Genomic DNA, 72,089 nt, shown 5'->3' with positions numbered 1-72,089 from the left:
TAATTCTCCAATTTATAACTTAGGACACTGAGTCCACTCTAGGAAACTGCCCCTAGGTCTGGTGAAATGGCTTGTCTCACATCACACAGTCAGTAAGTCATAGGCCTGAGACCAGAACCCAGTTCTCCTGAATCACAAGCCAGGCTCTTTCCACTCTATAGCAATGAGACTAGGTCAAGGTTAACTCAGGAACCTCTCCCTCCTCCCCTAGGCAGACCTGTTTATAATTAGCTAAGGGATGAATGATACATGAGGCAGCTCCTACCCTGAGCTCTGACAGCCCTAATCGCTTCAGCAAAGGATGGGTTTGTCTTATTTAGGAAGATGATTCAGAGAAACATTTTTTTATTAAAGAATTAAAGGTAACCAATCCATTTGTGTGTGCATGCATGTATATTACATGGGCATTTAACAAGGGAAGGATTTGTTACATGTAGGAGCCATCCCATGACTTTTGACTTGACCTCTGAAGGGCAGAAGGTCCCAAGCCTTACCACTCTCCTATTTCTTCAGGTAAAATAGGAAACTGAGGACTCAGTACTGGGAAGGCATTCAAAAGCAAAGGATCGTGGTGAGGTGAGATTACTCATGGGTAGAACTACCTCTGTAGTGGGCTGCTCCTAATCTAGCCCTTCCCCATCCCAGCCTTCCTTGGTCTGTTATAGGACCCAGAATTCCAAAATTCAAGTTTGTATTTCTGGTCATTCTGGTTTCTCCATCTCCTAGAGTCCTATATGAGCCAAGCACACTATTTGTTTTTCAGATTGATCAGCAGATAGTTGAGAGCAGGGACTTGAGGCAAGGCTCAGCAGGAGGGAGACCTCCCACCAGAGAGCTTGCCCTCCTTCTAAGGAACAGCTTTAAAGCTGGGGCAGGTCCTGGGAGAGGTCCAAAGATAAGAACAATCCAATCATTTTATCCATTTCTATAGCACCTGGAGTCATAAAGAGTGATTTCCTCCCAATATCCTCCCAACCTCAGTTCAGTATTTTCTTAATTTCCTTTGGTTCTGAGAGTTGAGGTAACCTGTTCACAATCCCACAATGAGTGTTAGAGATGTAATTTGAACCCTCAGCATCTCAGAGAAGAAAGAAACTTGGAAGTCACCTGGTCTAAGTTCTATCTGAATAGAAATTCCCTCTCCCATGATCTTGGGCAAGTCACCTAATCTATAACTCTAGAATGATGGGTCCGTGGTCTCTGACAAGTGATTATCAAGTCCAATCTTTCATAAAGAACTTTTTAAAGTGTCTGTACCATATTAAAAGGGTCTATAAATTTCCGATACTTTTCCATGATTTTTTTCTTTTATTCGTAATAGAATCTATAGGTGTTAGAAAAAATAGTATATAACTAAACAGAGAGGTTGTGGAGACAGAGACACAGAAGGAAAGAGGAAATTGAGGGGAGAGACAGAGGTAGAGAAAGACAATGGAAGGAAGAGAGAGAGAAATATGGATACAAATGAGAAAGAGAGGGGGAGAGACAGAGACAGGAGTAGAGAAAAACAGGAGAGAGAAAGACAGTGAAAGGGAGAGACAGAAAGACTAGGAGAGGCAGAGAGAAAGATGGGGGAAAGGAGAGAGAGAGAGATGAGGAGAGGGAAGGAGAGACAGAGACAGATATTGAGAGGGAGACACAAAAGCGAAGAGAGATAGGTTAGAGAAAGAGAACTAAAGTCAAGAGATTGAGAGAATAGCATGGTACAGTAGACTAAGGGTTCTCTTTGAATCAGGAAGACATGGATGGGGAACTCACTATCTTCTAAGAAAGCACATTCTAATTTTGATTCTTCTTTTTGGGAAAATTTCCTTTCCAGCTGAAAGCTGTCACTACACATTCTCCCATTGTTTTCCCCCTTCCCTCCCACCCCTTGCCTTGCCCCATTGCTCTTGATTCTTCCCTTTGGGGCCCAATCTCCTGGCCCTAACTCCAGTCCTCTTTCTCTTCTATCATGATACTTCTTCCTCCTTTGGTCTACTCTGCACAGAGACTCTCTGGACCAAGGATTCAGTTCAGGTATGTAAGTGACCATATCTATGTGGGATCCCAATTCCCCCAGGAATAAGGTGAATCTTGCTCTTGTGGCCTCCACAATCTGGACCCAACCCACATCATTCTTCTGCGTAAACACCATCCTTAGCTCCCCACAATGAAGTCCAAATTCTTATTTTAGAATTTTAGACCCTGTACAAAAGGGGTCCTGTCTTACCTCAAACCTTCCTTCCACTTAACCAACACACAAACCCACCCTCCACTTCCCCCAACTCCATCCATACTCTCACTCCTACCTAACCTTTATGGCTATGCTCAAAGTCCCCCCAATCAGGATCCTTTCCCTATCACTGTCTCCCCAAGCCTCCAAGTCCCACCAGATCTCTCCCCTTCTCTGAATTCTCCCAGGTCTGACCTTCTGTCGGGGATAACTCAACAGCTACGAAACACAAACAAGCTGGGACAGTACTTTGAAGTTAAGAAATATATATTCATACATATATACATTTGATGGAAGCAAGGGCAGGTAGCAGAGGTTTATCGCCAAACATGATGCAATTCTATGGGAGTCATGTCAGCTGTGCTAAGGTTCAGAATGAGTGCAAGCTGATGAGGGAACCTTTTTGGAGCTATATTGTGAACCACATAAAGGAAAGGACCACTGCTTGGGGGGGAGGTGCAACAAGGATAATGGATGACAGAGAGAATGTAGAACTTAATTCGACAATTTTTTTACTCCTATTTTTTTCCCAAAGAGAACAGTCACTGACCTGCAAGGGATACACTCAAAATGGTGAGTTGAAGCCAAGTTAAATAGGTATTTTTCTCTCCAAGTAGCACTACTGGCTGTTCTTAGCTTTTCTCTACCATATGAAAGCTCTCCAGCCTGGAAGACCACTTCCTGGGATTGCTTCTTACATTGGAAGTTGCCTCCTCTCCCAAGGTCTCTCCCATCTATTGCCTATAGGATATTCAGACCAACTAAGTCATTCCTTTACAGGCTGTTCTCCTCCCTCTCCAGACTTTCTACCAGACTCCCAAGGAACCTTCAGCTCCCTCCTCTCCCCTTCTTTAAGCTTCCTTTTGTTTTTTTCCCCAAGTAGATCATAAGCTCCTCGAGGGCAGGAAATAAAAATACAAGCAGAAAGACATTTTCTAATATATATGGTGTTTAATAAATGCTTGAAGTATGACTAATATGGAAATATTTTGCATGATATCACATGTGTAATCAATATATCACTTGCCTTCTCAAAGGATGGGAGGGTTGGGAGGGAATTTTAAATTCAAAATTTTTTTAAATGAATGTTAAAAAATTTTACATGTAATTGGGAAATAGTTAACAAAATTAAAAAATTTTTAAATTCTTATTGACTTGACTTGAAATAATAATAGCAGTTGATGAGCTCAAGTCACTAGATGCAGATGAATTATTCATGGGACACATAAAGAACTAGTGGATGTGATGACTGGGCTGCTGTGAATGGTTTTTAAAAGAATGTAGGAAATGGACAAGGAGCTGTTGGACAAAATACTGTTCAGATAAATAGAGTGTCCAAAAGCATGCACTGTGGAGGAGATGATCCAGCTGTACTTTGTCCAGGTCAAAAAAAAAAATTAGAGTATTATATGTGAAGTCTGCATTCTACATTTTAGGAAGGACTTTGATAAGAGTATTCAGGTGTGGGCAATCAGGATGGTGGAGGACTTTGAGTTCCACAACCTAAGATTTTTTTTTAATCTACAGTAATAAAGACTTGGGGGAAGGAAGCTCAGTCGATAGATTTCTATGGGTATTTGAAAGTCTGTCCATGCTTGTTATGCTTGTCTCTGGAAGGCAGAACTGAGATGAACAAATAAATGTAGCAGAGGGACAAATTTAGGCTGCAGAGGAAGAAAAGCTTCCTAACAATTAGATAGGCCCTTGAGAGAAAGAGGGTTTCCACCTCTTACATCCTCCAGAAGCTACGTGACCACTTGTTGAGTATATTGTGGAGAGGACTTTTATTCAGGTGCAGATTGGACTAGATGAGTAGATGAACGGAAAAAAAGCTTTTATTAAGTAATTACTATGTAAGTATCAAGTGAGCTAAGTGCTGGTGATACAAAAGCAAAGACAATTCATGCTTTCAAAGAGTTTCGTTTTTTAATAAGGGAGCCTACTAACATGGGAAGTGGTGGCCAGAAAAGGACACTGAGGACCTGAAGTTATAGTGTATTGGACTATAGGAGAGAATGTCAAAAAAAAAAAAAAACCCATCTAGGGACAACGACAGAGAACTGGAGCTGGTAGGGGAAAGATGATCGTTGGGCCATGAAGAAGCTGGCCAAGGAGGAGAGAGTGAAGTGAAGCTGTTGAGTTCTTCCTGAAATAATGATCCAGCAGAGGCAGTCACCTATCAGGACTGCAGGGCTCCAGGGACCAGTTCTGGAAAGGAAAGAATTAAAGCTTCCAGGTCACTGTTTAGGAGGTAGAAAGGCTGTTCCCTGAAGCTGGGAAGATGGGCAGTCACTAGATAGGCTGAGATTCTTTAATATTCTTTAATATCCCTCAGTGTGAGCATCGAGCATCCTTCAGATTATGAGCTCCCCAAAGGTGTTTGGTCCCATATGGAAGGGGAACAGAGGGAATAAGCATTTATATAATGTTTACTATGTACCAGAGGTATTTTACAAATATTATCTTATTTGAACTTCACAAGAGTCCTGTGGGGGTGCTATTATTATTCCCATTTAGAACTGAGGAAACTGAGGCAACAGAAGTCCAACTTGTCCAGGGTCACACAACTACTAAGTATCTGAGACTGGACTTGAATTCAGGTCTTTTTTACTCCAGCCACCAGCTACCTCTAATATAATCTCCTTTGCTGGGACTACCTCCAATCCACACTCCCCATTTGCCATGGATCCTCTAGGTACAAACTAAGTTCATTTTTTCTCTGCCTCTCCCTGGCTGAGTTGTCTAAGAGCAGGGTAAAAATCTGTTTATTCCTTCTTCATCTCTCTACCAATTCTAAGTTCATATCTGGGCCTCCAGGGTGGACTCAAGACAGACTCTTTGGACAAAACTGAAGTAGTCCTTTTCATAAGGAGAAATCCAGGGTCTAAAGATCCCTAATCACAAAGAGACACTCAGCTAAGTTCAGTAGGCACGACTCAGGAAAATGACTCAAGTCTTGGGAAAATTGGGAATTGAGATTCAGCCCTGGAGGAAGAACATTCAACTCTCAGAACTTCTGACCTCACCCCACCCCATCTCAGGTCTTGAGTACCTGAGGTTGGTCCCATTGCTCCCGGCCCTTGTAAAGCCATCCCCAGAGACCATACTAGTTCCCCACCTGTTGGTCCCAGAAGGATCCAGTCATCCCTACGGGGGTATGGACATCCCTAGGAGGGCATAGGGGACCTGGGGAGTCCTTTTAATTTATGAGGAATTCAGATCAGCCCTACATCCTTAGGAAATGTGGTAAATCCAGTCCTATCTCTGGAGGGTGGAGTCAGGGATTATCATTAGTTTCTTGGCAAGCTGAGAAGCTAAGACTAGTAAGGCTTAGTGGGAGTTTAGGACCCCCTGCCTAACCTGGATGTAAGGGTTAGATACAAATTCCCCTGTACCTTCCAGTAGCAAGGAGGTCCAGAGTTCTAGATGGGGTGTATCTCAATGACCCTCAAGCTCTTCCTAAGGATTAAAGGGTAGTGGTGGAAAGATGGACAAAGAACAGGGGAGAGAACTCCAGGTTAGGAGCCAGCAACCAGGAGCCAGGTTACCAAACCTGACTCTGTCACTAACTCTCCTTACAATCTTGATCAGATCACTTTCCCTGCCAAAGCCTTTGTTTCCCCACCTGTAAAATTGGTGTCACCAGCCTCACTTTTGCCTTTTTTTCTTGGAGAATTTCATTTTGAAGAATTGAAAACAGACCAGTTGGCTAGGATGCAAAGTCTTTATCTGGAGTCAGGAAAACTTCTCAGACACTTAGTGACTGAGTGACAGGAAGTCACAATCTCTCTGTACTTCTGTTTCCTCATCTCTAAATAGGATTAATGGAACTTTTAGCGCCTGCACATGGGCTTGTTGTGAGATTCAAATGAGACAATGTCTATAAAGAGTATTGCAAATGTCAGAGACCTATGTCGAGGCCCCTTTTCATTGTTTTTAACATCATCACCAAAAACTAGGAAAGGATGTCCTCAGCATCTCCTCCTTAACATACTTGGATGTCTGACAGCCCAGGCCAATGGTCATTCTCACCTCCCACTGCTTCTGCTCCCTTAACACACAGATGGCTAATATTGGCTCTTCCTCCCCCTGGATATTGGAACAAGATTGTTTTGGGAGCTGCATGTGAGTAATCAGCAATATCCAGGCTGGAGGTGCCTGGAGAATTAGTTGATCATTCCACCCTGATTTCATAGACTCTTCAAGTAAGAAGGGGCCAGTTTTACAGGTGGGGAAACAAAGGCTTTGGCAGGGAAAGTGATCTGATCAAGATTGTAGGGAGAGTTAGTGACAGGGTCAGGTTTGGTAACCTGGCTCCTGGTTGATGGCTCCTAACCTGGGCTTCTCTTCCCTGTTTATCATTCATCTTTCCCTCACAACCCTTTCATAGATTCTTCAAGATGGAAATGGGAAGGGGAAGGAATAGTCAAAATTGTACTGGTGCAGGAACCCCTTTGCTAATGTTCCCAACAAAAGGCAAAGCTAAGGTTGGAATTAGCATCACCCCAAAATCTCTCACTCTACCTCTCTCTTCACACTGTGGCCAAGCATTAAAGAGAATTCAGAACTCACTATGTTAGGCAGGGTCAGAGTTAGAAGAGTCCTTAGCCTACAGACATAGATTATAAGAACTGGAAGGGACCTTAGAATATAAGCTGTCAGAGATCAAGAGACCTTAGGGATGCTTTAGTATCAAGATTCTTAAGCCAGGGGTCCAGGGATCCTAAGTGGATAAGCAAGGTTAAAACAGTTCATAAACATGGACATTCTAATATTTTAATAACTGCACTTCAATATAATTGATTTCTTTTGTAATTCTATATATTTTAAGGGTTGTTTTTATTTTTTCAAATAAGGGAAGCTAGGTGGTGCAATGAATGGAGCACCAGGTCTACAGTCATGGAAGACTTTTTATAAATTTAAATCTCTTTTGAGATTAATTAGTAACTGTATGACCCTGGACAAGTCACTTAACTCTGTCTCAGTTTTTTCATCTGTAAAATGAGCTGAAAAGGAAATGACAATAATGATAACATTTTATACCTTTTAAAAAATATTCAGCAATTGACTTCATCGGATTTTCAAAAGAGTCTATGACCCATAAAGAAAGATTAAAGTTGGGGGCAACTAGATGGTACAGTGGATAGAGCACTAGCCCTGGAGTCAGAAGGACATGAGTTCAAATCTGGTCTCTGACACTTAATGCTTACTTATTTTACAGAGAGGGAAACTGAGCCTCAGAGATGTTTAAGTGACATGACTAAGATTACACAAAAAGCAATATTAGAATCAGGATTCAAATTCACATTTCCTGGTTCCCAATCCATGCTTCATCCTTGATTTTGTCTTTCTTTGAAACTCAGTGCTTTGAACATTTTTCTTGTTCATGTACTACTCCCTTTGGGGTTTTCTTGGCAAAGATACTGGAGTGGTTTGTTTTTTCCTTCTCCAGCTCATTTTCCAGATGAGGAAGCTATGGCAAACAGGGTGAAGTGACTTACTCAGGGTCAATTAGCAAGTGTCAGAGGTCAGATTTGAACAGCTGACCCTCAAGCAGTTAAACCCCCCTTTTACTCAAGAAAAAAATCAGTTTAGAGAAGATAAACGTGGTGTGATTACATGGTTAGAAAAACTTGAACCCAGGTCTTCTGACTGCAAATTTTGTTTTGTTTTGTTTTGTTTTTCCCAGAGAGATGGTAAAGTAGATAGAGCACCAGACCTGGAGTCAGGAAGATCTGGATTCAAATCCTCACTCAAACACATGCTAACTATATGACCCTGGACAAGTCACATAACCCTGTTTGCCTCAGTTTCCTCATCTGTAAAATAAACTGGAGAAGAAAATGACAAATTATTCCAGTATCCTTGCCAAAAAAAAAAATCCCAAATGAATCAGAATAACTGAAAAACAATTTAACACCAACAACCTGGATTATTGTAATAACCTCTATCTAAATCTCCTCATTCCCTCTAGGATTTTTGTAAGGATCAAATGAGATAATTATTGTAAAGTGTCATATATAGTAAGTACTATACAAATGTTATCTATCATCATCATCATTATTATGATGATGATCACTATATATAAAAGATCACTGAATTTGAATCCAAATCTCAGCTCTGTTATTTACTTTCTATGTAGCCTCATGTCTCTAAACCTCTCTTTCTTCATCTGTAAAGTAAGGGTTAGACAAGGGTACCCCTAAGGTCATCTTCAAGGCAACAGTCCTCTGCTAATCTAGGGGTACGTAGCTTAGTGTGTTCTCTGCATCAGAGACTTTTCCTTTAGAAAATTTGAACTCAGCTCCTGGGACTTTCAAGTTCAAAACTCTTTCCAATATGCCATAAAAAACCAGTGACCGTATGGAATAGCAAATAGAAAAAAGAACTTGATGAAGAGTCAGAAAACTTGGGTTTGAGTTTCAACTCTGCTTTTTAACTAGGCTTGTACCCTTGGATAGACTCATAAGAGGATTAGCCCATGACACAAAGGAATGATACACTCTCTAATGGTGGAACATCAGGTAGGGGTGAGCACAGTTTGGGGATCTAGAATCCCCTCAATAGATGATGATAAAGTCTTTAGACCTAGCTGATAGGGAACTATAGAATCTGAAGATGGCTGAATAGTATCATGTACTGAGATTCTGACTCCAAAAAGGCAATTCCTCTCAGACTGGAAAAGGGAACGATTCCAGAATCATGCTCGTCCTTCACAGTTGTCTCCCCCTTCCCCATGCCCACCCTGGGGAATGTTCAGCCCTGGGCTGCTTTTCAAGGCAAATATATTCCCTGTGAGTCTGAATCACTCCCTCCTTCAGGCTGAAGGGTCCCTGCCAACTTTCCTGGGAGCTGCTGGAATGACTGGGGACGTTTCAAGGCCTTATGTGCATCCCTCTCTAAGCCTCTCAGCCTGTTCTCCTGACTCTTTCCCAGAAAAGTTCCATCCATCCAGACTGTGCCAGAGTGGAGGTTAGAAAGCCTGAACAAAACCAAGAGGTTTCAGATTTCCATCTGGAGGATATCTTAGAGCTCACCACATCCAACCCATTTGACAGATGGGGAAACTGAGTCACAGAGAATTGGGTTGACTTGCCTGAGATGGTAGCCAGGGGAGCCAGGTGTCAAAACCTGGTCCTTTAAAGCTCAATCCATTTCCTCTGTGTTGTACTAAGTGGGTGAACCTCAAGACTCTCTCTTCTTTTTCCTTTTCCTCCTTTCTGTCTTCCTTTCTCTCCCCCCATCCTACTCCTTCTGCTTCCTCTCTCCATGTCTCTATGTCTCTGTCTCTCTGTCTTTCTGTGTCTGTTTCTGTCCCTGTCTCTGTCTCTCCTTTCTGTCTCTCTCCTTTCCCTCTCTCTGTGTGTCTCTCTTTGTCTCTCCTCTCTGTCTGTCTGTCTCGGTCTCTATGTCTCTATCTGTCTCTGTCTCTGTTAGTCTTTTCCTGTCTCTCTGTCTCTATCTCTCTGTCTCTCTCTGTCTCTGCTTTTCTCTCTGTCTCCATCTCTCCACCCCCTCCCACACTTTCATACTCATCCCCCCCCCCTTCCTGATGCTTCCTGCTAAGCTAAGACTAGAATCTGGATGCTCTGACTCCCAGACTAGTATTTAGCTAGGCAGTATTTAGCCCAAAGGCAGAGAGTAAGCAGTCGGATGTCTCCCCTGCTTTGAAATATTCCCAGGAGCCTCCTCCTTTCTGCCAAAGTCTGCCATTCCCTTATCAGTGCTTCAGTGCTTTTTGGGTAAGCATTACTTTCACCAGAATTCCATTTTGAAATCCCTAGCACTGAAGGTAGAGTACACTCAATTGCCCACACTAGTGGGTAAAAGAGGGGCCTTACAAATTCAATTTCCTCCCAGGAACAGGAAGATTCATTAATAAATCAGGATCTGAGTCAAGCCCTCTTCCCATTACCTCCCCCTACCCCCATACTAGTCTGAAAGTTGGGAACTTGGGGAGCAATTGCTTGACCAGTCTGCTTTCCAAGCCCTGCTCCCTGTCTCACCTCCATCTCCTCCAGCAAGGCTAGTTTCCTCTTGTCCCCACCCAAAATCATCCCCAGTGACCCTCCTTTATGTCCAGGTACCCTCTACCTTCATCAGCACCCATTCCATTTTATCATTTTGAGGGTTGGAGAAGGAAGAGACTTTAGAAGGACTCACAAGAGTCCTTCATTTTCTGTGTCCTGGATCATAGTCTGGGGAAATCTAGGAACACCTTCTAGGAATAATTTATAAGTGCATAAAATAAAGTACATACAATTGCAAAGGAAACCAATCTGATTGAAATACATGAATAATAATAGTGATACTAGCCAACATTTACACAGCACTTTGAGGTTTGCAAAGCACTAAAAATACATTGGTCTGATTTGAGCCTCACTAACCCATATGTGGTAGATGTTCATTATCCCCATTGTACAGATGGAAAAACTGAGATTGAGAGCAGTTAAATGACTTGCCTCCAGTCACAAAGCCAGTGTCTGAGACAGGATTTGAACTCAGGTCTTCCTGATTCCAAGTCCAGAATTTCTTTTAAAGCCAAGTTTCTGGGTCCCAGATTAAGAACCCCTGAAGGCTAAAAAAGGTTTGAGTTTAACCAAGGTCTCCCAGAGTCTAGAATCCAATCATCCTGACTCATATCCGACCACTGGACCCAGATAACTCTGGAGGAAAAGTGAAGCTGGTGAAAACATAGCACCCCTTTACTCAAATTCAGTTAACTTGCTTGTCATAGCATCATCTCCCTGATGCCATGGTCTTCTTCAAGAACGAAGGACAAATATCCACCAGCAGTTTCAACCTATATTGCCTTCCCGCCTCTCCAACATTTCTCTAAGACTCCCTAGCTCTCTCTTTGAGGCCAAATTCAAGAGTTATCTCCTACAGGAAGCATATTCTGAGACCCTTCCTCTCCAAATTATTCCTCTCCAGATTATTTATCTACCTAGTTTTGTGTCCTGTTGTTTCCCCCCAATAAAAGATGGTCTCATTGTTGTCTTTGCATCTCCTGGCCCAAGCATGGCAACTGCCACATAGTAGGCTGTCAACATAAGCTTATTAATTAAATCAAGGAAGTAATAAGACCTTCACACCCCTTTTCCCTTACCCCCTGCCCTTCACACATACACACACACACACACACACACACACACACACACACACACACACACACACAAACACAATTGAGAGTCAAGAGACTGGGTACCATCTTTACTCCTAATTCATTGTGTGATCCTTGAGAAGACATTCTCTCTCCCTGAGCCTTAGTTTCCCAATTTGTCAAGGAGAAATAATGACTCTTGCCCTGTTCTGCCTATAGAATAGGGAGAATGTTCTATAAAGGCAGCAGTTGTGTCTGTTTTTATTTTCCTTCTGACTTCTCTTGCATATTCATGTCCCTGAATCTCCATCTCATTATGGGATTAAAGTGTCATTAAATACAAAATAGTTTTGACAAGTGATGGCCTGTCACCAGTCTCTCCCCTCACCCCCTACCCTCACATTTTCTTCTATCCCTCTCCCCTTCACCTCCCCTCCTCTCTTCTTTGTATCACCCAAGGACATAGGAATGTTCTCCCTGGTCTAACCTATAAGAACTAGGGTTCCCTAGCACAGCATGCTCTCCCTCCTTGTTTTCTGATCCTCTTAGTCCTGCTGCAGACCCAGCTTCCCCCAGCAAATGCTCCCCAGTAGGAATGGCCTGGAGATTGCCCTGGGTTTGCAGTCAACCTGCCACTGACGTGTGACACCCAGGGCAGGCCACACAACTAGGCCTGTTTCCTATTCTGTAAGAACTAAAATTCCAACTCTAATTCTTGGAATCATGGGGAAGGAAGGAGTAGGGCAGGAAGAGTAGGAACAAAATGGCAGATAAGAATAACTAGAGGAGGGAAGTCATTCCAGCTCTGAAATTCTATGTTCTAAGAGAAAACCTGCACAAACAGTTTAGGTTCTGAAAGCCTTCCCACTTCTGATGTTCTGTGTTCTAAATGTCCCTCCTAGTGCTAATTCTCTATGTTCTACATTTGTCTTTCTGTTTGTCTTAGCTAGCATCTCCCCCAGGAGTCTGTCCTCAAGAACAGTATGGAAACAGCTTAGAGAGGAACTAGAGGGTTCATATGAGGTTCTGCTATGGCACAGGGTTGGTCACTAATCATCTTCCCCCCAAATCCAACCTTCTCCCTACAGCCCTTTTTCTATCAAGACCACTATGATTATTATAAACATCCAGATTGACAACCTCAGCATCATGCCCAGATGCTTACTCTAACTTATATATAAACTTGGTTGCCAAATCCTGTCATTTCTACCTCTATATCACATTACTAGATTCTCTTCTCTCCATATTCATGGCTATAGGGAGCAGCTAGAAGGTGCATCAAATAGAGGGGGCAGTAGGAAGAGAGTCAGGAAGACCTGAGTTCAAATCTTATGTCAGACATAGCTGGGTGGCCCTAGGAAATCACTTAACCACTGTTTACTTCAGTTTCTTCAATTATTAAATGGGGATAATACTAATGCCTATTTCACAGGATTGTTGTAAGGATAAAATGAAATAAAGTTGATAAACTACTTAGTGCAGTGTCTGGTACCTAGTGGATATTATAAATGTTTATTTTTCTTCCCACCTGGTCCCTATCAGTGTAGGCCACCACTTTTCACCTGGACTATCTCATTGATCTCTCTTCAATGAATCTCCATCTTTCATACAGTGTCCTTTTACTAAGGAACAGTTCTGATCATGTCATTCCCCTATTCTATAAACTCTACTGATTCCCTGTTACTCTTAAAATCAAATTCCCTTGGTTTAGCATATAAAGCCCTGTACAATCCAGTTTCCAATCTACCTTTCCAGCCCTATTGAAAAGATTTCTTTCCAGCACACCCCCCCCTCATTCAAATTGCCTTCTTTCTATTCCTCAAACACAGTACCATAGCTCCCATCTCCAAACCTTTGTACTGATGCTGAGTACCAATCCCTTCTATGTTTGGCATTGTATATATATTCCCCTCTCACATCTGACCTCAGAATTACTAGCTTCCTTCAAGTCAACTCAAAAGACACAAGAAGGCTTTCCTGATCCCCCCAGCACCTCCCCTCCAAAATGACCTTTTTGTACATATTTCTTACACCTATAGCTCTCTGATTTAAGGGAATGAATTATTTTTGCTTTTGCTTTTGCATTCCCCAACACCTACCACAGCACCTGACTCAACAAAAACTGGTTGATTGATTAATTGATGCCCTTGGTTATTTGTGGGTTCTCTCTCCCTCCTGATTTTCCTCATACTGTTTTTGCCATATGTGTAGAATTGCTCCTATAAACTATAAGGTCTTTGAGGACAGGAGCTGATTCACTTTCATTTTTGTAACTGAAACACCTACCAATCCATCTTGGACATATTAGTTATTAAATAAATATACATTGAGTTGAATTGGATGAAAATACTGCTAATTGATTGAAACCACTTGGAAATTGTCCTAGACATGCCAACATCTTGTTAGGCAAACAGTGGCTCATTCCCTACTAAGACAGAGTTGGTAAAAGATGAAGATTCAAGTTGATGAGGAAGTGTGCAGAGAAGTCTGAATGAAAGTCTCTTCTTCCTACATAAGATTCCAGCTGAAAGGCCAAGATTCTAGGAACAACAATGGAAAGAATCATCTCCTTCCTTTCCCTCCTCAGTCCCACCCCAACCTCCAAAGCTAGAAGTCAAGAGACCCAGGTTCAAATGCTGGCTCTGTCTTGACTTCATTTGTGACCTTGGCCAAATCACTTTCCCAGTCTGGGTCTTGGATTTTTGAAATATATCATGAATGGATGAGATTAAATGATCCCTATGATCCTTTCTTATGATCTAAGGACTCTCTTTTAAGTGTATATCATATTAGGGCAGCTTGATGGTACAGTGAATAAGAGCACCAGCCCTGGAGTCAAGAGGAACTGAGGTCAAATCCAGCCTCAGACTCTTAATAGTTACCTAGCTATGTGACCATGGGCAAGTCACTTACAAAAACAAAAACAAAAAAATGCACACCATATCCCCAAACTGCAGCCCCAAACTCACTGAGACCAATCTATCAACAAACCAAGAACCATCTGAGATTTGGAGACACAAAGTGGTCTCTGCTTTCAAGGGGGTTTCATTCTGTTGGGGGCCTTAGGGGCTGGAACTGACAAGTATATAGAAAATATGTGGACAAGTCACTTAACCCTGTTTGTCTCAGTTTGCTCATCTGCAAATGAGTTAGAGAAGGAAATGACAAACCATTCCAATATTTTTGCCAAGAAAATTCCAAATGTGGCCATGAAGAGTCAGACACAACTGAAATGACTCAATGACAACATTTTATATATATTATATATATATATGCACATAGTTTCTATATATTTATATATACATAAATACAAGTATTATTTGTTCTTTGTTCTTGAAGAGGACTATAATATCAGGAAGGTGATGTCTTGACTTGCAAGAGAACAGGATTTAAGTGAGGGAAGGTTCTATAAGGTCACCAGTCTTACTCTTTCCCTTGGAACCATCCAGTTCTAATGGCAAGTTATAAAACAGGATGTCTGGAGATGGTCCTGGATGCAAATATAATGTAATTTAAAGGGATGGCACAATAATTGAGAGACTAGGAAAGGCTTCAAGGAGGTGGCTCTTGAGCTAATTCATAAGAAAGTTAGGGGTTTTAAGGGTTGGCATAAGGAAGGACTTAATTCTGGGATTGCCAGTGCAAAGGCATGGTGATAGTAGATGAATATTATATATGAGTAATAGCAAGAAAGCCAGTTCAGTCAGAACTTATAGTTCATGAAAGGGAATATTGTATAATAATACTAGAAAGCTAGGTTAGAGTCATAGTGTTCAGAGCTTTAAAAGTCACTTGGTTTATATTTGTTCGTAGAAGTAATAAGAAACCACTATAGTTTACCCATCAGGGACTTGACATGTCAGATCTGTGATTTAAGAATATCATTTTGGTAATTATGCAGAAGGTGGATTGAACTGGGGAGAGACTTGAGGCAGGGAGGTTTGTTGTGGTAGTCCAGGTCATGACTGTGTGAGTGGAAAAAAGGGGACATACACAGGAGATGTGGTGGAGATAGAAATGGGCAGGTTCAATTTTGAGAGTTTATCTCTAAGATTGATTTCTTGACTATGCCCCACCTAATATTTCCCTTGGGAACATTATTTTTCATCTGTCTAGTTCTCAATAAGAAAGAAAGAAAAAGAAAGATAGGAAGGAAGGAAGGAAGGAAGGAAGGAAGGAAGGAAGGAAGGAAGGAAGGAAGGAAGGAAGGAAGGAAGGAAGGAAGGAAGGAAGGAAGGAAGGAAGGAAGGAAGGAAGGAAGGAAGGAAGGAAGGAAGGAAGGAAGGAAGGAAGGAAGGGGAAGGAAGGAAGGGAGGGAGAAAAGAAAAGAAAATGTCCCTCACTTCCCATGCAAGCATTCTGGTTAACAAGGCACTGAATATGGAACAGAATTTATTTAGTGTGATATAAAACACAAACAATTCACACTGTCTTCCCTCTCTACCTTCCACAGGAAGAACCTATATAATCCTTCAGACTTGGATTACCACTCCCAGATGGCCACCAAAAAAGAGAAAAAAAATTGAGGGTGGTTAGAAGAGATAAATGTCACTCCACTCTGGTGATCCGTCCCTGTGACCTTCCCAGTGGTCTAAACAGTCCTGATTTACCACCCCCCTCCCTCTTCCTTCCCATCAAATAGGTGTTTCTTCTCTTTTTGGTGGACCTCCACCTTTGCCAAGAATCTATACAGTCTTCCTGACTTCTAGTTCTTCCCCTTTTAATGACCCGCTCACAAGCTAAAAACATTCAGAGTTGCTAATGAATCAAACATCCATCCCTATGGTGAGTACTCACATACCTAGAGATTTGCACATTCCTATAATCTTATGGTATTATCCTCAGAATGGACACCTACTACAAAGAGAAAGAACTCAGATCCATCTTTGTCTCCCAAACCTGTACAGTCCCCATGGCTCACAGGAAGAGAAGGATGAGGTCTAGGTCACTCCTCCACATTGCTCTAAGATTTGACACAGTGACCTCAGGGCTTGGTCCAGGAACTCCTCTATTCAGTCCAGAGTCTGAATCACTTCCTCTCTCAGCCTCAAGAAGGTTCTTGTGCTTCCCTGAAGGGGCTCAGGCTTCCTTAGAGGTCTGCCTCAGATATACAGGCCTCCCTCCAAGAAACCCAAGACCTGTCTGCATTTCTCTCTAGCACTCTATCTCCCAGAATCAGTAGGTCTGCCATGTTTTAAAGGCCAAATTCAAGATATTAAGTGAGTGTAAAACCTAACCATGAACCCTATTGTCAATATAGTGTCAGTGTGGAAACAAGGACCCAAGATCTTATCCTAAGAATTTCAACCCTTGTTAGGAAGATCGTAGAAGATGAGTCTCTTCTGGCACATACCCAGGCACACTGGATTAATTAGATGATGCAGTTTGAAATTTTTTTTCCTAGGGGATATTAGAGCTCAACATTTCAATAGGTTAAGATTCTTAGTCCCTCTATACTAATTACCTCTGAAATCTCTGTTCCTCCCACTCCACCCCAACCATTCTCAACCTTCACTTGGCTAACACCACTCCCATCTCATAGTTCATGACTTCATCACCCATTACCTGATCTATCATAATAAATATTTAAAAGTCATGGATTTTTAAAATGAGGGTGTTAGGGGAGGAGACAAAAAGAAAAATTGTTCAGTCTTCCTTAAAGTCCCAAGTAAATTCGAACCATCTACTGCAAGCATTCCCCAACCCTTCTTAATTCTAATTAATTAATTATTTCCTATTTATTTACAAATTGCCTCCCTTGGTAGATTGCAAGCTCTTTGAGTGTAAGGATTGTCTTTTGCACCTTTTTTGTATCCCCAGTGGTTAGTACAGTGTCCGTAGCATAGAGACACTTAATAAATGTTAATTGACTGAGTAAAAAAATAATCAATAAAATTTTTTTTAAACCACCTTAATCATAGTTGGATCAATGATTCAGAGCTGGAAGTAATCTTGGAGATCACCGAGTCCAACACTTTGATTTTACAGAGGAAATTCTAAGGCCCTGAGAAATGAAAAGAAATGGTTTGTCTAATGTCACACAACAGAAATTTGGACCCAACTGCTCCAGTTTCAAATCCAGTGCTCCCCCTACAGTCCATGTAGAGGAACATAAATTTAGAGTGGGAAGGGACCTCAGAGATCAATTAATCTAACCCCCTCATTGTACAGAAGTGGAAAGTAAATTCTCGAGAGAGTAGGTGGCTTACTGGATACAGCTTTGGGCCTGCAGTCAGGAAAACCTGAGTTCAAATCCAGCCTCTAACACTTACTGATTGGGTGGCCCTGGGCAAGTTACTTCATCACTGTTTGCCTCAGTTTCCTCATCTGTAAAATGAGGAAAATAACAGTTGTTGTGAGGATAAGATTAGATAATAATTACAAAGTGCTTAAGTACAGTGTTACTTAGTAACTTAGCAACTTAGTACAAATGGCAGAGTAATCATTACATAAATATTATTATTAATATCATTGCCACCTTAGGATTGTTATCTCAAAGGTGTTATTAATTAGAAAGCACTTAGTCCAGGGCCTGGTATATGGTAAGTGCTACATAAATATTAGCTATTATTTTTGTTGTTGACATGGTCATTGTTATCATCATCATTATTAGCTATCATTATTAATCACCATTATTAACTATCATCAGCATCAAAATTATTATTTTATCATAATCACTATTAGTTATTTTTATCATTATTAGCAATCATCAATATTAATTATTATCTTCATTATTATTATTATAGATCATCATCACTATTAGTTATCATTATTGGCTATCATCATCTTCATCATTATTATTAGCAATCATCATCATTATTATTGGCTACATCTTCAACATTATTATTAGCTATCATCATTATCATCATCATTTTTAGCTAGTCATTATCATTATAATTATCATCATCATCTTCATTATTAGCTATCATCATTATCAGTTATCTCACTATCATTATTATCTATCATCCCATCATCATCATCATTATTAGCAATCATCATCATTATTTTTAGTTATCATCATCATCATTATTATCTATTATCATCATAATTATTAACTATTAAATAGCTTGTCCAAGATCATACAAGGCAGAGTTAATATTCAAACCTAGGACTCTTTGATTTCCATCACTCTCTTTTCCTTCTATCATTCCTACATAGGTCTTGAGAGATATCATCTCCAAATCCATCTCTGGTGATGCCCCTGCCCTGCTCAAACACTTCCCATGGCTCCCTATGATCCACAGGAGAAAATCCAAACCCTTCCCCAGCTACCGAGAGCTCCCCACAAAACGGGGCCCCAGCTTCCTCCACCTCCCTACCTGCGTCCTTCCTCAACACATCCCTCTTACCCCGACTTCTGCTCACTGCACCAGGGCTGGGTAGGCCTTATCTTTTCAAAAGGACACACTCCTTCCCCTCCACCCAACAAGAAACAAGGTATCATCCAGATGGTTCCCCGACCTAAAAAAACTGCCTTCCACAGCCGATTAAATCCTGCTTGTTGTAATTAAGCCCGACACAATTAGCTGTCAAGCCAGGCAGTCGTCTGTTTTATGTTGCAATCCTGGGGCCCGGGCAGCCTGCGAGACAAGATTGTCACTTTCAGAAAAGATTTCTATTACTTACCCTGGGCTCCGTGTCAGGTTTGGAAACATTTAAAAGGTGCTTTGTAGCCTACTCAGGGAAACTCTCGCGGAAAACCCTGCATAGTATTATGAAAGTAATGTACTCTGAAAAATGAATGCCTTTCTGAGCATTTCAGAGGAAATGTAATTTGTCTGCTAAGTTATTGTGGGATGTTCGGAGAATGCACAGTGCCCTCTGGCCGGGCCATGGGCAGCTAGGCTGAAGCAAGCTGGCCTCCAAGTCAGACCCGGGTCCCAGTCTGTGGATTCTCTGTTTGACCTTGAACAATAGGATGATGTGGGAAGACTGCTGAGTCTGGAGTGGGAAAAGACCAAGATTCAAGTATCCGCTTTCTTATTTACTCCTTGTGACCTTGAGGAGGCATCTGTCTCTCTGGTTCATGGAACTTCTAAGGTCCTTCCAGAAATCTACAGTCCTCTAGGAGGGTGGAAAGAGCCTTGGTCCAATAAAAACCTCACAATCAAATGTAGAAAAGCAGAAAATTTAAATGCATTCTTTTCAGAGCATGATGCAATAAAAAAAATTACATGTAATAAAGAGCCATGGAAAGAAAAACTAAAAATTTATTGGAAATTAAATAACCTAATTTTAAAAAATGAGTGGATCAAACAACAAATCATAGAAATAATCAACAGTTTCATTCTAGACAATGGCAATGATGAGACAGACATCATACCAAAACTTGCAGAATGCAGCCAAAGCTGCATTAGGGGAATTTTTATTAGAGGAAATTTTATATCTCTAAATGCTCACATGAATAAAAATAGAGAAAGAGAAGATCAATGAATTGGGCTTGCAACTAAAAAAGCTAGAGAAAGAACAAATTAAAATCCCACAATTAAATACCAAATTAGAAATTCTGAAAATTAACAGCATGGAAACAAAGTAAAGACTGACAGATTGCTTTCCGTGGGGGGGGGGGAGTAAGATTGGGGGAGAAATTGTAAAACTCAAATAATATTTTTAATAAAAATTAATTTAAAAATAAATAAATTAGACATGGAACTAAAAAAAGAAATTCTGAAAATCAAAGGAAAATTGATAAACTTGAATGTAAGAAAACTATTGAACTGATAAATAAAACTGAGTTGGTTTTATGAAAAAATCAATAAAATAGATAAACCTTTGGTTAAAATGATTTTTAAAAAGAAAGACAAAAAAAAGAGTCTTGGCCTAAACATCAGACCTGGTTCCCAGGGGCCCTGATTTTGTCACTAACTTTTTTGTTGGTTTTTTTTCCCCCCGACTATCTTAATTCAAATATTTGTAAAGGATAAATAAGCAAACAACAACAAACATATGGGGAAAGGACTTTACACAATTTTCTTTTGTATTAATAATAATAATACCATAGCCAGGTTGAGAGGAAACCTTTTCAAAGCAAAAGTTTTGGTCCAGAGAGTTACAATGACTTGTATAATGCAAGAATGAGGATTCAAATTCAGAAAACATGATATGATGCAGAGTGGATAAGTTTCACGCAACTCATTCATTCACTCATTCATTCATTCAATAAACCACCTTCCTGTTGTCACTGATCCTCTTAGAGAACAAAGGACAAATGATGAATGAACAAATGAACAACAAATTATCATTAAACTCCTACTATGAGCTATTAAATGTTGGAGGAGATGTAAAGTGAAAACAACACTTCAGAATCTAGAGAAAAGGGGGACATAACACTCCAATAGAAATAGAGAGTGAAGATAATATTACATAGTAAGGTACAGAACAAAGAGAGATCTGAAGAAAAGACTGCTATTACTGGGGGGGAAAAAAAGAGAAGCTTTTCTGGAAAAGCCATTTAAGTTGGCTTTTAAAAGGACAGATGGGCAACAGGCAAATAGAGGAAAAGAGGGCATTCTAGGCATCTGGAACCAAGTAAGCAAAGACATGGAGGTGGTAGAATAGAGGAGGGTATTTCAGAAGGCAAAGATTTGGCCAGAAGGTAAAATGAATAGTAATAAAAGTTCAAGCTAGAAAAGCAGAGAGGCATCAAGCTGTAGAGATTTAAATGCCAGATTGGAGAGATTGAATTTTTTCCTAGTGGCAATGTAGAATCACTGAAGCTTTGGGCAGTGATGTGATCAGAATCATGTTTTGAGAATACTAATTTAGTAGCTGCATGAAAGATGAATTGGAGAGAAGAGAGATTAGAAGTAGGGAAACCAATAAGGAAGTTATTACAATGGATCAGAGAAGAGGTGGTGAGGGTTGGAGCTAGGGTAGATAAGCCTGTGAGTAAAGAAAAGAAGAAAGCTGTGAGAAATGTTCCAGAGATAGAATCTCTGTGGAGGTAGGATGTCTATGGTGATAAAACCAACAAATATTGGCATCTGATTGGATAATAGTGGTGAGGGACAGGAAGGAATCAAAGGGGACCCTGAGATTTTGAACATGGGTGAGTGGAAGGATAGTAGTGTCTTCAAAAGGAAAAGGGGAGATTGGAGTTAGGGAGAACACAGGGGAAAGATAATGAATTTTATAGAGAGATGTTGGATGGTTGGTTCTTGTAATTCATCATTGAAGATGACCAAAATGACATCACTATGTTTGAGACAATGACAGTGTGTCCAACTGTGGCTGATCAGACCTATATGAGTTTGGAATGCTCTACCACAGGTCAGGCACAAATAGTCCGTGTGAATACCTTGGGGTGGGTACTCTAAACTTATGGATGTCATGTTTCCTTTGAGCTGCTTCAATTCTGCCTTTCTCATAGAGGGCAACACCCTCACTAATGAGGGCACACCATGCTGGGCAGTCCTGTACCAGTGTCTCCCATACTGTACAATCAATTCTAAAGTTCTTAAGAGAGACCTTCAGGGTATCCCTGTAATGCTTCTTCTCCCCTTGTGAGCTCTTGCCCTATGTGAGTTCTCCATAAAAAAGTTTTTTGGGCAGATGTACATCTGGCATTCTAACAACGTGTCCAGCACATCATAGTTGCACTCTCTGCAGTAATGCTGGAATGCCTGGCAGTTTAGCTGGAGAAAGGACCTCAGTGTCTGGCATCTTCTCCTGCCGGGTAATCTTCAGAATCTTCCTAATATGATTTAAATGGAAGCAATTCAGTTTCCTGACATGGTGCTGGTAGACTGTCCAGGTTTCACAGGCATCTAGCAATGAAATCAGCACACTGGCTCTGTGGACCTTCAGTTTGTAATCAGTCTAAGACCTCTTCTCTCCCATGCTTTCTTTTGGAGTCTCCCAAATACTGAGCTAGCTCTGGCAATGTGTGTCAACCTCGTTGTCGATGTGTACCTCCTTAGAAAGGACACTGCTAAGGTAAGTGAACTTGTCCACAGTACTTAAAATTTCTCCATTTGCTGTAATCGATGATTCCACATATGGATGGTGTGGTATTGGCTGATGGAGCACCTGTATTTTCTTGGTGTCCATTGTTAGACCAAAATTAGCACAAGCATCAGAGAATTGATTCATCCTTTGTTGTATTTCAGGTTCAGATGCTGCATTGAGTGAATAATCATCTACAAACAGAAGATCATGCACCAACACTTCCTCCACTTTGGTCTTGGCTTGTAGCCTTTTCAAGTTAAGGAATTTACTTGAGGGGTGGCTAGGTGGCACAGTGGATAAAGCACTGGCCCTGGAGTCAGGAGTACCTGAGTTCAAACCTGGCCTCAGACATTTAACAATTACCTAGCTGTGTGGCCTTTGGCAAGCCACTTAACCCCATTGCCTTGCAAAAACCTAAAAAAAAAAAATAAAAAGAATTTACCTTCAATGTGATGGCTAATCTTGAGGTCATGATCATCCCCAGTGAAGGCATTTGATAACATGGCTGAAAGCACCATGGTAAAAAGTATGGGAGCAAGGACACATCCTTGTTTTACTCCACTGATGTACTCCATTAATGAGTAGGCTCAGATTTATATATATCTGTGTGTACATGTGTGTATGTGTATGTATGTACATATATATATTGAATTTGAGGTGTTGATGAAATATCCATCATCCCAATATCCAAGTGGCAATGTCCAGCTAGCAAAGGAGTTTAGAGTAGAAGAGAATTTGGATGGGGAGGCACATAATGAATTCTATTTTGGACAGGATGAGTCTGAAACATTGATGGGATATCCATGTGGATGTTGTTTTGAGAGCAGACGTTTTTTCATCTTTCTTTGCATCCCTAGCACTTACCATCACATCTGATACATAGTAGGGTCTTAACACATGCTTGCTAACTGACTGATTAATGTCCTAGAGTCCAGAGTTCAAGAAAGAAAATAGGAAGGCATATAGAAGTGATCACTGAATCCACAGAAGATGTTGAGATCATCAAAAGAGAGAACAGATCCCAGGAGAGAAACTTAGAAGGATATCCTCTGTTAGGGGGGAATGACATAAATGATGATGATCTAGCAGAAGGCTGAGAAGGAACAGTCACAGAGGTAGGAGGACAAGCAGGAGAAGCAGCACATCACAGAAGCCAAGGGAGGAGAGAGTACTCAGGAGAAGATGGCATTCAGCAATGTCAAAGAACTGCAGAGACGGTTAGTAGAATGAGACCTGAAGAAGAAAAAATATCCCATGGTTGATGACCTTGGGGAGAGCAGTTTTAGTCAAGTGTCAGAATCCAGAATATCAGAAGTTAAGAAGTAAGGAGGAAGTAAGAAAAGGAAAATCGGGAAAGACAAAATTTCCTAGGAGTGTGAACTGAAAATGGGAAAAACTGAAATGGTAAGGTTTAGCAAAACAGCTTTTTTTTCATTTTCTTTTTTTAAGGGAGTTTTGAGACTGAGTATATTTGTAAGTGTCAAAGAAGGAGCCAGTGGATAAGAAGAAACCGAAAACTAAAAGAAACTGGACAGAGTTGGAAGATTGATGCTGGGTTCTATTCAAAAGCTACAGAGCACCAGCTCAGCTCAGAATGAATGGAAGCTTCAATGGCAAGACAGCCACCTGGGGCCCGGCCAGGGCCAGGTGTAAGGGGTCTGGCCGCAACAAGCCTGAGTCAAGGCAGACTAGCTCAGCTGGTTAGAATGTCCTCCTAATGAGGCGTGGGTTAGAGCTTTATCCATTGACAGGCTACGAGCTTCATGCTGAAAGAATTCTTTTCTCAGACTTTCGAATAATCCAAGATTTCAGACTAGGTCCTGACTCTGAGTCCAGTCTGAGCCCCTGATATCAGTTCCTAGTTCAGCCTGTTCCTAGACTGCGCCATGACTTCAGCCCCAATCTGGAATCTAGCCATGACCTCAAGATGAATCATAGAATGACCCAATCTCAAAGTTGGAAAGGACTTCAAAAGTCACCTACCTAATCCAACCTTTATGTAAACAAAGTGTTGTGTACAAGTTTTCTGACAGGTGAGGTCCAACATGAAAGCCCTCCAGGGAGGAGGGACCTGTTGAATCCCAAGACAATTCATTACATTTGTGCACATGTCTAATTGTTAGGAAATTATTAGCTGTTATGTACTAGTCTTCCATTCTCTTTTGTACATTACAAAAATTTCACTAACCCAAATTTCTTTTCTTTCACTTTCTTTGTGTATTCCCATTGTTATCCCTTTCACCTTCCTCTCCCAAACTGAAAAAAAAACCACAAAACCATGATAATAAGTCAAACAAAATAAATTCCCAATTTGACCATATCCAAAAATATCCATCTCATTCTGCATTTTGAGCTCATTACTTTTCTGTCATAAAGTGGTTAACCTATCTACCACTGATTCTCTGGAATCTTCTGCAGTGATCATAATTTGTATTATTTTTCTTTATAGCATTGTTGTTATTACACATAATATATATCCTAATTCTGCTCACTTCCCTCTGCATAATATTATATGCCTTTCAAGGTTTCTCTAAAACTATCCCTTTTAATAATTTTTATGCTTATACTATTTCTCACATTCTTATACTATAATTTGTTCATCATTTCTTCAGTTGATAGCCATCTCATCAGTTTCCAGTTCTTTACTAAAACAAAAGAACTATTACAAAAATTATTATAAATATGAGTACTTTTATTCTTTATTTCTTGGGGCTATATAAACCTAATAATGATATAATTGAGTCAAAGGTCACTCAATGACTTTTAGGTCATAGTTCTGATATGCTTTCTAGAACAGCTAGAACAAGTCAGTTCTAATAGCAATGCATTAGTGTGCCTCTTTTCCCCATAGCTCCTCCAACAACTGACATTTTCATTTTTGGTGATCTTTTCCATCTAGAACCTCAGAATTGCTTTAATTTGCATTTTTTACTAGTGATTTGGAGTATTTTTTCCTATGACTTGTCTAGCTTGGGTTTCTTCTTTTCAGAATTGTCTGTCAGTATCTTTTAAGCATTCATCTATTTAGGATGTTTTTATAATTTTGAATCAGTTCTACATATATCTTGGATATGATACTTTTATCAAAAAGCTTTCTGCAAATATTTCTTTTCTCAACTAATATTTTCCCTTATAATTTTAAGTGATTGATTTTGTTTAAGCAAAGCTTTTAAAAATTTTAACTTTATCACATTCATCCATTTTTGTGTTTGGTAATCCTTTTTATTCATTTTTTGGTCATGAGCTCTTCTCTTATTCATAGATGCAAAACTTATTTTCTTTGTTCCCTTAAATTATGTTTCATCAGTTTAATCTTTTCTGTATAAGCCATGTTTCCTTTTGGAGTTTATCATCTCTTATGTGTGTGGGCTGATAGGTCTATAGCTAATTTCTGCCAGATACTTTTCAGTTTTTCCAGCAGTTTTTGTCAATTAGTGCTTCCTTACTTTTACCAGTAGCTGAAGTCTTTGGATGAACTGTTCCTAATCAACTCATCATAGTTTTTTGAGGTCACCAACCATCCTTTAAATAATATATTCTAGATTGAATTTTCTAGGAGAAAGTTTAAGGACTAATCATTTATTAACTGCTTCATGCTTAGTACTTTACAATATTGTTTCATTTGATCCTCATTATCACTTAGAGAGATAGATCTTATTATTTCCTTACTTTGCAGTTGAGGAAACTTGAAGCAGGGGTTAAATGACTTCTCCAGGGTCATACAGATAGGTTAGATTTGAACTCAGGTCTTCTTGATTCCAGGCACAGTTCTGTATCTACTTCACCATCTAGTTGCCACTAGGAATAAAAGTTAAACTTACTGGCCTAATAGTCTGGAGACTTTACTCTCCCTTTTTGAAAACTGGGACATTTATCTTTTTTCCAATCCCATGGTATCTCCTGTTTTCCACAATGACTCAACAGTTACATCTGCCAAGTAGGAGCTAGAATTGGCCCATTCATTTTACAGATAAGGAGCTGAAGCCCAGAGGGTTCCATTGAAATAAGGAAGAAAGATGGAATTGTAAGCCAGATCCTTTGATTACAAATTCAGCATTTTTCTCATTGTCCCAAGGATGTATGTAGTTTCTTAGGGCCTGGTGCCTTGAGCTTATCAAGAGCTCTTGTTCTCTTAATTCTCCCTGTACTTGCTTTAGACTTCAGCTCACTCTCTTAGCTATTTTCATTCTGTCCTTTCTAGTTCTGAATCATTCTTGTTGGAAGAGAAAAAAATAGCAGCAAAATAATCATTGAGCAGTTCTGTCCTCTCTCTGTTGTGGGTTTTCATTGTCCCATCCACTCTAAGTAGAAGGCCTATCTCTTTGATCCTCTTTTCCTTATAAAGCTAAAAGAAATCCTTTTTTGTTGTCCTTAAGCTTTCTTCCCCAGACTCAGCTTTTTCCAATCTTTGGCACTACTGACACTATTTTAACAAATCTATGTCATGCTTTCATATTTATCCCTTGTGAATTGGATACTTGGGTTTGGAATAAGAAAGACTTGGGTTCAAAAACTGTCTCTAATACTTCCTAGTTCTGACCATTGGCAAATCTTGTAATCTCTTTGAGCCCAAGTGTCTGTCTGCAAAATGGAGACAATAACCCTCTTATCTATTTCAGTGGATTGTTATGAAGCTCAAATGAGATAATGAATAGATCAAGCACTTTGTAAACCATATGAGCTTGTAAAAATCAACTGTTTTTATTCTTATTATAAACCTAACCTTGCTTCCACTTTCTGCACATATCTTTTCGAAACCCAAATGCCTAATGAGTTCCCTTTGCATCCTCATCAGTTTCATTAGAGATCTCTCCCTTTTCCTCCTCATAGGAATTATTTCCCTTTGTATCTTCAGAATTTCATTTTTGAGCATCTCTGATCCTTCCTGGGTTAGTTTCACCTATAGAATTTTGGTTCATAGGATCCTAGCTAATTTTCCTCTGAAACTTAACTCTCCTCTCCCGATGATCACCTGTGATGGACTCAGTTCCTCTCAGAAGTTCAGTGATCAAGGACTTGTAACAGAAAATGCCATTCACAGCCAGAGGAAAAAAACTGTAGACCAAAGAATACTAATGTTCACTCTTAAAAACTTGTTTTATGTTTTTCTTCCTTTCTCATGTTGTTTCCCTTTAGTTCTGGTTCTTCTTTCACAATATCATTAATATGGAAAGATGTTAAACACGATTGTACATGAAAAACCTATATCAGATTACCCACTGTTATGGGGAGGAAGATGGAAAAAGAGAATAGCAGGAAAATGTGGAACTCAAAAATTTACAAAAAGATGAATGTTGAAAACTATCTTTGAATGTAATTGGAAAAAATAACATAACATTAAATTTCCTCTCCCAGATTCTTGAGTGCTATACTTCCTCTCCTTCTTTATCAAAAAATATAAGATAGACTAGGGACTCCCCGCCCCCATCTCTTTAAAAAGCATTTTTAAGTGTCTACTATGTAACAGTCAAGCACTGTGTTGAGTGTTGATAATATAAAGACAAAAAAATTAAAATATCATTATCTTCAAGAAACTTATATCTAACAGGGGAAACATCTGTAATAGGCATCTAAATACATCAACATCTCTATACAATGACTACAAGGTAGTTTGAGGAGTCACCAGTAATTGGGGGGAATCAGGAAGCACTTCTTTTAGAGGATGGCATTAGACCTGAACCTTGAAGGGAAAAAAAAGATTCCAAGAGGCAGAATTGAGGAGGGATGATATGTGCAGTTACAGGAGACCACAATGTAAGTTCTGAAGATGGAAGATTGGGTGCTATGTTTGTAGACGAGATATTACCAACTGCTCTGCTGCTGTACCCTAAGAACCATGGAACCTTACCATCTAAATTTCATATTTGTTGTCTAATTTGTCAGCTCCTTGACAATAGGAAATATCTTTTGCCTCTTTTTGCCTCCCTAGCCCTTAATAGGGTAGTTGGCACATAGAAAGCACTTAATAAATGTTTATTGACTGACTAACCAACTTAACAACCTTGGAGGTAGGTACTATTCTCATAGTAAGTAGAAAGAAGGGGACTATAAGAGAGATGTACTAGAGATAGAAATGACTAGGTCTGGCAACTTAATGGATACATGAGATGGATGTGAGAACTAGAAATCAAGGATGATGCTAAGATTTCAAACCTGGGTAACTGGGAAAATGTGGCACCCTCCACAGTGATAGGAGTAAATAGTTAAGAAGAGTGGATTGTTTAGAAGGAAGAAAGGGAAAAATCGTAATTAGTTCTTTTATTAATATGATTAGTTTGAGGAACCTATAGGATATCCCATTCCACAATATCTGGGAAGCAAGTAATGATATGGTACTGATACCCAGGAAAGGTTAGAGCTGGAAATATACCATATTTCCCCATGTATAAGATGCATCTTTTTTCAAAAAATTTGGGATCTAAAAATTGGGAGTGTCTTATACAGGGGTTGTAGACTTTTTTTACTTGCATTTCCCACTTTTTGTGTGCTTGTTGTCTCCTTGGGTTACATTTTGCCACATTCTGCCCAGAAATAGCTCAGAAAAGATTTTTGTACAGTGCTGAATTCAAGTTCAAAGTGATCCAGTTTACAAAAGTGAATGGAAATCAAGCTGCTGAGCATCAGTTTAGTCATCCTCCAACTGAGAAAACAATCCAAGACTGGCTATGGGAAGAAGAAACCCTAATGAAAATGCCACAGCAGAAGAAGGCCATGAGAGACAAGGCAGTCAAATGGCTTCAGTTAGAGAGGGAATGGAAGAGATGAATTGAAAAGCAAAGGGCCACGGGAATTCCTGTATCCTCAAAGATGGTTCAGCAAGAGGCAAGAATTGCTGGTGAAAATGAAGTGACTGATTTTACCAGAGGACACAATTGGTGCTTCAGGTTCATGAAATGGAATGGACTAAGCCTGCGTCCATACACCAGACTTGCCCAGGGAGAGCTTGTTGTCAGCCACAGACCAGAGCACAGTCAGAAGAGCAGTCAGAGCCTCTTCTTTGACAGTGATTCATCATCAGTCACAGATGAGGACAAGCTAATGTATGGGAGTTCTGACAGTGATGAGGAGTTGTATGAATTTTATGATGAATAAAACTTGAGTTCAATAACTTTATATAATAAACTTTTTTTAAAATTTCAGGTCTCAAAATTAAGGTGAATCTTATACATGGGAAATATGATAGATTTGAGAGCCATCAGCATAGAGATGATCATTGAACCACTAAAAGCCCCCAAGTGAATATTGAGAGAAAGGAGATGTCTCAGAACAGAACACAGGGGAACACCCAGTTAGTTCCTCCTAATACTTCTTCTATCAAGTTCCTTCATATTGGTGAGAATTAAGTCCAGAAATAACAGATTGATTCCTCCATCTTTTAAAGAATGAAATTATCACTAAAGAAAATTAAGAAATTTTTAGTTGATCTGCTTTTCACAGAGTTCCAGGAGGGATCCAAATAACTGCCGTTTCCCCATCACTGCTACATCACATTATTTTTCTGAATACCTCATCTATTTACTTTCTGCCCCAGTGTTCTATAATACATTCCCATGGCAATAGTGTTTCTTGTTCTGCCTCTTTTGCTCCTCCTCCAAATTCTCTCCAACATGCTTCTCCACTTTGGTTCTAGATTACCTCAGATAAATATATTTTCTAAGTATATAAGACTACTCTACCCTTCCCACTTCTTAATCTTGAGGCCTGTTGATTATATCCTTTGACAGAACAGTTTTGAGGGGATCCTAGAATCTTTCTGACAGAAGAATTTCCCTGGATCTAAGTATCAACTGCTGGTTTGTGAATAGCTCTACCAGATTCTTAAGATTGTCTATCCCTTCCTTCTTCTCACCTAGTTAGGAGAGAAGAATAGTTTCTCTCTTTGGTTCATCAAATCTTTCCTGACCCTTTCCAGAGTAGTCTTACTCCTGTGGCCAGGAATTCTGATGGTTATGGGGACTGGAGGGTGTAGAATCAGGGTTAGCTTCACATGCAAAGAGATCTGAAATGAATTGTAAAGGATAATTTGGAAAGAAAGGAGAAAGTCTTCTAGCCTGGAAAAAAAAAACAGTAAAAGCAAAGAAGTCTCTGAGTCTGGAATGGAGAGATAGGAAAAGCAGAAGAGATATCCAGAGTACAAATAGACAATTAAAATCCCACACCAAAAAGGGAATGCCAAGCAACAAAGAATCAGAATGACAACAATCAGTTGAAGGACCAGTTGGGACAATGACAAACATTCTTTTCAAAGGTTGCTAAAAAGTCACTTCACATTTTCTCTCTGCTAAGCATAGCCATATTAATACCAAGTGGGTTCCATCTTTCTGGTAGTCTCCCTCCTTAACCCTAAGTCAATAAACCTCTGCTGCTGCTACTACCTAAACTGTTCTAATAGCCTACACCCTATAGATGTACAAGAAGGGAAAGATGTAACTACCCTTTGAGATCACCCAAGGTCCCAAGTCAAGGAAAAAAGACACCAGCAAAAAATGACCCCAACGCAGACACAGATCCGTAGCCAAAGAGAGAAGTATGTCTCCCCCTATTCTCCCAACTATCTGGAGCATGAGGATTGCCCCTTTAGTATAACTCCAGAATTCTGTCTCAGCAGGCAATTAAAAGACACAATATAAATCATATACTCTTCATAGAAGGAAGCAGTCAGAGGATTTCTTTGCCTTCTCTTAAATTGGGGGTAGGAAGGGAAAGGAAAGAATGAGGGGAACCTTCCATCATCCATGTCCAGAAATTAGACTCCCATGTTCTTGATTGGAATTCTGACAGAGAAAAATCTAAGGGAGGAAATTCAAGGAAATATTACATCATAATGATGATGATGATGATGATTAATCATTATTGTTATTATCATGATTATATTATTATGACTGGATCTGATAACATCAGTGTTGGCAATTTCTGATTAGGAAATTCGCTCAAATCAGATCATTAAATATCAGAGGTTCCCCTGAACCCAGACATTTCTGACTCTGAGTCCAGATATCTATCTTCTGTCCCTTTTCCTCTCTTCCCCATTGTACAGATGAAGAAAGATAGAAGATCTGAGAAGTGACTTACCCAAGGTCACACCAATAATAAGTGCAGGCATCAAGATTAGAACCTGGTTCCTCACTTGGAATGCAAGGCATTTTTCATTACACCCAGTTGCTATCTTAAGGCAAGAAAAAGGGAAGTTATTTTTTTTCCTCTCCCATTAGGAAGTAAGAAAGGCAGAGAAGGAAGGGGACAGGTTTTCCTTCCTGGGGAGCAGAGTTTTCCTAGCATCATCAATGCCTCCGGCTCCCAAGGTACCGTTCTTTGTGGGTGAATAAGCTTAATGCTTGTCTCTGGATAGGGAGGGAGGGAAGGGTGGATTAGCAAAATGCTGGGATTGTCAATGTCAACCCCACACTAATTAGGGTGATTATTGTGAACCAGCAGAGTTGGGTATTTATCTGTCACTGGTAGAGGGAATTTCACAAAACCCCAATTAGTTATAAATGTCGCCTGTGGGTGGTTGCCTCCCACGGGCACCTTTCTCCCCACCCTAATTCTTTTCTGCTTTATTTAATTTCAACCTGGTGCCCATAGTCCAACTGAGCCCCACCAAGAGAACAGGATAAAAGGGAGGAGACCCCTCAGGACTCAAAATCTTCCTCCCACTTCTTCCATGAAAGTTCTATAAGCAGAAACAAAGCCCCCATTATTGATTTCTCCCTTCTCTCCTCTTTTCTTCCCTTTCTACAAATCACCTTGGTCTTTCAAGTCCCATCACCACCAACATGATCTCCCATCAATACTCACCCCTCTCTTTGGAATCTCCCAAACTCTCCTACCTCTGAGTTTCCCCAGCCCTGAAACAATGTATAATCCATCCTCAATGACATCCCACCTCCCTTCTCTCTCTCCCCTTCTCCAAATCATATTGGTCTTTTAAGCCCTCCCTTTCCATACCAAGAAACCCTCCCCCATTAACATCTGCCCTCTCCCCCAACCCCTACCCCTACTTCTCACTGCTCAGCTCTCTCTTGGATCTCCCAAACTCTCCTACCTTGACTTTCTCCATCTTTGAAATAGTGCATAATTCATTTGAGCCTGAATATTATTACTTTATTAGCAAAAGCAAAGGCCTCTCATTTGACATCTCATCTCACTCCTAAGCTCTCTCTCTCTCCAAATCATTTTGGTCTTTCAAGCCCAACCAGGAAGTCTTATCATCAACACCTACCTAGCCTTACCCTCTGCTCACTGGGATTTCCCAAATTCCCAAAATTTAATTTCATATGGTCATGTGTGATGAAGTATCTTCTCTTTCCCTTTGGTCGTGAATACCCTAGCCAGTCTTTATACTACCAATGGGAAGGAGCCAGGTCCAGATCACCTGAAAATTTCTTCATCTCTTTCTCTCCTACCACCCCTCCCACCTTGCTGAACCCAGAGCAAGTCAGGAGACCTTGGTTCATTTCTCCCTTTCTTACCACTAACCAGCTGTATGACTTTGGGTAAGCCTCTTCCCTTCTCTGGGTCTCAAATCTCCCATCTCTTTATATACTACCCTCTCCCAGCTCACTCTCCCAATTGCCATTTACACTGGTGGGTTGGGTCCCCAGAGGGCTGAAGACTCATTTCCCTTCACAGATCTAGAATTTACTCTGGTGAATTGATTTTTCTAATACTTTCACTCATGAGCCTCCATTGGATATGTCCTCTTTATCAATGAATCAGTTGACAACAGATAATGTCAACTAACTAGTTCCTATCAATTAGCTTTTATAAGAGGATATTTACTAAGATGGTATAGCAAGGATGGAAGTTACAGAAACATGCCTGCAAATCACACTGAATTCAACCTTGAAACGGTTGTTCAAAACATTCTTCTATTCCATTTCTAACCCCCTAACACAGGACAAAAGCTCCCTACTCCACATACATGAATTCTCTGGGGAGATAAAGTACTTAAATACACATGTAGAAAATACATAACAACAGCAATAAATAATCATAGAATTTATATAATGCTATAAAGCTTGCAAAATACTTTATAAATAATAATTCATTTTACCCTTATAACAACTCTAGAGGGGGACTGAGACAAACAGACTTGTTCACCAAGGGTCACAATTAGTGTCTGAAACTGGATTTGGAGACTGGTGTTCCTGAATCCAGGTCCAATATTATATCCTTTATGCCCTCTAGCTGCCTCTACAGGGGCATCTCCTGACTGCTTGTTCTTCTCTTCCAGAAATCTCCATGACATTCCCTTCAGGGCATGGCATGACTGATAGATAAGTCTCTTCCTTGCTTGAAGAACTCAATGACTTGGCTGCTGGAACACCAATTCCAATTGCTGGACCTCTGATAGTTCTTCCTATAATTTGGAGTTCACAAGGTAGTGCCCTGATCCTTTCTGATTCCCCATACTTCATTTACCTACATTCAGGAAAAAATAAACACAAGAGACAAAAGAAACTGAGTTGTCATATGTCCAGAGACACATGGCAGCCAAGTAAGGAAAGACCTTGTCCACCAGGCAGTTCTCCTCAACCAAAACACACCAGGAAAGAGTTGGTAAAATTATCCTGAACTTTTTATATAAACACTTAGTTATAGATCAACCTCTACAGAACTCTTAGTCCTTCCAACATCTAAGCCAACCAGAAGACTTTTCATTATTACATTGTCAGTCACTCTTGGTCAGAAGTTGGCTCCCCAAAATTCCATGTGTTGGACTGACAACAGACAAAGAATATTACATTTGTTCCGATTTACTGACCAGGAGGACAAATCTTCCAAGACTCCAAGGACAAGGCCTTCATGGACACTCCACCACTGTGTTTCACTTGAGAAAGTGTGACTAGATGTTTCCAGTTAATTTGTAAGTAAATCTCACTTACAGTCTAAAGGTTGAAGTCTTGAGAAAAGAATAGTCAAAATGGTGAAGGAACTGGAAACCATGTCTATGGAAGACAATCGAAGGAGTTGGGAATATTCAGCCTGGAGAAGAGAAATGGGGGAGATAAGATTGCACTCTCAGTAACTGAAAGGCTGTCTCAGGAAAAAAAGATGAGACTTGCCCTTTTTCTCCATAGAGGGTACTAGGACCTAGAACTAGGAGTAATGGGAGGAAGTTACATGGATACACACTTGCCCTGCTCTAAGAGCTTGTTCACACTTGTTTCATTTAAGAGAGAAGGGGAAGGGAAGAAAATAAACATTTATTAAGTATCTACCCTAAATCAGGAAATTCATCATTATTACCTCACTTGAGCCTCACAACTGCCCTGTGAGATAAATGCAATTATTATCCTCATTTTACAGTTGAAGAAACTGAGATAAACAGGGGTTAAGTGACTTGCCCAGAGTCACACAACAAAGAGGTATCTGAGGTTGGATTTGAACTCTGATCTTATGACTCCAGGTTCAGTGTTCTATCTACTGTGCCACCTGGGTGAGGTATTAAGTTTCTCATAGGTCTTCAAATAAAATCTGAATGACCCACTAGCCATGTTGGATTAGAGAAGTGGTTCTTAAACATTTTGGTCCCAGGATCTCACTGGTAAAAATCACTGAGGATCTCAAAGCTCTTTTGTTTGTGTGGATATGATGGATACCATAATTTTTCTTTGCCACTGAATGTTAATGATTCTGAAAGAAAAAGTGAGGTTGACAACTTTGTGTAATTCTACTTCACTTAAGTCCAGTTAACACAAAAGACATCACCTCATGTTGTCATTGGTCCTTTTTGAAGACGAAAGATGAGCAACATTTGAAATTAAAATTGACAACTTATGTATGTATATATTAATTTTTAAAATAACAGGAATAAATTCAATACATGTTAGCATAAGATATTTTTATGAAAAATAACTATTTTTCAAAGCAAAAAAAATTGGAGAGAAGAATGGCATTTTTCCAATCTTTTTTATGTATAGCTTCACAAAAACTGCTGGATTCTCATCCCTATTTCTGTATTCTATCTGTTATAATGTGTTGTTTTGGTTGAAGAAAATCTGGCCTTATGCAGATATGTAATGGGAAAAGAAAGTAGTATTTTAAATGGACAAATAACATCTTCGAATTCTTTGGCAAGTTTTGACCCAAGGGTCTGAAGACAATACTTGGATTTCAAGATTAAATGAGATTCCTTGTTGTTCTGTGATTCTGGTGGGTTGAGAGAGACAGAATGCAAAACTTTCCTGAGAGGTAGGAGAGATTTTTGTTGAAGAGTTGCCTCCTTTAGTTTTTAATCAAGAGCATTAAACCAGAGAAGGTCAAAGGACACAAGGAGGGACACCAAGGGAGACTTAGAATTTTCTTTCAAAATCTGTTGTGAAGGGACCTGAGAGGTCCCCCCCCCAATACCATCTACCCTAGCACTCTGCTTGAGATTCCCTTATTGATTTGCTAGCTAAAGAAATTGTTAGCTCTTTAAAAAAATAAATCCCTCTGAAAAGAGGCCCTGAAGACTTCATCAAACACCATCACCTCAGTGTAAGTGAGTTCACCAGACAACTCCTAACTTCATGTCTTTGTCCAAGCCTGGAAGGTACTGTCTCTTCACCTTCACTTCTTAGAACTCCAAACTCCCTTCCTGGTCTACCAGATCCTCTGAAAAATCTTTTCTGATGCCCCTAGTTGGAGCTCTTCCTCCAAATGAGTTTGCCTTGATTTTCTATTTATTTTTATTGAATTTTGTGTGTCCATGTTGTTCCCCCTCTCCCTCCAGAAAAATGTTAGCTCCTTGGGGGCAGGATTCATTTTGTTTTTGTGGTAGCTAGGTGGTGTAGTGGATAGAGCACCAAAGTGAATAGAGCACAGACCCTTGAACCAGGACCTAAATTCAAATTTGACTTCAGACCCTTTATACTTCCTAGCTGTATGATCTTGGGCAAGTCACTTAACCTTGATTTCTTCACATCCAGGACCATCTCCAGTCATCTTGATCTATATCTGGCCACTGGACCCAGATAGAGCTGGAAAAGAAAGTGAGGTTGGTGGCTTAGCACAGCATCCCCTCTTGTCTGCCATTGCATCACCTCCCTGATGTCATGATCTTCCTCAGGAAGGACAAACATGCTCAGAAACAGAGAGACTGTGACTCTGAGCAAATCATTTAATTCCTCAGTTCTCTAAGCAAATTTCTGAAACTGTATATTTTAAGTGTAGGTGCCAATCTATATTAGAAAAGGGAGAAAGCATTTTTCTCATCGAGTTTTCTATAAAAATGGAAGCTATTACCATTTCAGAGGGGGAGGGGAGGGGGAGGGAGATAATTTGGAACTCAAAATGTTTTCATTTAAATTAAATTAAATTTTTTAAAAATTGTTTTTACATATAATTGGGGAAATAGCATTTTAGATTTTTAAAACTACAATACAATTGTCTAACAAATAAAAATTATGCCAGTCCCCAGCCCCCCAATAATCCCCATTACTTGGCATATGGTTGACATCTACCATAATATTTCTGGAATTGAATTAATCAATTTAACTAATCAATGCTTGTCAAATTGAATTAAATTGACTTGCAGCCATGTTTGAGTAGGAATCTCTTGTACACTGTAAATAACAAGTTGCCTTTCAAGTTCGACCTTCCAATCAAAGACCTCCAATGTTAGAGAGCTTGTTATCTCTCAAGGAAGTCCTTCCCATTTGGGAACAGTTCTGTTGACTAAAATAAAATAAAAATTCCTCACATTGAGCTTATATTCTGTCCTTCTACAACTTCAACTGATTGTTCTGGTCAAGCAAATCAAGTCTAATGTTTTACCATATATCAGATCTTCAAGTAATTAAAGATCCCCAAGTATCTTCTGGGGATAAGATTCCCCAGTTCCTCAAGGGGAATAAGGCAGGTAGTGGAATGGATAGAGCACCAGCCTGGAGTCAGGAGACTCATCTTCCTAAGTTCAAATTTGACCTCAGACTTACTAATTGTGTGACCCTGGACAAGTCACTTAACACTATTTTTCTCAGTTTCCTCAGCTGTAAGCTGAGTTGTAGAAGGAAATGGAAAACCACTCCAGTATCTTTGCCAAAAAAACCCCAAATGGGGTCATGAAGAATCAGTTATGACTGAAAAATCACTCAGCCACAAAGGTTTGCAAATCACCTTACATACATCATATCAATGGACAATCACAATGTTGTTGCAGGGTCCTAGCAACATTGAAATTTGTACAGCTTCAGGAACTGGTAAATCCCAGATGTAGGATTTGAACTTGGGCCTTCCATGCTTTGGTCCACACTATTAGCTCAGCACAATGTTCTTGAGGCCATTTCTTTAACATTTGAAGGCATACAAAGCACTCTTCCTTAAAATAATTCTAGGAATTAGGGGATCCAGGTGTTATCATCCCTATTTTAGACACTAGAAAGTTGCATCTCTAGAAAATCACTATATAACTTACCCAAGGCCACATAGCTTTTAAATGCTGGACTGCAGATTCAAGTTCAGGCCCCCTGACTCCTAAAGGGTTCTTTCTCCTACACTAGACTGCCCCTCAATGCACAGATAAATTCTAATACCACAAGGGTATGGAAAGAATACAAAGTGCTCAGACATCCAAAGAAGTAAATAGCCTTCATGAGAAGTAGGAGTATCAGGGAAGGCTTCCTGGAAGAGATTGTATTTGATCTGAGTTCATAAGGTTGAAAGTTGTAAGAGACCTTAGAGACTACCTAGGCCAACTCCCCTTTTACACATGAGACAACTAAGGCTGGAGGAGGTTAAATGAAAGTTTTCTGTGACATTTTTATCACTGTGTCTCTAGTAACTAAACAAAATGTCTTACATATACTATTGTATTATTATTAATTTATTATATTAATTATATTATAATTGCTTGTATCAATATCATTACTATATTAATGCTATTATTATAATTGTACTGATATATATTATAATTGCTAATAAAAATACAATAGATATATGAATATCCTTGTGTATATAATAGCTGGCTCTTTACAACTTGAAAAATACTTTGTATATACATTATTTTCATCTGTAGTGGTCTGCCCACAGTAACACAGGTAGAACCAAGAACTTAAGGCGAGAAGTTCTGATTCCAAGGCTAGTATTGTGGGGAGGTAGGAGGAGGAGAATTAGGTGGAAGGGGGAATGGGAGGTAGAGCATGGGAGAGGGATACTCCTCCTGGATAATATCCCTTGAAACTGGGGAAGGTCCTCTAAAGAGGTAACTATTGAATGAATGGAGAAGTGAAAGGACTCTCCTGATAGAAGGAAAACTTGTCAAGCTCATACAAAAGAAAAAAAAATTGTTCTCTCCCTTGGCAACAATCAGAACAAATCAAAGAAATTGCTTGCAATCTTCTGGGTCATAGAAATGCTCCACTGGTTGCTGGAGCAAATGCCAAAGTCATCAGTCCTAGCGGGAACTGGCACCAAGATTGGATTCGTCACCTCAGACAATCCCAACAAGCCAGGATCAATAAGCCCAGAGCTGGTTTTTTCTCCTGTCTTCTTGGCCCATCACACCCTCCCTTTGACATTCCCCCAGGACCCACCTCCTTAGGCAACAGAGGAGAATCAATTTCTCTTAGAGGATTCCAAGATCAAGAGTTCTTAGAGAAAGATGTTGTTTCCAAGGGGCCAGTTTGGTATAATGGAAAGAACATGGGACTTAAAGTCCTGGATTCAAGTTCAGACCTCTAACACCAACTGTGGGATTCTGTTCTAATCATTTTTTTTTTCATCTGCATTTGGGAGGAAGGACAACTACCTTGTTACTGGCAGGAAAGTTGGTCAAGTCTCCAACTCCATTTGACTCTTTACAATTTTGCTCTCTGAGTGAGATTTGCATGGACCATAATTGGCATGATAGCCAGAATGCTCTAATCCCAAATAAATTAGTAGGCTGGAGTCTTGGGAGTGACAGTAAAGCCAAAGCAGAGCAATTTTTAAAAAGATAGATCTAAAGCCTAAGGACTTTTCAGGCTGACTGACCTGAATCTGAATTATAAAGAGCTGATATAACCCTTAGAACTATAATCAAAAAGAAGAGCTGATAGGTCCCTCCTTTCCCCACTGGGGGAAGGTTAGCACAACAGTATAGAATAGTAGCCTGCTGTTTGATGGTATCATCTGTAGTTCTGTAGGGAGTAGGTTAAGGCTGCCCTGATGAGGGAAAGAGGTTCTTTAGGAATATGACATGTGCTGTTTACATGGGATTCATCGATTCTCTACATGTAAAAGCTCTACCACCTGAAATCTGTGAAGTATGCATCCCTGTGTGTATGGGGGAGCTTCCCTTCTCATTCATGGTGCTATGTTTAAGTAAATATCCTTGGCTTCTAGCTTTTGCCTTCTGTTTAATCTGGAGAAAGATACACTGGAGGAGGCTCCTGAATTATGGTTCTAAGTAGATAATGATCCAAAGTGTGCCTTGAATTTGGGATAGCTTTGAATAAGGGAGTGGGTTGTTATGACTAACCTAGAACAACAGAGTTGGAAGGGCACTTTGGAACAAAGAATAAAAAGGCTAGGAAAGACCTTAACACATAGAATTTCAGGGCTGGAGAGAAACCTTAGAACATAAGAATGTCAGAGTTAGAAGGGACCTTCAAATACAGAAGTCAAATCTGGAAGAGATGTTAGGAAATAAAATGTTTGAGTTGAAGGGAATCCAGAACATAAAATATCAAAGTTGAAAGGAACTTTAGAATACAGAAACTCAGAACTGGGAGAGATGTTAAAGAAATATTAGTGCTAGAAGGAACTGTAGAACATAAGATATTAGGATTTTAAAAGAACCTAGAACATATGTCCAAGCTGGATAGGACCTACCTACCTTAGAACAAAAAAAGAAGAGACAGTACACTAAAAAAAAATAGGATTAGAAGGGAACCTTAAAACATAAAATATCAGACCTGACAGAGTGCTTAGAACATAAAACATGGAATGTGGAAATGAGGAAGAGCCTTAGAGACTATCTCATTAAAACCTTTCATTTTCCTGAGGAAAGCAATTAGAGGAAACAGTGGAAAACTTGTCACAACCCTTCCAGAAATATCAAGAATTGATACAAAACTCTGGAAGAGGGTTATCAAAAGCTGCAAGCACCCTTTGGTGAAGTGGTCAGTTTTGGGGAACATTCTTCATGTGGACATTAGGTAGAGATAATGATGCAAGCAAATGAACAGCCTTTGACAGGTCTCAGATTAACCTGAATACTGGAGTACTCCAACATTGGAGGAATCTCACTACCTTGAATTTAGAAACAGAACAGGCTTGAATTGTGGGGGGGGGGGGGTTGTTGTTGCTGTTGCTTTTCCTTGTAAATTTTTTTCTGACAATTTACTTTGAATCACCTAGTCTAGAATGAGATTGACAAGAAGACATATTGATAGAATGCTAAAGATTCCTATTCTCAGGCTCCATCTCTCTGGGCTGTTCTTGCCAGGTCTCCTGGGTTCTTAATAAACTGTGAAGCAACACTAGGAAATGCTAAAAACAAATAAATAAACAAAAACCCCTCTTTATCTGTCAAGATCCAAGGCCTCATCACATAGCCCTCAATAATGGATTCTGAACATTCTCCATTTATCACTGTAGAGCAGGAGGCAGACTAGTGAATAAAGAGACCAAGTGTCTGGAATCCAAAATCCAAGTTTCTCCATCACCTTTCCATGCTCACCTGTCAACATCTGCCTTCCTAGGTAAAGGAGCAGGACATCAGGAACAGACTTCCCATGCATGTAGGTCCTATCCAAATGTGGGAATGAGAGAATGGATGAAGGCAAAGGGAGCATTCTCCATCCTTGGGTACTTGGGGAATGTAGATGATTTCTGATAACTGATCTGGGACTCTTATCCCACAGATAAACCAATACTATGGTATGAGCTCATCTTTCATGGACCATGAGAAAGGAAGAGAACTGGACCACAAAATCATAAACTCACAGAATGTAGACATATGCCTATAGAACCACAAAACACCACAGGACATAGAGATATGGACTCAGAATACAGAGTCAAAGAAGCACAAAGTCTAGAACCATAGAAACACAGGACATAGAACTACAGAACAGAGAACCACAAAATATAGATAGATCCATGAAACCTAGAATCACAAACTCACCAAACATAGATTCACAGAATTTTAACCCACAGAACTACAAGACTCATTAATATAGACCTCACAGAACATAAAAAGATAGTCATACAGAACACAGTACCACAAAACATAGAACTATAGACTTATAGAACATAGAAGCACCATATATAAAATGAGAGACTCAGAGAGCATTGAACTTGAGGTAGGTCATGAGATCTGGGTTTTCTGTCCTTTCTCTTTCTAACTGTGTGACCATAGGCAAATAATTTTCTCTCTCTGGACCACAGTTTGCCCATATGATAATCCTGAGATCCCTTCCATTTCTGATGATCTGTGTGTTCTAAGGTCTATCTCATCTGAAACAGTCCCTTTCAGCTCTATCCCTCTATGATTCTGTGAATATGGAACTAAGGAGACACAGAACTTGGGACTTTATTACTAGACTTAGCTTACAATCAACTTAGTTCACAAGGTCCTCTGTAGTGGGGTCAGTGCTACTCCTGGGGCTACTGAAATTCAAAAGAATTTCACAGTTCAGAGTCAGGAGGAAGGGAGAAGGCATGGAATTCCTGGCATACCCGGCAAATATAGCTCTGAGTATAAACAAATGACATATTTGTCCTTCGTTCTCAAAGAAGACCATGACATCATGGAAGTAGCCATGATAAGCACATGAATTGGATTTGAGTGAGGGGTTCTGTACTGTTTCCAACTTCACTTTCTCCTCTGGAGCCATCTGGGTCTAATGGCCAAATATGAATCAGGAGACTAGAGATGGTCCTGGATTTGAGGCAGTTGGGGTCAAGTGACTTGCCCAAAGTCACACAGTTGGTGTCAAATGTCTGAGGTCACATTTGAACTCAGGTCCTCCTGACTCCAGGACTGGTGCTCTACCCACTGCATCATCTATCTGTCTAAATGGATAAATTCTATAAATCAGGGCTTGATTTATTGTTTTGTTGTTTGTCTAAACTTAAGAAAGTGATAAGGACAATGTTAATAATTCAGATTCAGTTTAAATGTGTATCATGTGTACAGTTCTCACTTCCAACAGTAACATCAGAATCAACACTATTTAACAAAGGCAAACCAAGACTCAGAAAGGGGAAGAGACTGGTCTAGTGGCTTTGGATTTAATCTGGGACTTGGGGAGGGAGGAAGGGAAGGGGAGGGGGCAAAGTTAAGTGACAAGTCATGGTGGTAGAAAAGTGGAGGAGGAGGTGGAGGAAGAGGTGAAGGAGGAGGAGAAAGAAGAAGAGGAGGAAGAAGAAAATAAGGAAGCAAAAGAGAAGGAAGAGGAGAAGGAAGGGAAGGGAAAGAAAAGGAGAAGAAAGAGAAAAAGGAGAAAGAGGAGGAAAGGAAGAAGAGGAGGGGAAGAGGGAAATGAGGAGAAAGAAAAAAATGAAGTAAAGAAGAGAAGAAAGAAGAGGACAAGGAGGAGATGGAAAAGGAGGAGGAGAAAGAAGAGAAAACAAGAAAGAAAAAGGGGGAAGAAGAAGAAGCAAGGGAGGAGGAAAAGGAAGAGAAGGAGGAAGAGGAAGAAGGGGAGAAGAAAAAGAGGAAGAGGAAGAGAATGAGGAGGAAGAGAAAGAAGAAAGTCAGTAGTGAGGAAAGAAAAACCAGCTCAATAAGGAAACAGCTCAAAGGTGAGAAACGACATTTATGTCACTGATCAGTAAGATAGAAAGGGAGACCCTAGTAATAGCTTGTCCTTGAGGACCTGGATCAATGAAACAAACAACTCTATCTAGTGAGGGCCTCAGACAATGAAGGACTTCCCTTTCCCCACTTCTTTCATGAGAAGCAGAGAAAACAAGTAAAATGGGAATCAGATAAAACTGGGAATCAGAAAACTGGGGTTTTAGTCAACTCTGTCCTGTCAGAACCACCTGATAAGAGAACTCAGATCTTGGCTGATTTACTATGTGACCCTACATAAATGAATTACGAGTAGTGAATTTGGAATCAGGAAGACCTGAGTTCAAATTCCAATTCAGATGATATCTATATGTGCAGGAATAAGTCACTTAACTTCTCTAGGACTCAGTTTCCCACACTAGGAAATGGGGAAAATAATATCTTCCATACTTACCTCAAGGTGTTGCTGTAGGACTCCAGTAAGATAAATGTCTGTCTACAAAGTGGTTTGTAAACTGCAATTAAAAATGGCATCTATTGCCATGTTCTCTAAATAGGCATCAGTGTCCCCTTCTGGAAAATGAAGAAGTTAGAGTAAATGACTTCGAAGGTCCCTTTCAGATTTGATATTCTTTAGGGAGTGGAAAGAGATTTAGCATTTATTAAATAACAGATCCTATACAAATGCTAATCTCATTTGATCCTATGGTACCTTCTACCTTCATTACCTTGGGCAAATCACTTACCAGTCTCTTAGCCTCAGTTTCCTCCAAAGTAAAACAAAGGAAGTTATAACCTTGAAGTTTCCTTCCATTTCTAAATCTATCATGTAAACCTCTCTGCCTCAGTTTCTTCATCTTACCTCACAGGACTTTTTTAAGAAACAAATGAATTAGTGTTTGGAAAACACTTTAAAAACCTTAAGGCATTATGTAAATGTCAGCTATTATTATTTTTTTCACATTTTGCTATTCTATAATTCTCAGATTTCAACATTCTATCATTTTAAGTCTCAAGGTTTCTTACTACAATAAGCTCTAAATGAATATGGGACCTAGGAAAATACAGTGCTACATCATAAACAAATTAGAGGAACAAGGAAGCAATTATGAATAGAAGAGTTCTTGACCAGACAAAGAAAAGAGAGGATCATCCAAGATAAAAGTAACAATTTTGATTTTATTCATTGTAAAAGATTTTGAACAAATAAAGCCAATGTAGTTAAAATTAGAAGGTAAATGGTTAACTGAGTGAGGAAAAAAAATCCTTGCAGCAGGTTTCTTTGATAAAGATCCTATATCCAAGGTGTATAAGGATTCAAACATAGAAGAATGACAATCATTTCCCAATAGATAACAATTCAAAGGGTATGAAAAGGAGTCAGACTATCAACAGTCAGATGAAAAAAATCCTCCAAATCACTAATAATTAGAGAAACATCAACTAAAGCAGCTCTGAGATTCCTATCAGTTTATCAGTGATGACAAAAACAGCAAGTGACAATTATTGGAAGAGGTTCAAGAAAACAGATACTTTAGGGACTTGGTTTAGCTGTGAATTGGTTGGGCCATTTGGGCAAGCCACTTGAAACTATACCCCAGAAGTCACTGGGCTGTGTCTACCCTGACCCTGTACCCCAAAGAGATCAAAGAAAGAGAAAGAACCTGTGTGTACAAAAAATATTTGTTGTTATGGCAAAGAACTGGAAATCAAAGGGTTACGCATCCATTGGACAAAGGCTAAACAAATCATGGCTTAGATTTATAAATAAATGATGCTGCACTATAAGGCAGGACAAAAAAGATGATTTTTTAAAGAAACTTGGGAAGACACGTACGAACTAATGCAGAGTGATATGTATAGAACCAGGAGAGCAATTTCTATATAGTAACAATACCATAAATATGGCAGCTAGATAGCTAGGCTGCTAGTCAACTAGGTGGCACAGTAGAGAGAATGCTGGGCCTAGAGAAAGGAAATTCTAATCTGGCCTCAGACACAGACAGCCTTGGAATCCTAACTGGGTAAGTCACTTGACCTCTACCTCATAAGGATTGTTGTGGGGGGGGGGGAGCAAATGAGATAATATTTCTAAAGCACATAGAACAAGGCTCAGAATACAGTAAGTACCATATAAATTTATTTATTAAGAAAAACAATTTTAAAAGACTTTAGAATTTTAATCAATGTACTGATAAGCCATGAGCTCAGAGGACTGAAAATTAAACACTCCACCACCTTCCAGAGAGGTGGCAATGGACTTAAAATGAAAAATGAGTCATACATTTTTGGACATGACTGACATGGAAATTTGTTTTGCTAGACTACACATTTCTAATGATGGTTCCATTTTTCTTGTGTTTATTGTTCAATTGGGAGGGAGACAATAAATTAAAAGAAAGACAAATATCTCTATATATTTTAATATACTTGTTTAAATATATTTGAAAAACAAGCTGTGCATAATAGAAATATGTATTTGTGCTTTCACATACAATCTTGATTTTCTGTTTTATTCTGCCTGTGATTTTTTTCGGTGTTTATCAAGTTCAGAATAAAACATTATTTAAATCATTGAGAGTCTAATAATTCTATAATTCTAATATTCTCTGTTTTTAAGATCCTGTGATTCTGTAACTTCCCAAGAGGTTGGATTAATCTCCATTTTTAGCATTTCAAATTGTATAATATTTAACAATTAAAAAAAGGATTAGATAAATAAATGGAGTAGCCAGAATCTGAGTCCTGAGTGGAACAACAGCAATAGCTAGAGAAGGAAAAGCTGAAGGGTTGAAAGGAGTCTTATGAAGAGATTTGGGTATTCAGATGGAGCAGCTAGGTGGCACAGTAGGTAGAGTGCCAAGCCTGGAATCAGGAAGACTCATTTTCCTGAGTTCAAATCCAACTTCAGATACTTACTAATTGTGTGACCTTGAGCAAGTCTCAGTTTGTCTCAGTTTCCTCAGCTGTAAAATGAGAAGAAAATGACAATTGGCCAAGAAAACCTTAAATGGGTTATGAAGAGTGAATACACATGCAATGACTCAACAACAACAAATTCTTCATTTGAAGAGACTGAAGTTCTGAAAAGAGTGAATTGTTCAGTCATAACTTAATGTCTCAACATTCTTCCTATCAATGAGTAGAATAGCCCAGTTAGACCAACCTACCTAGTGAAAGGAGAGGGGAGCCATTCAGAGATTCCTTTTATACCCAATTCCTTACCTCGTAACTCCATTTGTATGTTTCCTTTATGGCAATGTGGGTCTCAAATACACTCTTATCAAGTCTTACTTAGTCTCCAGTTATGTGGAACAGGGAAACAAAAAGGCAGTAATGTGCTAAAGTAAGCTCAACTCGGCTCCTGAGAGCTGATTGTTTGATTTTCAGTATGAGAATAGTTACTTCTCAGAAATAGGCAAATGCTGTAAATCAGGATTTGATTTATTGTTTTGTTGATCCTCTAGACTTAGGAAAGTAATGGAGAAAATGTTAATGATGCAGATTAAAAAGTATGTCCAACATGTGTGTATATGGATATATGTGCATATATATACATATAATATATAAATTTGTGAGTATGTGTATATGTATATTTTTTCTATTCTTTCCTAGGAGAGTCAACCATTTAACATTTACCACAATACCATTACAAAGGATGTCAAATCAGTGGTACTTGAGTTCAAATTCAGCCTCAAACACTTAATAATTACCTAGTTGTGTGACCTTGGGCAAGTCATTTAACCCCATTGTCTTGGGAGTAAAAAGGATGTCAATGTTAGGTCTCCAGGACATAGATTGTCAGAGCCAGGACCTTAGAACATAAAAGTGTCCAGAGAAATGAGGCAACGTTTCATGAAAACCTCCCCACAGTCAAAGTCATGCCAAAGTGAGAAGGGCTACCACAACAGTTCATGAGTTCCCCCATTCCTGTAAGAACCCTGGTCAGAGATGGGGGCAGAGGTGAGGTAAAGAAGGATAGTTTTAGTGTCTCTTCCAACTCTGGAACTTGCTTTAATTCCTCAGAAATGAGAGACTAGAAGATCAGGGTAGAGATTGCTCAAAATTTATTGGTCACAAAAACCTTAGGGTACTGGGACTGACTAACCTCACCCCAAGAGTTTCTGAGAGACCTGGGCTGTCAGGATCTCCAGATGCTGAGGGATGCCAAAGGTCCCCAGACAGAAAGGTGGAGGGAATGTCCTGAGAGATAATGGGGCAACAGGACCCAGAGGAAATACTTTCTCCCCAGGAGATGTAGGGAGCTGACTGCATGTTCTAGGGTGAGTCAGACCACCACCCAGGAAAGCATTATGATTTTTTAATTACTCCATTTTCCCTCACAGGATTAATTAAAACTTCATTCTTGGGGCCAGCATGAGTCACACCTTATCTGCTGATAGAACTTTGCATTTATCCTCTGCAGAGCTGGAAAAGGTCTCAGAAACAGGACCCTGAACCCTTTCTTTTTTTTTTTTAGTTTTTGCAAGGCAGTGGGGTTAAGTGACTTGCCCAAGGTAATACAGCTAGGCAATTATTGTGTCTGAGGCCGGATTTGAATTCAGGTAGTCCTGACTCTAGGCTGGTGCTCTATACACTGAGACACCTAGCCACCCCGAACCCCTTCTTGATAGGTTCTTCCACCCATGCCAGGAATTCAAGTTCTAGGGGTAGAACACAGCCTGGGATCTCAGCAGGAGACTATGCAGTTGGGGAAAATCTTAAATCCCTTTCTGGGCCCCCATTTCCCTATCTGTAAAGTATGTCATAAAGGTCATCTAACCCACACCTTTTTACAGATGAGGAAACCAGACCCAGAGAAGTTAAGGAGCAAGTTTCATAAAGATAGTAATAGAGTTGGGATTTGAATCCAGGTCTTCTGACTCCCAACTGGATCTCCTTCCATTGTTAACATTTGTGGCTAGTAGAAAAGACTGGACAAGATTATAATGGTTTAGTCAACTGAGCTAGAGAAATCCGGCCAAGGCAGCATGACATCAAGAAGTGAACCCAGGCATGCCCAGTAAACTGGGCATCAGGAAATTTGAATTATAGTCCTGTCTCACCCATTTACTGTGTGACTTTGGGGAAAGTGCTTGACTTTTCTGGTTCTCTGTTCCTTTACCTATACAATAAGGAACTTTTTTCTGAGTTTCTTTCCAGTTCTGACATCCTGTGATTGCATTTTTGAAAGGAACCCAGGAACTCTGCCCTTTGGAAAGTCTCGGGGGGGGAAATGACAAAGAACCAAATGAGAACTAAAACGAGAGAGAAGTAGATGGAGGGAGGGAGGAAGAAAGGGAAAGAAAAGATGGAGGGAGAAAGGCAGAAAGGGAGGGAGTCAGGAAGGGAACCCGAAAGAGGAAGAGGGAAGGAGGGAGAGGAAAAGGGAGAAAGGAATGGAGGAAGGGAGAAAAGGGAAGAAAGGAAGAGAGAGAGAAGGAGAAAGGTAGGAAAAAAGGGAGAGGGAGTGAAAGAAAGGGAGAGGGGAGAGAAAGAAAGAGGGAGGGAGAGGAAAAGAGAAAAACAGGGAGGGGAGAGAGGAAGAGAGGGGGGAAAGAAAGGGAGGGGAAAGAAAGGGAAGGAGAGAGGAAACAGTGAGTGAAAGAGAGGAGGGAGGAGGAGGGGAGGAGAGGGGGGAATAAAGGAAGAGGGAGGGAGACAAAGGGAAAGGGGAGATGAAGAGGGAGAGAAAGAATGGGAGGGAAAGAGAGGGAAAGAAAGAGGGAGGGGGAGAAAGGCAGAGAGGGAAGGAGAAAGAGGGAGAGGAAGAGAAAGAGATAGGTAGAGAGGGAGATAGAGACAGGGCGAGAGAGGAAAAGGGAAGGTGAAAGAGAGGGAGAAGGAGGGAGATGAAAAAAGAGGACAGAGCAATTTTGAGATGGGAAGGAAACAATCTATCAGAGATGGGAGAAAAGCAGAGACAAAGAGATACAGAAAATAAACTCATTCCAGATTGATGTCACCTGACCTCCCATTCCAGACTAACAGACCTCCTTGCTTTGCCCTGTTCACTAATTCTCTGTCCCATCTCCATACCTTTGCACAGGCTGTTGCCATGGCTACAGTGCTCTTCTTCCTCCTCTCCATCCCTTGGAGCTCAGGCTCACCTAGTTCTCTGTTAAAGTACCGCCTCCTATATAGCAAGCCTTTCCTTATTCCTGCCCCCGCTCTCAGTTGTTAGTGTAAGAGGAAGGCTTGAAAATGAGGGCTTACAGCATGTTCAGGAGACCTGTTCCCAGTCCACGTGGAGCTTTGTGGGAATCTGCTTCCAGACATCCTTGCTGATATTGAATGGAGGGTGCCCCATCCCCCTGCTCTCCCCTTCAGGTCTTCTGTGAATATACCTTTTTCATTGGCTGTGTTGTGAAAAGAGAGGCCTTCTACTTGTCTGAGAATTCAGGCCAAAGATTCCAATGGAGAAATTGGCTTTGTTTTCCTCTGTGCTGGCTTTGGAGGAAGCCTGTGGAGAGTTGGCAAGTACTGGATGACCCAGGAATCCACAGCCTCCTAGGCAAACCCAGCCTCTGGGAGGACACTGCCTTCTATTTGTCTTCTTTTCTTTAGTACAAGGCTTTTAAGACGCGTCCTGCAATAAAGGAGCATCTCCACTCCAGTTCTGCCACATTCAGAAGTGGCCATGGCAGGACAAACGTTCGGTAACAGCTGCCTGGATTGATGCCCACTTCCCCAGGGTCAAGGAAGCAGAGGGGGGAATGGACCCCAAGCTGCTGGGGTGGAAAATAGTTTTATATTTTAGTCTCTTGCTATAGCTTTTCAGCAAATATCCCTCTGCAAAAACCAATTAAAGTTCACTCATTATCATCCTATTGATGAGGCAACAGATGGTTAAAGGTGATTAGCAGTATCTGGAATTTCAGAAGACACTGGAATGGGGGATTGACCCAATGGCCTTAGAAAAATCTCAAAACCCTAAAACTTAGAGTTGCCCCTAAAACACTGAGGGCAATGCAGTCTTGGAAACCTTACCTAATAAGGAACATGCTGGGGTTGGAAAAGCAAGTCTAAAATCTCAACTAAATGAATGCTCTCTTGCTTTGGTCTTTCTTCATATTCTAGTACATAGAATAATCTTTGGTATATAGTCAATACTTAATAAATGTTTGTTAGCTGACTGACTCCCTGAAATTGTTTGATATTTACTTTATTCATGTAAAGTGGAAGCTTGATCAGCTGATTATGTCCCACCAATCCCCCATTCCTATTTGTATATGTATAGATAGAGATCTCTTGATCTCTCTCTCTCCATATATATATATATATATATATATGTCCATATCTGTATCTATTTATGTCTGTGTATATATGTGTGTGTGTGTGTATTGATATACATTTATAGATCTGTATCTATATCTATCTCTGTATATGTGTATGATTGTGTATGTGTTTTGCTATATATAGCTGTATATATATATATCCATATCTGTATCTATCTCTGTAAATATATATATGTGCGTGTTGATATACATTTATAGATCTATATCTTTCTCTATCTCTGTATATATGTGTGTGATTGTGTATGTTTTGATATATATCTGTATAAATATATATCCATATCTGTATCTATTTATCTCTGTATATATATGTGTGTATTGATATGCATTTGTAGATCTATATCTCTCTCTGTATATATATGTGTGTGTGTGTATGTATCCATATCTATTTCTGTATATATATGTGTTTGTGCATGTGTTTTGCTATATATAGATTTATATATCTATAGCTCTGTATATCTATCTATATATCTCCATATCTCTGGCTATTTCTGTATATACACATGGGTATATGCACATGTATGTGTATGTGTGTGTGTGTGTATGTATAGAACACGTCCTGTTTCAGGGGCCCAGTAGAACAGAACCTGGAGTTAGGCTGTATGACCTTGAGCAAGCCTGCCTCAGCCTCCTAGGCTACAAAACGGAGATAATCAACAGCACCTCTCTCCCAAGGCTCTAGAGAGGCTCAGAGGAGCTGTTGTAAAGTGCTTTACAAACCTGAAAGCGCTATATGAATGTTGGTTACTCATCATCATCATCATCATCATCATCATCATCATCATCATCATCATCATCATCCATGCGGGTAGAACGCGTGTTTCTTGACCCCCGGAATCTGGCTGCCCCTTCGGGACGCGGCGCTTCTCAGCCACAACGAGGGCCCCGGGCTGGCCTCAGGCCCGAGAGGGCGTCAGAGCCCGCCCCGGCTCCGGCCGCTCCACGGGCGCTCGGAGGACTTGGCTCCCGACCCTCCGGCTCTCCGGGGCGGCTCTCCGGGGCGGGCGGCCGCGCGGAGCCGGGGGAGGGAAGCGCGGGGCCCGCCTTGGCAGCCGCAGCCCGGGCGGGGGAGGCTGGGCTGGGGCCGCGCCGCCCGCTGCCAAGTTTCACCCGAAACTCTTTCCAGCCTGGGCCTGCTCCCCGTCTTGCAGGTGCCAGGTCTCCTGGGAGGCCGGCCCATCCCCCTACCCCACCCCCCTCGGCGGCCCAGAACCAGCCTTCTTGATGGAGTTCTCGTAAAAGCCTGGGCTCTGCCCCTGATGAAACTGGCTTTTGTTCTTTGGGGGAAGGAAGTGAAAGAGCCCTCAGCCCGGGAGTCCCGGCTGGGAGAGGCTGAAGAGAAGGGCAGGACCGGGAGGGTCCTCAGAACACAGAAAATCAGAGCTGGGAGGGTGCTTAGAACACAGAGAATCAGAATGGGGAGGGACCTTAGAACATCAGTGTCAGAACTAGGAGGACCCTTGGAACAGATTTCAGACCTGGAAGTACCTTAGAACATGGAACACAATTAACATTCCATTCAAGTCCCTTCCAACCCAGGGACCTTAGTCCACAGAACACAGAATCTCAGAGCTGGGCAGGTCCTTAGAGTGGATGTAATCCAGGCCTTCCTGGAGTAATGAGTTAAGTGGACTAAGAGTTCCTACTAATACTTCTGTGACCGGCAGAAGTGGACGGGTCTTCAGAACCCACTGAGGGTTGAAGCTGCTGGCAGGAAGTCTGTCTCTGGGATTGCACAGTTGCCTGCTTCAGAGAGCTATTCTCTGCAGAGAAGAAAGCCATCTTAATGAGAAACCATTTTAATAACAGATTCAGGGCCAAGAGGCTACTCTGGTTGAAAGAGGGGAGGAAAAGGAGGATTTTTCTTATTTCTACCTTCTTTGTGAAGGTTTGTTGAATTGATTTCTAAGTAACTTTGCCCCCCCCCCCCCAAGCAGATTAGGCACTCCCTGAGGGCAGGCCCTGGATCTATTCCTTCTCTTTTGGGGCAGGGTCTACATCTGCTTCTCCATCTCCCACAGACTAGGAAGTCCTTGCCTGCAAAGCCAGAATCAGCTCCTTTCACATCCCCTCACCCCACCCATCCACCTATTCAAATCCCCCAAACTTCCTAGGTCCAAATCCAGGGCTGGGTGCCCAGTGAAGTCTTTGAAGAGTCCAATTTACCTGAAACCCAAGAAAAGGTGTCTTTCAGGACATGGAATGGCAAGAGAATTAAGAGCAATGGGCCCAGTGGGGTGTATAAAAGCAGTAATTAGAATGGTACAGAGCTCAGGATCCAACTAGGCCACAGTAGCCTAGCTCTAAGGAAAATACAGCTTGTGTGACCGAAGGGGTGATAAGGAGAGAGAGGAAAGGGGAGACAAAAAAGAACCAGAAAGCAGAGGAGACAGAGAGATAGGTACAGAGAAGGGGACCAAGACAGACAACAGAAGAAGCAATGAGACAGAGAAAGGATTCGGGCTGGGGGGGGGGGGAGAAAAGAAAAGATGAGGTCAGAGAAAAATAGAACAAAGAGAAGATGAGGGGAACCAGAGAATTGGTAAAAGAGAAATAGTCAACATTATTATATCCTGTGTTTAGCACAAAAATAGAGAGGAAAAGAGACAAAGAAATGGATGGAAATATAGAGAAGCTCAGAAAATGGAGAACAAAATTAGAGGGAGGAAGAGTGAGAGAGCAGAGGAAGAGGGGCAGACAAGGGAGAAGACAGAGAAGGAAGGATGCAGGTCGGGTTGGGGAAATCTGCAGGGGCAAGGAATCAGAATCCAGCTCCCAGGTATATCCCACCCCACCCCACCCAAGCTGGACAGCCACCACCCAGGAGGTTTGCAGACAAGTAAGGAAGCCATTTAAGCCAGCCAAGCTCATTCAAATTTATGCTAATGCAATTTCCCTGTTTATTACAGAGTTACAGGGTGTCAGCTGCGTGGGAGCCCAAAATGCTCCTTAGTCCTACCCAGAGAGGGAAGATATGGGGGGGAGGGTAGCAAGGCGGGGAGGGGCAGAAGGTCCTTCTGCAACTTCTGTGCATGGTCACCCATTCTTGACAAGCTTATATGTGTCTTTGTACAAATGTGTGTCCCTTCATTGCTCCATTGCCATCACACATATCTCATGCATGTACTTCCAATGTGTTTGTGTTCTCATGTATAAATAAATGCAATGCGAATGTGGATGTGGATGTTTTCACATGGATGCCTATATGTGTCTATCACATGTGTATACATCTGGGGGTACCTACCTGTTTTGTGGTTATGCACTTGTATCCCCCAAGTTCACCTTCTCTTTTGTGGTCACAGGATCAGGCACAACTGGAATGACTTAAGGAGAAAGTGAGGCTGGTGACTTAGCACAGCACCCCCTCACTCAAATCTCAAATCTAATTCATGTGCATGTCATGGACTTCTTTGAGAATGAAAGACAAACATCATGATCATTTATAGAGTTTATCCATTTAGACAGCTAGGTGATGTAATGGGTAAAGTACCATCCCTGGAGTCAGGAGGACCTGAATTCAAATCTAGCCTTGGATCCTTGGCATTTACTAGCTGTGTGACCTTGGGAAAGTCACTTAACCCTGATTGTCTCCAGTCATCCTGATTCATATCTGACCACCAGAGCCAGATGACTCTGAAGGAGAAAGTGAGATTGGTGACAACACAGAATCCCCTCATTCAAATCCAATTCATGTACTTGTCAGCTTCCCCTCCCTAATATCAGGGTCTTCTTTGAGAACAAAGGACAGACATCATCACATGCTATATGTATGTGGATAACTTCAATATGTGCCTCATGTGTATGTTTTCTATATATAAGCATCCAGTGTGTCTTCCATGTGCATATATATGGTTCCAATGAATTCCAATAAGTAAACTGCCTATGAGCATATCTTCTTGGTGCTTAAATGTATCTCATAGAGTCTAAACGTAAGCCTTTGGCTTCAGGAGAGGACATACAACTAGGCAGGACTTTGGCCTTACAGGCCAAGTTCCCTCCTGAGATAGAGGTCAGACAAAAGCCTGGATAAAAACAGTGGCTACCTATTCAGGGCAGGGCGCCTGTCGGGGGAAGATGCTTCTCCAGGCTGCCGGATCTCAATCAATCACAGCATGCCTCATACCTTCATAGCATCATAGAATTTAGAGCCAGAAGGACCCTCAGAATAAAGAATTCCTAAAAAAAGATCTAAGAATACAGAAAATGAAATGTCAGAGCTAGAAGGGGACTTGGAATAGGGACTATAGAAAGCTAGAGATGGAAGGGACCTTAGAATATAGAACAAAGATTTTTAGAGTTGGAAGGGCCCTGAGGGTCCTCTTAGTCAATCCCCTCATTTAATAGATGGAGAATCTGAGGCCCAAAGAAAGGCAGGGGCTCATCATGTCCCTGTCACTGATAGAACCAGGACTCAATCGCTCTTAATCAGGAAACCATTTCACTCCTTGTAGGGACACTGAGTTAACGTGGCTCTATCTAGAGAATAGTTTTACTTATGTGAGTGCCAGCAGTATCCTTTATCTCCAGGGTGCAACCTCATAATGGGACAAAAAACAGTCCTCCTCTAGAGAGAAGGGATTAATTTTTCCATGAAGAGGCTTACAAGGCAATACCTACACCATCTGTAGGAAATACTGGAGAGATGTTAGGAGCAATGATGTTCAGGAGAAAGAGAATTTGGGAGTTGAGAATGAGTTCCAATGCCCCTAGCTGTCAAGTCCCTTCCTCTCTCTGTGCCTCAGATTTTTCCTCTGTAAAGTAAGTCATTTGGATTCCATGATTTATAAGGTCTCTTTTAGCTCTGACAGTTCTAGAGAACTTTAAGGTCTATAAAACCCTTCCTCACAATTCTAAGGTACGCTGTGCAAGGATTATTATCCTCATTTTGCAGATCATCAAACTGAGGCTCTGACAGTAAAGTTAAGGCTAAAAAAAAGGATGCCCGGGATGCTTTGCAGTGCCCCAAGGCTCCTGTCCCTTTGATTCATCCAGGTCTCTGGCACACACTTTAGTCAGATCAGGTGAACAGGCTGCAGATCCTGGTGAGTGCAGTCAGTGGGGGTGTAGACCCGGCAGCCAGGACTCTGTGGAATATAACAACCAGCGATATAGAATGAGATAGAATAGCTACAGAAAAGTCATCTCCAGATAGAGGTTTTTTAAAAGCCATCTGATGCCTGTTTCTCCTAAAACATCCACTTCATTTTTAGAAGGCAAAACACAGCAATGGGTGCACAAGAAGTATTAGCTCCACGGTTGAAAAGAGCAAGGAAATTGCAAGAACAGAGAATAAAAGAAATGGTTGAAAAACAGAAACAGTAGCAGCAGCTGCCTCACTGGAGGATCTGTCTTCAATATTACTGCCTTTCTAGCATCAGGAACACAAGGAACTCCTCAGATGGCTAGGGCAGCTCAAATGGCTGCATTACAGGCCAAAGCATTGGCAGAGATGGGAATAGCTGTACCTAGCTATTACAATACAGCAGCTGTGAATCCAGAGCAATTTACTGAACAGGAAAAGAAAAGGGAAATGCTCTGGCAAGGCAAAAAAGGGGATAAGTCATGGTCTGCTGAAATTTGGGGAAAAAATGAATTTGGGAAACAAGGACCAAAAAGTCATATTCTGAAAATAAATGGGTATTAAGAGTGAGGATGAAGCTGGTTGTCATTCAGATGAAGAAGGAAATTATTAAACTCTAAGTAACAGGAAATTTGGAAATCTGAATGCTCAATGAGAGAAGGCAAGGTCACAAACCCACACACAAAGAATGAGAATGGGCTTCACATCTTCGATGCTAGGGAAATGCATGCAGTTTGAAAAAATATAATTTCAAGGTTTGGGACTTTGTGAAATTCTTGTTCTGATGTTTTATTCACCAAACAATTAGCATTGTAGTTTGCACCCAGTGTTGATTTTATTGAAAAAATGCAGGGTTTTTTTTTTGTTTTTTAGCAACTATCCAATCAGTGATACTGGCATTATTATTGTAATCAGGTTAAATTTGACAGAACTATGTCTAAGTCAAAAAGTTGTACTTTTCAAACAAATGTAAAGCTGCAGGAAAAGTAAAATCTCACACATAGATATTTCATGTCCCACTGTCTTATATACTTTTGTACTTTGTCTTGTACACTTATTTTCATCTCTTGAAATATGAAAGGAATATTATATTGATGGTCTTAAGAAGATCTGGCCATTGCATACATAATCCAGCAAAGAAAGCAAGATGGTAATGATAAAAAAAAAAAAAGATGATTTTCTCAAAATCGAGATGCACAGCTAACAAGGGGGAAAAATTGAAACATGAATCCAGATCTTTTAATTTCAAGGTCAGTTCTTTTTTTCCATGATGGTTTGCAGCCTTCTACAAATCTACAAATCACTCTGATCTAAGATTCCTATGTGACTAGGTCTATGTCAATCAATAAGGTGAAGTAGACAAAAAAAGTTCATTCTCCAAGAACTCACAGTCTGATTCCAAAATTTAAATGACAAATTCAGAAACACAGAGATCCCTGAAATTCCCCAGGTTCAGAATTTGGACTGCATTGATTCTTGTCAAGTCTACAGTGGTATAAGTCAATGGAAGGTTCTGCTGGTATGATTCTGGTAAAGACTTTCACAGGCTGTTGTACTAGAAAGAGCCCAAGACCTGACACTCTCTACTTGTGCTGAGCATGGACAAATCACTAATATTAAAGTTCAGTTTTCACATCTGTAAAATGGAAACACTAGCACTACCAACCTCATAGAGATGCTGCTTTAAAAAAAAAAGGCAAAGCAAACATGGAACCCCTTTTAGATACAAAATTAGTTCAAATTATTCTCCATTCCTTATCATTCTCAGAGTCCATGTGTATTATGGGAAATTAAAAATCTCCTTCCCCACCCCCAGCTCATCCCAGGGTCCAGGAGGGACAGACTGAGGGGCATGATAAAGTATTAATTCCCACAGGATTTGTGCCAAGGAAAATATCCTAGGATAAGCAATAGAGCCTTCTGGCTCACAAATCCATCATTTGAAACTCAAGCTGCCTCTCACCGGCTCCCCCATTTTATTCTGCACCTGTACGATCATTCCATGGTAAACATGACTCTTAATTAAAACACTATTTCTCTTCAGGCAGGGCTGGTGTATCAGCTTCCACTCAATACCAATGCTTGAAATATAAATATTTCCACTCTGAAATGCACCCAGGGCGCTACCTTCTCCAGCTCAACTTTAAAGGCTATGAGATAGGATGTGGCCAGGAGTCCTAAGTTCTCTTTAAAATAAAGAAAAAGTTTCTGGATGTGTATTCCACCCAGAATGTTGGAGCAGTCTCCCTGACATTGCAGAGCATTCTCAACTTTGGAATAAACGGCCATGCCACCTGGATTGTCAATTTGTTCTTCCCAGACTGCAGGGATCTTGCCAAGTACCATTGTGTCCACTGTTGGTCAACTGAAGCCAGACACTCTCAAACCCACACCCATAGAGCAGCATCAAGGAAGCTGCCAAATATTCAGGAACCAGGTGAAGGTCTGACTTGGTTTGACTTGAAGAGCTGAGATGCTATTTCCTGCTTCACTGTACTCACATTCACTCTCCTCTGCCCCTTAACCCCTGGACTGGGCTGGTAGGCATGCAGGTTGATAATGTGAACAAGATCTCCCAAGCCAGTCCTAAGTCTTGGACCCAGATTCCCAGGGCTAGCCCAGGACCCAGCCTATGCCCTCCCCCTTCTCATAAGACATAGGGAAGGACATAAATGACAGAGAGCACTCTTGAGTGAAGAAGGCACAAAATCTCATGATTGCTTCTGTGACAGTTGCAGATATCTTGATCAGACCCACTCAATCATCGTCTTTAGGGCAGTTTGCTGCTCCCTGCAGGTAAGAAACAAAGATAAATGTATGTAAGACCCAGGATGTCCTTGTGTAGCTGGGAAGACCACACACACACACACACACACACACACACACACACACATGCATTAAGTTTAAGACTTGACAGGCCAGACAACTGAGGCTGGAGAAACTTGACAAACGGACCTTGGCAGCCATTGAGGGAGGGGGCCAGGACAGGAACTTGGGCTTAGTCAAGAAGGATGAAATGTTGGAGGAAAGGAAAACATTCCAGGAAGAGAGAGCAGAATAAAGAGCAGAGTAAAGGTTGGAAAGAGCCAGGTGGTTGTTCAAGGACAGGTGCAGACAGTGGCTGGAGAGAGCTGGAGGTATGAGAGCAAGGGAAGGGACTCACAACGTAGGAGCAGATCCCACACCCTCCACCCCCACTCAGCTTCAGGACTGAATTCCTCTCAAACCTGAATCAAGGTTTTAAGATCATGAAATTTAGAGCTGGAAGGGATGGAAGAGATTGTCTAGTCCAAGTCCCTCATTTTTAAAGGCACCAACTGTAATAACCCAAAGAATATGACTGACCAATAAGAAATCTCAAGCTTCCCTTGATCCCTCAGGAAGCAGGAGAAGGAGAATAGTAACTCATCACTGTATTTTTTCCAAAACATTTCCCATTTAGTCTCTCATTCAATCCAGTAGACCAAGATACTCAAAAGAAATAGAACAAGGATTATTACCTCCATTTTTACAGGTGGGAAAAATGAGAAAAGGAGACAAACAGATGGCTTTCCTCACCATCCACACCCCCTCCAAGAACTGTGGCCCATCTCTATCAAGACTCTGGATTCTCCAAGGGGATGGGGAGGGGGGAGGAGGGGTCCAGAAAACTGCTGCTTGTCATGTTCTGCTGGTCAAGGAGGAGAAGGGGAAGAGAGTGGGCGTCCTACGAGCCAGAGTCGGGGACGGGCAGGTCCCGGGGACGGGCTCCCTAAGAGCTATGGCAATAGCTTGGTGACTTCACTGAGGCATGCCAGGCCCCAAGACAAAACTGGCCTTTCTCCTGCCATACCTTCCCAGTCACAGTTGTGATTCATAGGCAGCAGGGAACTTGTCCTCCGGGGCCCAGGATGCCTCTCGCCTCAGGGTATCTCCACTAGTTTGGGGCAGCCTGGGGGTTCCAAGAATAACAACTCAGATTTCTAAAACACTATCAAGTTGACCAAATATGTCCCTCCCAATGACCCTCTGAGATAAGTCGAATAGGTCTTATTATTGCCATTTGAGGTGAGGAAAATGAGGCCAAGCGTGGTGAAATGATTACCGAGTCCATGGGTAATTCGGTGAGATGGTTCTTGCTATTGGCCATCGTTGTTGTCCTTTGTTCTCAGAAGAAGACCATAGCATCAGGGTGTGGTGCCATGACATGTAAAGGTATTGGATTTAAGAGAGGGAGAGCTGTGCAAAGTCACCATCCTCACTCTCTCCTCTGAAATCATTTGGGTCCAGCGGCTGATATGGATCAGGATGACTGAAGATGGCCCTGGATACAGCAGAGACCTTGGCCTTTTTAAGCTAAGGACTTTAACAGGTCTCAGTTTGACTGAGACAGTGCCTATTCAGTGACTAAAGCTGGTAAGAAAAAATGAGGCAAAGAATGTCCTCTTTTACATAATCCCCCCCCAAAAAAATATATAAAATCAGTCTAGGAGGGGAAGATCCTCAGGATTTCTGGCCAAAACAGAAACAATTGCTAGTTTATGCTCATTCTAAGCCAATCAGGGCTCAAACAATGATCAAGTAAGTTGGCCAATTAAAATTTATACTTCTTTGGGCAGAGCACCCTCAGGTAAGAACATGTAATAAATAGCAAAGCCACCATGCAAACCTAGCTCTTTTGACCCCAGTCCAGTGCTCTTTCTACGAACTACAACTGTATCTCCTGTTAACCTCTTCTCCCATTTTACAGATCAAGAAACTGAGACCCAGAGAGAGCAGGGACTCAGAGTCAGAGACTAGAAGAAATCATGGAATTGAAGAACTAGAAGAGACCTCATAGGTTGATTAGTCTAAGCTGTACCTTAAACAGATTCTCTCCTTCATAAGGTTCCTGACACCAGAATCACACAGGAGCTTCTTTCACTACCTGACCAGGTAATTTTTCTCTCTTTTTGGATAGTTCTAAAGAAACTTGGGGAGCTAAGAGGTGCCATAATGTAAAGTGCAGCATCTGGAGTCAGGGAGATACAAGTTCAAATCTCTCCTCAGACACTTACTAGTTATGTGACCCTGGGCAAGTCATTTCACACTGTTTGCATCAGTTTCCTCATTTGGAAAATGAGCTGGAGAATGAAATGGCAAACCACTCCAGTATCTTTGCCAAAAAAAAAAACAATTGAGATCACTAAGAGTTGGACATGAAAGAAATGACTCAACAACAACAAAGAAACTTGCAGATAATTGTCTTGACCCAGTAACCTCCGATGCTTCAAGTGAACGAACTTACCCAGGGTTACATACCTAGTTAAATAACAGGTACAATACTTGAACCCAAGTATCCTGACTCCCAGTCCACTGATGTTTCTATTGTATCATGTTTCCAGGATCAAGATATTTGTCCCAGCCCCTAATATTCCCCTTCCCAAGATCCCGAGACCTATAAGCATTACAGAAGACATCCCTTAGGATCTTCCAAGGAACATCTCTATCCCTAGCATGTCAAGTTGAAGGGGGGGGGGTCTGCAACAGAAGTTAAGACAAGTAGATAGTTGAACCTGAAAAAGAATATTCAAGGAAAAGCTCTAGATCTGGGGTTCAAATCTTACCAATTCTGCTACTTATTAATTATATGACCTTGGGCAAATTACTCATCTTCTCTAAACTAGTTTCCCCATCTATGAAACAACAGACTTGGAATAAATGATGTTTTAATGTCCCTTTTGATTCTAAATCCTATGATCCCTAAGGCTCCTGCTCAGGCTACTTTGTGCCCTAGACAAAGTGGGTATATAGCCTAAATCAGGCTCATGTCTCACCCCTCTGCTCAGGGACCACCCCCAGGACCCTACAGGAATTACTTTTGAGTCATTGGAATGGTTTCCTGGAGGAGACATGAAGCCCATAACCAAGATCTGTTCCTAACTTGCTGCATGTCCTTAGCAAAGTCCATTCTCCAGTCTGGATGTTATTTCTCTTCTATAAAATGTCAGAGGTGGACTAAATGGTCTCTAGTGGAAGGGAAGAAAGAGTGGGTCAATAGAAACAGTTCAGGATCTGGAAGCAAGGTCCCAAGTTCAAACACTCCCTTTCTGACCTATTAAAAGTAGGTGACCCTAAGTCAATTAATGCAATTCAATAAACACTAATTAAGCACCTACCATGTTCTATGGGCTGGGGGGGGATATAAAAAGAGGCAAAAGAGAGTCCCTGCCCTCAAGGCACTTACAGTTTAATAGAGTAAGTCACTTCCCCTCAGTTGGACTTTGTTTTCTCATCCAGGAAAGGAGAGGGCAGGACAAGATGATCCTTAAGTTTCCTTCCAGTTGGAAATCTCTGATCCTAAGATCTGAGGTTATCTTCACCTCTCTAGATCTGTCTATAGAGAGATGGAGATAAAATACTTGCTTCTGCTTCTGCCTCCATCCCAAGCTTTCTGTAAGAAGCCTTAAAGCCATAAGGAAATTCAAGATGGTGTGATGCTCTGCAATGTTTCACTTAGAAGGGACCTTAGATTTTTATAAAAGAGGCAATGGAGAACCCCAAAATGGGAAGGGATTCCACAAAAAGGTAGGGCTGGACTCTGGATTAGAACACAGGGTTTAAGATGCTTGGTCCAGAAGACTTTCTGCTACATAAGAGTGTCTCCAAAGTCCTCCTTTCCTATTCTGTGCTTGCCTGGGCTAGTGACTTCTGAACAAAGGGAGTAGCAGACATGGTCCTTGGGGCACAGAGAAATCACTTCACCAACTCTTAAGATTGTGCATTGCACATATTAGGCACTTAACAAATATTGTTTGATTGATTGATTTAACCTGTTTCCCCAAATAAGAGGGTTGGCCTAGATGACAGTTAATTGGTCCAGTAACGCTCTAAATGTGGGATCCTGAATTGATCCCATGATCAAATATCTGTGCCTTCCTTCTGCCTGCACCTTGGCATCTGTCAATCCAGTGCAAAGATGCTCTGCCTCTATCAAGGGGTTCTTCCCTCAAGATCCATGGACACTGGGGCAACTAGGTGGTATAGTGGATAGATCATTGGCCCTGGAGTCAGGAGGACCTGAATTCAAATCTGTCCTCAGACACCTAATAATTGCTTAACTGTGTGATCTTGGGCAAGTCACTTAACCCCATTGCCTTAAATAAAAATTTAAAAAATAGGGGTGGCTAGGTGGCACAGTGGATAAAGCACCAGCTCTGGAGTCAGGAGTACCTGGGTTCAAATCTGGTCTCAAACACTCAATAATTACCTAGCTGTGTGACCTTGGGCAAGCCATTTAACCCCATTTGCCTTGCAAAAACCTAAAAAAAAATTTAAAAAAGATCCATGGACACCCAAGTAGTCTACTGATAGATGGGGCGGGGCATGAACTTGAATAAAAAAAAATCTTTATTTCATCAAAATTGGCTTCCTTTATAATCCTATATAGTTAATTGCACAAATTTAAAAACACCATTCAGAGATGTTCATAAGGCTTCATTAGGGGTCTAGGAATGAAACAAAAGATAAAAACTCTGTATCTAAAGCTAACTGGAGAAGCAAAGAAAATAGTTGCCAAGTATCATGGATTGTCAACAAACAGGACCTTCCACTGCCCAAAGCATAAAGTCCCATCTCCTTTGATGCAACTGGATAGAGAATGGCTAACTTAGAGTCAGGAAAAATCTAAATTCAGATCTGGCCTTACACACATATTTTAGCTGTGTGTCCCTAGGCAAGTCATTTAGCCTCCACCTCAGTTTCTCCATCTGTAAAACAGGGATAAGAATAGAGTCTACCTCCCAGGTCTATTGTGATATGAGAATCAAAGGAGTTGATATTTGTAAAAGGATCTGGCACACTTTAAAAGAATATATAAATGTCAGCTATCATTATACAAGGCTTCTCCAGTCTGGCCACAAGCTATCACAAAACTTCACATTAGGGTTGGAGCCAGATCCTCCTTTGCGCTCCTGGCTGTTCACACCGATCACCTGCTCTGCAAAACTTATATCCTCCCCAGCATTTCTTCAACATGCCTGCCTGACTCCTCAGTCTTGGACCTAGGGATACAGAGCTATCTGTTTATTGATATTAATTCTCATTGATTATAGGGTGACATGGCACCCCAGCTCCTGAACATTCTCTCCCCTGGCTGAGAAAGCTGCAACCAGAGGAGACCAACAAGCCTGGAAAAACCTAGGTAAACAGAAATCCACCCAACAGGGAAGTTTGCTTGCCTCCCTAGCAAGTCTAGCTATCCTATTTATTTGCTTGAGGTTGAAGAGAAGGGGGCATCCAAGAAGAACAATAGCTGGTTTTTTAGAATGTTTTAAGATCATAGATATTATCTCTTACTATAACCAGTGAGAATAAATTGCTCCATTTTGCAGATGAGAAGACTAAAGCTAAATTACTAATCTATGCTCAGTTACCATCCATGATAATGTCATAGTCATGCCTAGGTCTTTTCTGCCTCCATCTCTGGGGCCCAAACTATTTCTGGAGCACAGGTGCTTGGGGAGAGGGAAAAGCAAAGAAGCATTGACTTGACTGTTCATGACTGGGATGAAAGTCGTTTTCATTTCCTGTGAGGTCAAGTATAACCTGTCCTATGACTGATGTTGTGTCAGCCTTAGTGCTTGCCAAACTGCTGAGATTCCTCTTCTTTTGCTGTGGAGACTTTGGGTTCTCAGTGGAGATATTTTGATGAGGACATGAGTGAAAAAGGAAATTTTGTGACAAGCCCCTAAAATTAAATTCAATCTACATGATTCTTGATGCTTGATCCTGGATCTCAAAGTAGTATAATTATTTTTTCCTTTTCTATAGGTAAGAAAACACCTATGGAATTTACAGACTTGTTCAAAATCTTAGAGCTGTAGAAGATCATATGGTCCAATCATAACTTAGCAATAAACCCAAGAAAGAACTGATTTTAAATCGACAGATTGTGTGTCCCATATTCCTCACCTCTCTGAAGCTCAGTTTCCTCCTTTGAAAAATGAGAATAGCAACTCTTGGAAAACCTACTTATCACAGAGGGCTGTTGTAATGAAAACATTAATGATGATTTAAGCTGCCAAAGCATTCTACATATATTCTCATGCGATCCTTGAGAAAAATAGTCTAGGCATCATTGTGCTCGTTTTAAAGATGAGGAAACTGAGTTTGAAACAAGTGAACACCCTCCCCGGGTGAACCCTGGTCTTCCTGATGATCCACTCACTACTCTATCTCAGTTGCTTTTGAAGGAGGAAGAAGGAGGAGGCTCATAAAGGGCAAGTGACTTTCCTGAGGTCACAAAGCAAGTCTCTAATTTAATTAGGAAGCTAAAATTTAGAGCTGAAAGTTAAAAATCATAAAGATTATCTAATTTCATCTCATTTTAATCAACTTCTTTTTTTTTTGCAATGTTTTTGTAAGGCAATGGGGTTTGCCCAGTTTGTGACTTGCCCAAGGCCACACAGCTAGCTAGGTAATTATTGTGTCTGAGGCTGGATTTGAACTCAGGTACTCCTGACTCCTGGGCCGCTGCTTTATCCACTACGCCACCTAGCCACCCCTAATTTCATCTCATTTTAGATGTGGAAACTGAGCTTGAGAGGGATCAAATGATTTGCCTGGGGTTCCTCAGGTGGACCCAAGTCCTCAAAGTTCAAATTTTGCCACTGTTCCACTCTCCCTTTTGTCTAGAGATAGGTTTATCTTCCAGAGAGCTAAAAGAACTTTAAGAAAACAGAAGGATGGAGCTGAGGCAGCTAAGATGGGCCAGCAGGTTGAGCCTCTGTCTGCCCAAAGAGTCTAAGTGAATTTTTATTGGCCACTTTTTAGCCTTGATTACTGAGTCCAGAGCCACTGACAATGGTCCAAGAAGGGGCCCAAATCACCCTATGTTGGAAGAAGAGAGGCAAAGCCACTGGGCTGGTTTAGTTGCCTGGGGTGACAGATCTACCTGCGTATTGCTCTGGAATCACCACCACCTCCTCTCCTCCCTTCGTTCAAAAGCTGGGACTGACGATAGCCTATTAAAAAGCACACAATCTCTTATACACCCCCTCAGTGCTTTCGATTCTAGTTGAGACTCAATGTGGTCTAATTTGTTGTTCCACTGGCCCCATGACTAACTCATCAGTGATGAGAACTCCCAGTGTGAAAACTGCCTCCACTGATAAAGATCAGCAATTCATCAGTCATTTATAGTTCCAGAGAGGTTGTGACACCCATTTTCAAACAAGTAGTATGTGTCAGAGGCAAGACTTCAGTTTGGGACTTCCTGAATCCTGGGTCACACTGCATCCCCACAAGTTAGACTACAGAGTGATATTTTACCTCCTTATGGTGCTTCAAGATTTACAAAGCTCTTTCCTTATAACACCCCCAGGAGATTGGATGAGTATTAGCTTGCCCATTTGACAATTAAGAAAGCTAGAGGACAATGAGGAGAGGTAACAGTGTCACATAGCTAGGGTCAAAATTGATGCTCAACACCTATAACTCCTGTTTTAAAGGACAAACAATCCAAACAGACAACTTGAGGAACTCCAAGAACCCTTACAAATCCAATTACAAATTCAGTGATTCAGTCCTTTTTTTCAGTGATGTCCAGCTCCTCATGACTCCATTAGGATTTTCTTGATAGAGATATTGGAGTGGTTTTGCCATTTTCCAACCCATTTTTCAGATGGGGAAAATGAGGCAAACAAGATTAAGTAACTTACCCAGGAGCACACAGTTACTGAGCATCTGAAGTCACATTTGAACTCATGAAAATGAGTCCTCCTGATTCCAGGACCAGTACTATATCCACCAAACCACCTAGTTACTCCAAGGATTGGAAAGTCCAGGTTCTAAACCCTATTCTGGCAATCACTAGTGCATGTCCCTTCACCTCTCTGAGGCTATCATAACTCCCTCTATGAACCAGTGGAAATGTTGCCATGGAAACAATAAGCAAAAAGCAAATAGTTAAAAGTCTGTGCCTTTCTATAGTAGACTACAACAAGACTTATGCTGACTTTGTGCAAAGATTATGGAAAAATGATGTTAATCCCATGGGTAAAGCTTGCCACCAGTCCTGAGAAAGTCCTCCTTTTTATCAGTCCTTGAATGGATAATAACCATCAGATAGGAACAGATAGGAACCTGCTGCTACTGGGAGGATTCTACAAGGACAGGGAAACAGAGGCAGAAGCCCAACACGATAACAAACTGTTATCTCTTTGTTTCCCAAAATGAACCTTTGTCATCCCTGAATATTCTGACTAGACTACATCTTTCCCCTACATCTTCCCCAGTATGTAGGCCATCCCTTGAACCCCTATATAAATCTAAGCTTTTTCCCCCTGCTAGGGGTTCTTTATCCACTAGGGGTAGAACCCTCATGCGATAACCTTGCACTTACGAAATAAAACTTATTGGTCCCTTATCACACTGAGTTGTAAATTGCTGTGAAATTCTTTCACTATTCAAACCTTAGCTCATCATCTGTACCTCAAACTGCTTCATGCCAATCATAAGAATTACCCTAATACTACCTGTTCCAGGGCAGGAATGACCTCAGAGAGGACATGGACAAAATATTAGCACTAGAATCTCAGAATGTCAGAGCTAGGAGGGATCACAAGTGATCTTATTCAATCTCTTGATTATATAGATCAAGGAGACAACTGAGGCTCAGAGAGGGAGAGGGAACCTCCAGTCACAGTGAGTTGGAATCCAACAAGCTTCTGAACTCGGGTCATCAGACCCCAAATTTCATATTCTGTTACATTAAGATTCAACCTAACTGGAAGGGCTGTTGTGAGAAAAGTACCTTGTCAACATTAAAGCACAAGGGAAAAGTGTAAGCATCTTGAGGGCAGGGCTTGCCTATTATTCTTACCAACACCAAACACATGCTCAGTGTTGGGACTTAATAAAAATGAGTTACTGATAAGATGACTCTCTGCATGGCAGCCCTGTCCAAATAGATAGGATTGGGCATCACCATCTTTATTCACAGCTAAATTGTAGCATATTTTCTCCCAGACTGGGGCACCCAGTTTGAGGCATCAAAACTTGTTAAAGGGGTGGCTAGGTGACACAGCGGATAGAGCACTGACCCTGGAGTCAGGAGTACCTGAGTTCAAATCCAGCCTCAGACACTTAATAATTACCTAGTTGTGTGGCCTTGGGCAAACCACTTAACCCCATTGCCCTGCAAAACTAAAAAAAAAAAAAAAAAACACCAAACTTGTTAAAGCCTCTAGATGCAGCATTAGAAACTTCAAGAAGTGGGGTGCGTCTAGGTGGTGCAGTGGATAAAGCACCGGCCCTGGAGTCAGGAGTACCTGGGTTCAAATCTGGTCTCAGACACTTAATAATTACCTAGCCGTGTGACCTTGGGCAAGCCACTTAACCCCATTTGCCTTGCAAAAAAAAAAAAAAGAAAAGAAATTTCAAGAAGGGAAACTGAGAAGATACCCATCAATTGGGAAATGACTAAACAAGTTATGGTATGGTATATGAATGTGATGGAATACTACTGTATTCACACTGAGCTGTAAGAAATGATAAGTGGGTTGATTTTAGAAAAATATGAAATAATGAAGAGTAAAATGAACAGAACCAAGAGAATGTTGTATACAGTAACAATAATATTGTTTGAATAACTGTGAATGACTAAGAAAGAAAAAGAAAAGGAGAGAGAAATAAAGAAAAAAGGAAAACAAGAAAGGAGAGAGAGAGAGAGAGAGAGAGAGAGAGAGAGAGAGAGAGAGAGAGAGAGAGAGACTGCAAAAAACATGGTGACAGAGCCCTGGAGGTTTCTAGAGGCCACTGTCTACTACAAGTCTCTACCTCAAGTTTCCCCTTCTATAAAGTCAGAGTATTTTAATTGTAGATCAGGAGTAGGCCCTTCTGCCAAGGGCCATTTGGATAATGATAACATCATTTGTAGGCCATATAAAATTATTAACTTAAAAATTAACCTGCTATATTTGGTCAAATATTTAATTAATTCAATCCTAAAAAACTCCTAGATTTATTGAATTTCAAGTCCTATCTGCCATTGTCTTGACAGTGCCAGACAAAATAATTTTGAAGGTCTTCTATGGCCTGTGGCTGCATGTTTCCCACCCCATCCTGGATGATCTGGCAGAGGTGTGCCTGCAAGCTTCCAGCATTCTCTCTCTCTCTCTCTCTCTCTCTCTCTCTCTCTCTCTCTCTCTCTCTCTGCTAGGTTTTCTCTATCTTCCCCTCTCTACTCTTTATGAATCTAAACTTCCTGCACAGATGCAAAGAAGTAGTGGTAATAAGGAAGGATGCTCAGACCATCAAGGTGAGCAAAGTGCTGTGGCAAGCAAATTTCAAAAAAGTTATCATAATTGAATGTCCAGGCTGGACAGGAACTGGGAAGAGATCTGGTCCAACCTGTGTCTAAGCAGCACTTGCCATGACCTGGCCCTGAGTCTTGGTTCTGATACTCATTAGATGACACTGTGTTGAGCCTGTTTCCTCATCTTTTGAAAATGGAATAACAATCCTGGTGCTGCCTACCTTACATGGATGGCATAGAAAATGTAGAGTTTATTGGCAATATCATCATGGAGTTCAGATAAAAATGATGCTGGGACAAGTCACCATCTTGCTGTGATTGGTTTTATACATCATGTTTGGGAGCCTATTGCACAGCTGGCTAAAATAGTTGTGGCTGTCGATTTATCATTATCATTGTTTTCCAAGGTCAGTCAAAAAAAAAAGCATAGTGATCTGTGGTCATGAGCAAATCACTGAATCTCTCTGAGCCTCAGTTTCCCCATTCATAAAAATGAGAGGTCATATTGGACTGCCTCTAAGGTCCCTTCCAGCTTTAATCTGGGAGTTCTATGACACTAATTACTCTGCATGAAACTCCATCTTCTATGGTCCTGATTCCTACTCAACCTTCAGCCTTCACCACTAGCCATCAAAAATTGTGGGTCATACAAAATTATTAACTTAAAAAATTAGCCTGCTATATTTGATCAAACATTTAATTAATTCACTCCTAAAAAGCTCCTAGATTTATTGAATTTCAAATCCCACCTGCCATTTTCTCAATAGTGCCAGATTTTAAGGGCATTATACAGCCCTTATTTAGAGTTCCTAACTCCATCCCCACTGAGAGGAACCAGGGAGGGCTGGCCCTCAATCCCAGTAGTCCCTAGAACCATTAAACTCCTGTCAGCAATATGATAAATCAGATTTAGCAAAAATTTCCAAGGTCTTTAACTGGTTCCCCATCCATCCCCAGACTCCCAGGACCTCTAGCCTTCCCACTGACTCCTGACCCTCTCCACCTAGTAATCTCTGGGGCACCCCACTCAAACCATAAGAAGCCCATGCCCTGTAACCAATGGATTCCCAGGATCCCACCCCAAAGCCACTCCCTTTAGATTCCTAAAACCTCTAGCTGTCCAATGATCTCCTAGGCTCCTCACTGCCCAGGTCCCTTGGCACAGAACCCCTGGCTATCCAGAGATCTCTCATGGTCTGCTATCGGGACTCCCACAAGCTCAGTCGACTTAAACTGGGCACCCCTACCCCCCCATCCCCTAGCTGTCCTGTGATCTCCCACATGCCCACCCACTCATGCAGGCCTCTGGCCATCCCGATAACTTCCACGCTAATGGGAGGAGGCACAAATTCCCTGGTTGTCCAGTAATCTCCCAGGCCACCCTCCTGTCCAGGAGAGGCAGCCCCTGGTGATTCCAGTTGCCCCGAGTTCTCCCACACTGATCGGGAGGCGCAGAGCCCCTGGCAGTGCAGCCATCTCCAGGCGCCCCCAAACGCCCCGAGTTCTCCCACACTGATCGGGGGGCGCAGACCCCCCGGCTGCGCAGTGATCGCCACCCCCCACCCCCCCGCCGTGCAGCCCCGCCCCGGCCCCGGCCCCCGCGGGCACCTGGCGTCGCTGACCAGCAGCAGGACGGAGCCGTTCTGCACGTTGACCTCCCGGAGGGTGTCCTGCTCGCCCAGGCGCCTGGCGTTGTAGTAGAAAGCCTTCTTCCAGGACGAGACCCCCTGGCGCACGAGCTGGGCCCGCAGGTCGCTCACGGTGTCCACCGGCCGCACGGTCAGCGGCAGCAGCAGGTCCTCCTCGGACACGTGCACCTGGATGCGGTAGCGCTTCCAGCGGGACAGGCTGCGGCGCAGGGTCTCCATGGCTCCCGGGGCCCCCGCAGGGCCCGGCCCGGCAGCCCGGTGAGGCGGCCGAGGCCCCTCGACGCCCCCCGCCGCCGCCGCCGCCGCCGCCACAGGCCCGGGCAGGCCAGGCCGGTCTTCGCCCCCGATGCCGCCCAACCTGTCCGGGCGCGCCTGGCCGGCTCCGCGGCCCTCCTCTCGGCATTCCGGGCCCGGGGCCTCCCTGATGGGGCGGGGGCGGGGGCGGGGGCAGAGATCCCGGCAGGGCTGGGGCTGGGCTGGGCTGGGCTGGGGAAGGGAACGGGGCTCTGCTGCTCCCAGAACCAGGCTTGCCCAGAGACAAAAGCGGCCTGCCCAGATGCCGCAAAACTCTCAAGCTGGGAAGCCACCCAGAGAGAATGCCCCGAGGAGAACTGGACCACCGAAGGTGGAAGAAGGCAGGGCAAGAAGGGGCCCTAGAGCATCCGAACAGAGCCGGATGGCCCAAAGAAGTCCTCCCCAGGAGGGCCCCTACAAACACCTAAGTCAAGCCCTTCATTTTACAGGCGAGAAAAACTGAGGATGGCAAAAGAGAATCTTGCCCAGAGATCCCCTGATCCTCCATCTAAAACCACAAGCTTGACGGCTATGTAATAAAACTGGCAGAGACCTTAGAGGGCATCTAGTCCAACACCCCTCAGTTTTACAGGTGAGGAAAGCAAGGTTCAGAAAGTTCTCGTTACTTAATACAATACATTTAATTGAAATGAAACTCCGTCCTAGGTCATGGGTGTTCATAAGGGAGAGAGACAAGACAGAGGAGTTCCCAGGAAAGTCACATGTGTCCCCGAGAGATTCTTTTATAGGTTCTAGTACCTATAAAGAGGCATCAGGTGATTGTTGTCTTCTAGACACTCCCTCCCTCCGGGCTGGTCAACATTGGACCTTGAATATCCTGTCCAGGTCAAACAATTTTTTTCCCTGATAAAGAATGTTCAACCTGTTTTTCTTTCTTTTTTTTTTAAATCTTTGTTACAGGGATTGTCTATCAGATGTATAGGGAAGAGAAAAGGGCTATGCTTGGAAATATAGGTGATGTTTTAAAAAAAATAATAAAAATAGGATAAATATTTTTATTCGCTTTAATCTATTATGTATAAACCTATAAGAAATGGTGTAAAAGTAAAAGCTGCAGGATTTAGCAGCATAAAATGGCAAACTTGCCCCACCCCCCCACCCCAAACTCAGCTTATAACTATACTTCTCTGGGAGAATGGAAGGCATATTCCCTGCAAGGCTTGGGTGGCAAAGAGGAAAATGAGCCATGAACCATATTTAAAGCTGGAAGCCTTGGGCTAGAATACCATTTCTGCCTCCTGATGCCTTTGTTTTGCTATTGCTCAGTTGTGTGCCATCCCTCCCTTAAATCCGATTCACTTGCATGTAATAGTATCACCTTCCTATTGAAATGGTCCTCTTTGAAAAAGAAAGACAAGCAACATTACCTAGTGGACCATATAGCTTGCCAATGATTGTCCATGAGCTTTTCTTGGCAAAGATACTAGAATGCTTTGCCATTCCCTTCTCCAGTGGATCATGGCAAGCAGAAATTAAGTGACTTATCCAAGGTCATATAGCTA

At 41.3% G+C, this 72,089-nt stretch overlaps 1 protein-coding gene across 2 annotated transcripts; it reads right to left on the bottom strand.

The window, feature by feature from the left end:
- Positions 1–54,454: 54,454 nt before the first annotated feature.
- Positions 54,455–70,491, bottom strand: TINCR (TINCR ubiquitin domain containing). Of its 2 annotated transcripts, XM_074203897.1 has the most exons (3): positions 70,232–70,491; positions 59,180–59,278; positions 54,455–58,137 (listed from the first exon to the last, which is right to left on the bottom strand). In XM_074203897.1, the coding sequence occupies exons 1-2, from the start codon at positions 70,489–70,491 to the stop codon at positions 59,188–59,190; spliced, it is 351 nt and encodes a 116-aa protein (XP_074059998.1). In that variant the 3' UTR covers positions 54,455–58,137; positions 59,180–59,187. The 2 variants fall into 2 exon arrangements, with proteins under 2 accessions (XP_074059998.1, XP_074059999.1); XM_074203898.1 differs by lacking the exon at positions 59,180–59,278.
- Positions 70,492–72,089: the final 1,598 nt, after the last annotated feature.

Source organism: Macrotis lagotis, chromosome X (genome assembly GCF_037893015.1).
Source record: "Macrotis lagotis isolate mMagLag1 chromosome X, bilby.v1.9.chrom.fasta, whole genome shotgun sequence".
NCBI classification, from domain to species: Eukaryota; Metazoa; Chordata; class Mammalia; order Peramelemorphia; family Peramelidae; genus Macrotis; species Macrotis lagotis.
Note: the sequence above shows the minus strand (reverse complement) of the source record. Positions and strands in the feature narration are given on the sequence as shown.

What these genes read in the sequence shown, in the direction of transcription:
- TINCR (XM_074203897.1), bottom strand. Translation starts at nt 70,491, where the DNA reads ATGGAGACCCTGCGCCGCAGCCTGTCCCGCTGGAAGCGCTACCGCATC. An exon ending in CTGCTGGTCAGCGACGCCAG is followed by an intron (nt 59,279 to 70,231) that starts GTGCCCGCGGGG and finishes TGGAACCCCCAG; the next exon opens with GCTGCCCCAAACTAGTGGAG.